A 69,913-nucleotide genomic window follows, 5' to 3' on the forward strand; every position below is an offset into this window, starting at 1 on the left:
AAATTTGGTGCAATTTCAACGAAACTAAACATCCGATCAAACTAACAGATCTGCTCTGCGAGAGTCGTCGACTAGTCAATGTATAAGATGCGGTCTCGGTGACAGAGTAGCGGTTCGAATCCTTCTAATCCCACTTGACTCAGTTGGACCTTTCCGTAACAGAAATTTATTTAAATCCCCAATATATATTTAGCTTAAGAGTAGTTTATATGTTGCTGATAGAGCTGTTAAATGAATCGAGCTGTTCGGTAGTTCGGTTCTCGTTCGTGTTCGTGAAAGGCTCTCGTTCGAAACTTTAAACGAACCGAGTTCAAACGATTTTTTTTGTTTGATCAATAATCGAGCGAACACGAGCATGTTCGCAAGTTTTAATGAACGTTCGCGAATACAAGCATATTCGTGAGTTTTAACGAACGTTCGCGAATATGGACATAATTATCATTTGACAAATTTTAGGGTTAATTTTATGGCTGGACTTTTATATTTGGAGGGCAAATTGCTTTGTTTTATTTGTTATTTTTATGTTAATGTTAGTTATATAGTTAATGAATAATAGAATTTAGTCACTTAGTGGTTTAATTGTTTTTGAGAATGATTAATGATTTGTATGGCATATTTAAGACTTAAAATAATTTGGATTCGAGCATTTTGAGCATGTTCGCTAATGGCTCGTTTATGTTAAACGAGTCGAACATAAACTCGAATTCGATCATGAACTTTGTTTAACGAGCCGAATACGAACATAGGTTTGGAGTTCGAAAATTAACGAACGAACACGAACGTTATTCGAATCGCTTAATGAACAAAGCTCAAACATGAGATACTCGGTTCGATTCGACTCGTTTACATATCTAGTTGCTGATTTAAAAAAAAAAAAATCAATCAAACTTCACCACTTAGTCACTATCGATAGCATGACTCATGTTGTTCGGGTCACCCCATTCACAGTCATGTAAAGCTTTTAACAAATTCCATTCTTTTCCTGCAAAAGATCGCATCATTTCTTGTGGCACCTTGAACATTGCCCCGTAAATCAAGCCATTAGTGAAATTCTTTCTCAAGATTGTGATGAATTGACTTTGGGATGATATGTATGGGCTCTTCTTATCTCTTTTAAGGAAACTCGTTGTAGGTGTTATGGACTGTGTTATTTTAAAATTATTAGCCAAATTTGAAAATCTTCCAAGGTAATCGCAATAAGCCCATCCCCAAGTACAGAGCGGATGGCCATTAGTACTAAAATAACTAAATAAATTAAGATACTTTAAATATCAAGTCAAGATTGGAATGACTAATCAAAAGGTTAAATGGCTTTATTGGTTGTTAAGTTAACAAAACCTGTTCAATCTTTAGTAACAATTATGAGAAACACATACAAAGTAATCAAGCAAGGAGAGCAAGAACGTGAAAAAACTGCATGCAGTGTCAGTGCTGTTTGACTCAATTATTGGGCCAATTACAAAGTTGAGCATGTTTGGATTATCATTTTCTGAAATTTTTATTAATATATATATATATTTTGTAACAATTTGATGTACATAAGATAAAAATATGTTTGAGAAAGAAAAAAGTAAAAAAAAAATTTTTTTTTTTAAGAAAAATGACAATTCAAGCAAGGCAACTTTTACAAAATCGAGAAGGATTATAGGTGGAAAGTACGCATTAGAAACACTAAATTACCCCCACAGAGTTTTCGTCTGCCTCTAATAATTTAAAGATCCATACCCTTTTTATCTCCAAGGTACTAAAGAAAAGGTGATTTTAGCTATGAGAGACGAACAAGGCCAAAAGAGAAATTTGTGTTTACGAATCAGAGCTAAGATAAAATGAAAGACTTCCCGAGGTCCTGTACAGTTTCCTCAGAAAGGGAAGTCCCCACTTTTGAGAATGTTAATTGGATATGACTACCCCAGTTGAGGCGTTAATGGTTTAGATGTTGCAAATCCCTATCATGAAAAGGAGAGGAAAGGAGAAGGCTTATCATATTTCCTCTAGTCATCTACAGTCAAATGCATCCTTCCATTTTAGTTGGGGATCTGTACCATCTTCAAGTATTAGCAGCACAATTACTTGTACAATTGAACTCTCACGTGATTGAATCACCCAACACGGTGATTTGCAAGTCTTGATATCATGAGCTTGCAGGTTTTAAAAGATGCAGGTTCCCGGTACGAAAAAGAATCAAGAAATTGTAATAGATGAATTAAAATAATGGAAAGCACGCGGTGCTAATTGCTCAATGTGGAATGATTATAAATTGCAGATAGTAATAATGATCCAACTTGTGTTCTGCTCATGCCAAGCTTTCTTGATAATGTTTAAAAAATTAATTGTGGTGATCAACTCACATCACCACCTTACTGAGCTGAGCAATAAGGACAATTGAGGAGGGCCCTGCATTTGTAGTTCTCTGTTCTGATCTTTTTATGTGACGAGGAATCGTTGAAGCTTTGTCCTTTGGGCACAGATGTGTGGACTGTGGACAATTGATTACCAGGATATGTTTTCATGTCGCTTTCATACTTTTTGAATAGATATCTAGTTCATTGAATTGACCATACCATTGATTTTTCTCTGTTATAGAGAATTCAGTTAGCAGACAATAATGAATCCCATTTAATATGATAGACTGAAATTGAAGACTAGGCCAACCCTAACCACAGTAGCTGAACACTTTTTCCTAAGGTCTCGCTGGCTAGAACGAAAGATAAATTGGAACTTTTAGACCTTTAATTAGCTACCTAGAAAGCTTTCCTTGTATATTTGGATGATAACATATGGACAAAAAGTCAGGCTAATACAGATTAAGTCCCTGATCTTGAACATAAATGAACAGTAGTTTGGCCCTCTAACAAGAGCAGTTTTTTTTTTTGGCCAGGCTAACTAGAGCAGCTAATGAACAATGCCACTCAAAACTCTAGAATCTGTAATCTAGTAATTATCTAGATGCCCACCTCTGGCTTTCTGAAATGCCACAGTTCATCCGTGTTCCAAAAAGCACCTGCTGACATGTCATCATTAAACCAATTATCAGCTTCTGAAATCTGACATTCCGAGAAATTCATGTCCGGAGATTCCATTGCTTCGGCTGACATCTCAGGAGGTTGATAATGGCTGAAAATCTCTCCATCAGGATAGCTAGTCATGTCCACATGGTAACAACTATCCCCCTCAATTGAATTGTTGCATGCAGAGTTATTCTTGCCATAGGTTTGAACAGGACTGCTATTGGGATTTTCCTGAGTCTGAGCAGCTGGCTGCTGCAGCAGCATTATTCTCACAGAATCTGATGAACATTTTTTTGAGTCCGCCAATGGAGATGATGATGCCAAAGGGGTTTTATTAGTTGCTAAAGAAGGAGAGGCGGAATTATGATTGTCTGGGGTAGAAATGGAAGAAATGGATGATGAGGAGGAGAGTGATGAACTCTGCTCCATCTTTTCAAGCAATCTTGGCATCCAAAAACACTTGATCGCTTCAAGAAATTTCTTGCTGTTAGAGTCAACGTTTAGTTGTCGTGCCTGCTTCTGCACCCTTGTTCTCCAATAGTTCTTGATTTCATTATCTGTTCTTCCTGGCAGGTGCCGTGCAATTTTTGACCACCTAGAGAGCAAAAATGCACAAATTTTTAAGCGCATGCACCTGGAAAAAGCACTAGCGAAGTACTAAAAATAATGCTTAAGCACAACAGGAACTGTAATTCAAGAAAATAATGCTTAAGCTCAATAGAAATTGCAATTCAAGATTTTGACCTGTTTCCCCACTTGGAATGGAGTTCTAGTATCAGAAGTTGTTCCTGCGGGGTGAGGTTTCCACGCCTAATGTCTGGTTTTAAGTAATTTAACCACCTCAATCTGCAACTTTTCCCTGTTCTTTTCAACCCTATGGAAGTTTATTGAAAAGAAAAACAAACAAGGTAAGAGGTGGCAGCAACAGTGTAAGGATCCAATAAAAGGGAATGCAATATTCGAGGACTTTCTTCTCTTTTTTTTTCCCCCCTTAATTTTGGGAATAACATTTTACCTGCACATTTAGCTAGTGAATTCCATCGACCTTCACCATTGCATGTTATGTAATGGATAAGAAGGTTATCCTCCTCCAGAGTCCATGGCCCTCTTCTTAGGTCAATTGATGATCCTTCTTCTTCATTTGGATTGCTTGTGCTTTTAGTAGTAATCCTTCCTTTGCTCATTATACACTAGCAAGTTTTAGACAAGGGAAATAGTACTGGTTTGAGGGGGTTTATATAAGTAGACTAAATGCGTAAGGCGAAGAATGGATGAGAATGTAAAGCTAACACCTTGCAGAGATATATAGCTGCAAACTAGAATCAACACAGGGCCAAAAGAACTAGGGAAAGTAGGTCCCTATTAGTAGGAGTTTCCCTACACGATATTGCCTTTTAAATTTATCAAAGTTGTGATGGAATTTGCCTTCGTGGGAAAGTATGGCTGGGGTTGCACTCGAGGGAGCTTTCTTGGGTTGGGGGAGGGGTGGTCATGCTATTCTCAGGTCTGCTGTGATACACTGTTTAGTGCGGGGAAACAGTAGTAATACTCATTGAATGAGCATCTAAGTCTGCGCATCCTACATGTGAATGGACCCATTCATTCTTTAAGACTTCAATGTGCCTCTTATGATCTTATCCCCCTTACCACAATCTTGGGCTGGCACACAAGTTGACAAATAAACTAGCCACATAAAGGGCACATGATAAAAGACTTTGAGATCAAAAAGAAAACAAGAATTCTCGCATGTTAGCAGAATTTAGCATAAAGAACAACAATCTCGTGAACATCGCAAGTGATAACAAAATTTGGACGCATTATCAATGCTCAGTACTGTTGATACTTAGGTACAAAATTCGGATTTGCGTTACGATCCCCCTTTACTAAATGAAACTAGAAAGGAGGAAAACAAATTAAGGAAGAGGGATCACTGGAAGTCTATCAAGTCTTGTCGGCATATAGGTACATGTGCTTACATATGCTTCAAGTGTTCAGATAATGCGCTAAGACAGACAGACAGATGATAGTGACAAAGCTCCGCACAAATTAAAATAAACCGTGTAGCATTTCCTATGAACACTTTGATACAGATTGCTAGAAGAACAGAAAAAAGCAACACCTAGAGAAAAGATAGTAAAGAAAAACAAGATGTCTTGAAAATGAAATCAGTAATCTTTCATGGGGAATGATTACTCATTTCTCCGAGTTCAATTGATGCTAATTGCAGGAAACGTGCCTGACTAGACTGTACATGATATTTCTATGAAGTCTATGCCTCTATGGTAAACGTGGGATTAACTGGTTTGATCAATAGGCGGCACTGTTGCAAAGGACATGGCGTGTCGCATTTCTGGACTTCATCAATTTTCGCGAAATTTCTGTTCCAAAGGGAAGACAATGACGTCTCCTTCCACCCACACCTTACCTCGTTTTCTGCTATGTACCTTTTCCTTTCTTCCTGGTCCTTGTAAGGTGTCTTGATACGGTTGATTTATGAAGCAATGAGGGAAAAGTTCAAGGGAGAAGCGGAAAAATTGGGCTGGATTTTGCTAATGCCTAAGGTGCCATAAGCGGTTTAGCCCAAAGTAAGATAGCACACATTTTGCTGCAGTTTGGACTTTAAATAATGAATTTTTTTTCAAAAAAAAATGTGGGCTGCAAATTTCTTAACATATCGCTAATCCCACTTGATCTAACGCTGCCAGTGAAAGGAGGTTTAGAAAGTAAACAAGCAGTTAACCAAGGCAGGATGCGATGCATTGAGTTGATGAAGATATGAAAGCAGTCCTACACCTCACACTAGGTCCCTAACGCGATAGCCCTAGCTCCTTTTCTTAGATGAATTAAAGGAGCGGATGTGATGTAGACTCAGTTAAAGGGGACTGAATGAGAATCAATTATTGGAGTTTATGCAAACTGTGAAGAGGGTTTATTCTGAGTAAAAAGAACATCTTTCTATTTTGAGCAGACTAGTGAGGACAAGAAGAGATAGATGCTTTGCCACCTTTCTATTTTTGGATGCCAGAAGATTAGACATCTTCGTGTGGTTCTTATTCATGAGACGCTTGCCTTCAATAATTGAATTGACTAAACTAAGATGTGTTCTTTCAATGGCGTCATGAATGAAGTAGCTATTTTGCTGCAGCTGGCAATATTGATTGAGCATGCGTCTATGGATAGCTGTTTGCCTATATAGAGTTCGATGAATGCATGATAATTAGACAATCAGCTGTACATCTTCATGGCTCTTGTATTCTGCGATTTCACATTGTAGTTTCTATGTAGTACAAAGGTCCAACTTGTCCCATACCAAACTCACAATATTTTTTTATCACATTCCTGAGGGGGAATGAAGAAAAAGAGATAACAATTGCCAGGAAATACGTCTGTTCATAAATTTGGACAGACAGCGGAGCTGTCTGGTGACCAATCTCTAGTTAGATAAGTTACGTAAAAGTTTTGGTGGGGGCTGCGGAAGAAAAAGATGGGAACACAAGAATGCTGGATTCTATCTGATCTTGTTACTGTTTTCGTCTGATCATTTTGGTCCATGGTTAAGTTAATTGAGATCAGAGTCCTTCGATTTATTAGGGATCGAATTTATCAGATATTTGGTCCGATACAAATTTTTAAAACTTCTTCATAACAAGCTTCTTAAAGTTACCCAAAAAAAAAAAAAAAAAAAAAGGAGTCTCCATTAGCTAGCTAGGCATATTTTCTACTGGTGAGAGACTTGTAAACCAAGGCCAGCTTCCAGAGACAAATTAGTGAATTACTTGCGTCCATTCCGTCCATCTCAAAAGAGGGAAATAGCATCAGAAAATGAATGAGTTCTTTTCTTTTACCTCTATATATAGTTAATGCAAACATTTCTTTAGTCATGAAGAAAACTTAAAACGACTAAAAAAAACTACAAATCCCTGATGTCAGTTACAAAAACTGCCTCCTCTTCTAAATGATACCAGATCAAACTGCTGCAGTTAATCTTGATTAAAACCATGTGAATGATGTACTACACTCGTACCATCAATCAGGTCTCTGTGCACTAGTCATGAGCATTGGATAGAAATGGACACGATTGATGGCAATTAAATTCTTGGAAGGTGATCATGGCATCTTCCGGGCACGAGGATGATGGCTCTCTTATTTGGATAATGAGAATTGGAAAAGATTGATTTAACTAGTAACTTTGGACTGGATTGTCTTGCACATGATTCCCTTAGGAGTTCAAAAATCATTCCCTTGGGAGGGAGGGTTACCTTTTGGTTGCATTCCCCATATCCTATGTAGCAGTACTTGCTTATGCATCACATCATATTCGTTTTCCATTGATGGGCTGAGGATTTGTTACTTTCCCTGAGGATTTAATTTCACTGAATTGTCTTGCATCCTGATGTAGCATTTTTTACTCCTGAATTATTCGAATGTCAACTCTCTCTCTCTGGTTATAAGGCTCAAGAAGAAGAAGAAGAAGAAGAAGAAGAAGCATTTGGATCGTCATAATAGATATAAACAACTGAAGGGTTTTATAATCAAAAAAAGAGTTTTCATCCAACTGAAGGGTTTGACGTTGACTCAGTGGTACAGGCTCTGAACAACAACAGGTACACTGCCTGATCCTTCGATCCTCTGTTTGTCTTTGAAGTATTTTGTTTGTATTTTCTGGACCTGAATGCCGTCCTGCCATAGGTGTAAACTGCGGGACAACGGATTCTTTGTTAAATATTGCAGAAGATAAATGATTCTTTCTTAAATTTATCGTTCAAATGTACCTTACACGAAGTAGTACTAAAAAAAGAAAAAAGTATCAAATGTTTTGCTTGAGAGTTAAGACAGATAATTAATTACTTGGACGTATGGTAATTAAGAAGAGGCTATGTATGTACTGAATAAAATGCCTCCTCTTCTTCTTATTCTTGACTGCTGTGCTCCTTTGCCCTCTAAAAATTAAATTAGCCATCATCCTGTGCTGGACTTAATTTTTCTTTACACTTCAAAAAAAAAAAAAAAAAAACTTTGTTTTCTCCTCCAATTTTACCAGTTTGTATAGGTAGGATGAATGGAATTGAGTATAAGATTCTTGTAGATTCAGAATTTTAGATTACAGGTCATTTGCTTGTAACTTAAGTGACTGGGGAGAAGAATTTTTGGCCTCAATAATTAATAATTATAGAAACAAAGACCTTAAAAACGAAAAAGTTCTAACAAAAATTTCTTGCTGGAAAGGCTCTCTGGCATCTTTGGGCCCCCAGTTATTCTGAGCCTGTCAGTTCTCGCCTTTGGGAGTTGGCTCGTCGAACAAGTGGGCCGAAAGTAGTCCCATTTAAAAGCCATTAGATTTGAAAGTAAACAAACGTAAGTTGAGGACAGACTGATTGATGGCTGCTTCTATTCTTTCGGTCCCTTTTGCTTAATTTTTTAAAAAGTTTTCCTTTGTTCCGGTAAATGAAAGGTCTTGAACTTGAAACCTCCTACTTATAATCATTTCCCCCTTATTACCCAACTCAACCCTCCCCTTTTTGTTTGATTTAATACATCTAAATTATACTTAATTCATCATATGAATACTTACACTCACATTTATTGCATTTAGATACATTCTCAATCCCCATTTATTAGGTTCAGGGTTCGAATTCCGTGGTTGACACTCATAGAGAGGAAAGAGTGCAGAAAGGAATGGGAAGATGAAAGATTTTGAAAAAAAAAAAAAAAACACTTTTGCAACAAAATTAACATTTGAAACCTCTTTTAACGAGCATCTATTGAGAGTGAAATGGTTGTCAGTTAGCCAAACCCTTATATAAAATGTTTTGAAGTAAATTTTCCTAACAAACAAAATATGTGTTCATAAAGCCCAATTTACAGGCTCATTTCATGAATTCCTGAATGTTTTCTTCTTCTTCTTTTTTTTTGTTTTGAGCCTCTGAATGTTTTCTTAAACTGTCGTATCATATTTTTACTTCTCAAAACTGAAGTTGGTTGAGAAAAGAGATTTAATTTGGGAGGAAAGTAGGAGAATTGCAAAAAGAGAAGTGGGCAAAGAATTTATAGTCTGGCCTAGGGTTTGTTAGAGTGGGTATATCACTGAGTTGGCATCTAGGTCTTAGATTAGGCCAGTTGGAGAAGTGGGCCCGAATCAGTCCAAATCGAATAACGACAAATCTGAATGCACTTTTTACTTATACTTATAGTCATGGGCCTGTTTTTTTTTTTTTTTTTTTTTTTGTTGCCCTTTTTGCCCTTTTTCCAATCACACGACTAGGTATTACTCAAACACTCTATTGACATTAGCATTATTTAAAGATATTTTTCTACACATTTTATTTTTCAAACAGAAAGAATTTTCCGGTAACTATATATATATATTCTCAAAACTCATGATGTCCTGATGGTAAGTATCACATTAGAATCATAGCCAATTTGAATTGCTATTTTTAAGAGTTTTTATAAAAGAATGTACTGTAATGATGATTTGATATATGTGAAATAAAAAAAAATTAGAAAAGATGTTCACATAAAACATAAACATTTTTTTTGCGTTAAAATCAAAATTATCCATAACACTCTTCATGATTAATATAACTTAATTGCATGCCAAAACTCAAACTAAATAGATAAGAATGTTTTGGCATTCGACTGAGCAATTCCACATATAATGTTGAACTTTAAGTACTTGTGCGCCGCCAGGTATTTCGTAGAAATCAAACGGTAATTAATATCTTATCCAATAAATTATCTACAGTACTATGTTATAGCTTATTAATTGACATAAAACAATGGAATGTTTGGATTAGGTTTCAGTCTTAATTATGCATTCATTATAAATAAATGGAGGAAAGTAACCAAGAGGTCCGGATCCTTAATTATCTTTCATTGGTTTCAATTAAACTTGTATGTTTGGACAGCATAGGATATAACTTCAAGCTAGTGCGACGCAGCTGGTAGTTTCCTATACAATTTTCTGAGTAGTAAAAAGCCAAAAAAACAAAAAAAAAACAAAAATCTTGTGATTATTGATTAATATGACATTGGCATAACAACACTTCTTGCTTTTTCTAAATCCCATGTCAATTGAAAAGTGAGCTACATACGCCAATATGACTGAAGGATATAAACCCATCCCTATAGGGTCGTTCGTCATAGAAAAAGAGGCCCTTTAGTTTAGGGTAGGCATGGAAAATATGGCTTACATTTAGACATCTCGATAGATGTTGGATGGAGGGGATAGCCGGCAAAAGCATACCAACTTTATTCTTTGTGCATCAAGATTTCTTCATAAATGATCACAGATTTCACTCAATTCTAAACCTATGGTACTTTCTAACCCAAAATGTCGACGCAGGACCTTATGTAGATATGAGTATCAGTATTAAATAATCCCGTGAAGGAAATTTTAGCTCCAAATGGCAGCATGAGTAACAGTTTCTTTCAAGGTTGTACACAACCGAAACATGAAAGTGTGTGAATAAAAATCAATACTTTGCTTTTGCATTAAGGGAAGCTAAAATTGGCTTTTTGCTTGGAATGGGTAGCATAAGAAAAAGTGAAATGCAGGTCTACAACAACTACGTGCATGGATTTAAGTACGTAGCCTGCATGAAGGTAGGCGGACCCAAAATGTAATAACCTGGGTATATTGTGATGTATGTGAAAAATAAGGTGAAATTGTACCCATGATATATGTGAAAAATAAGTAGAAGTTGCACTCAACTGGGGGATTATTGGATGCCTAAATCAAAATTCTGGTCAAGTTGGCATGTTGGACATGGTAAGTGATGACCCAACGTTGAAAAATCTGTGGAAAGCTTATAGAAGTTTACGGATCAATACAAATAAATTTAATTAGATGGTGGAAAATCATGGAGGGAACTCCAAAATTTCACTTACATTTTTCTTCTTTGACTATTGGGTTAGTATATACTTAATGATCCAAAATTAATTTTAGTTTTTAATATTTTGTTTCAATTAACAGTTATGTAAGTTGAATATTTAGAATTATGTCTAAAATAAAGCAGTGTTACTTTTAAAAAGTGTCCATTGATCATTTGAAAGATGTACCTATTCATTTAAGGGTGTTTTCTAAAAATATACTAATTTGTTTAAGGGTGTCTATACATTGTAAATAAGAGGATTCAGACATCCAAAAACATAATTTTTACTTTTTATTCTTCTTCTACTCAAATCCAAATACAAATTTTCTAAATTACTCTAGTGAGAGTTTCTTTATATTGCTGTCAGGAACTCTAGTTTGACTTTATAATTTCTAGAGGGAATTGTCACAAAGCTAGTAATAATATAGTGGAGGCATGTTACCTTGAGCAAAGCGAATGTATTCACGTCAAAACCATAATCTAGTTTCTCTAGTTGTGATTATTTTTTCCGACATTGTGATCAAAGACTCGAGCGTACAGTAACAATCTAAGATTATGAAAGTTGTATATTCTCTAAGAAGTAGTTTTGGACCCTTTGGTTTCAAGTTTATGCAATTGTAATACGCTGCATAAGATTACGAAAGTTGTACATTCTGAAACTTCTAAGGCTTGGAGTTTACTGCATTCAATTAAGTAGCTTTTTTCTTTCTTTGTGTTATTTGTTTATGTGCTGAATTAGAACATTACATGAAATGTCATGTCATTCGCTCATGCATTATCTGTTCGTCATCTTGCATAAGTGTTGCAATCGTGATCCGGTCAGCGTGCATTTAAAAGAATGTTATAGCATTGCTTAGGATGTGATTTATGTAAGAGCAAAAGCGATTGAAAACATAAAAGTTTAGCAAGAAAAATAAGTTTAGCTAATGATCGAAAACAAAATTTTAGAGATTGTGACTATCCGAATGGACCTAGTATGATGACCAAGTAATAGTACAATATGAACTTCAAATCATAAATATCTGAATTAGGGGCTCGGACAATTATTATGCTGCAAACTTGATTCGTGGTCCAAACCAGACCATGTAAAGCAATGTTCCCCGTTATGTTTTTTTGTAAAACAAAAGAATTTTGTTTGAGGGCTACGTGGCCATGTTTAACCCACCAATTTACAAATTGTTCAGTGTGGCAACCGTTTATGGGCTATTCTTAAAGTTCGATGGAAAAAGCAGCTTAAAATCTTAGGCAATGACGAATGGTAGATAAACTCGTGACACAACACTGCACCAATATGCAGTGTTTTTAGTGTAGCGATTGAATTATTGTGATTTAAATCTTCCAACTTTGATAGAAGATAAGTAGCACATCGCTATGTTCCAAGGTCTTGATCACAATCTTTTGCGCATCTGTGATAGTCCTACTTGAAGTATGGTGCACCATTCTTTAGTGTATGAATCGGTAGAGCATTATCAAATCAATCAGTTCGTAAGTACCAAATGTACTGAAACAACAAGAATTGAAGCTGATCATTGGAAGTTGGATTCGGTTCAATGCAGAAACTTATTTAAGGATGATTGTTTGATTGTCATTTGGGGTACTATGGATGGCTTGTTCATTGATATTTCTGGCAAAGTTCACTGATTTTTATTCATGGGAAAAAGATAACCTTTTGACAATCGATCTGATCATTGGTGGTTGGGAGTTCTCCGCCGGCCAGTATAGAGTGGAGATTCTCATGCACAAAAATGATCATATGCTAGTTCTACCACTAGTGCATATTTCTTTCCAACTGAACAAGTCTAACTAATGAAGACCTTCAGGAAGTGATATGACATACGTAAATACTTGCATATTCATTGACAAAAAGTAGCTAAAATGATGGCAATCTGCTTCATGATGATCTTTTTGATTAGTTTAGACTTTGGTCTTAGGTGGTATTAATATACTAGTTCTAAAGTAGCTGAATTTCGAACTGTGATTTATAATTACTCATGTTATTAATTTTTTCAAAAACATCTTCTACATGTCAACTATATTTCTGAATGTAAAAGTTATGGAGCCTTTTAGATTTAGCACATTCCCCCTTATCGTTGCAATGCCATTTGGAAACCAAGTATAGCTGAACCAACGTCCCCCCCTGCCCTCCCAATTTTTGTTCAACATCTAGTAGTTCATGTAAATTTCTTTTGAAAAATTAGTTTCTTTACTCACCAGAAAATTTTAAACAGCATGAATTGTCTGCACGAGTTTTTGTAGTATAAATACAAGCCTCGGTTTGTAAGGGTGGTACATAATATCATCGATCTTTTCCCCCAAGTATAAAGACAAACAAACTTACATCTATGTTGGACTAATAAGCACTCAACTTCTGAATTGAACTTAATATTATTTAACCATATGCAGCCAGGCAATCCGCTGATGCTAATTAAGAAGAGATCAAGATTCTTCCTTCTACTGCACGATTATGTCCTTGTGAAGTTGTATATGACAGGTTATGGAAAAGATGCAAGGACAGAAGGCCATTTCCATTTAGGTCTCTAATTTTCCTTTTTCGATCTTGTGCTCGCATGATCTGCAAGTCTTGAATAGTACTGACTTCTGCAAATGACAATAGAAACCAACCATAGCTTAATCACTGTTTAGTTATCGTTTGTTGCTGGTTTTGATTAGTTCATGACCCTTGGATGTGATTGATTTTCACCCCATGACAAATGGTTCATGAATACCTAACAAAATTATCATGCACTCATGACATGACATCATTAGTCTACGTTTCAAGTAAAAGTCTCATATCTCTTCCCAAAGATATGTCATCCCAAAAGTTCGAGAGTCCAATGTTGAGTAAGCTTTGATTTGAATGATAGCAAATTTCATCAAGAAAATCACACCCCCGCCCATTGCTCATTTCCTTGAAACTCAACGCCTAAGTGTGAAATGAGTTACTTGCAACCCCAATTGGTAGAGTACATGATCAAAGGTGTTTTGTGGTCCGACTTACTAAATATGAAAAGTGAATGTGGACCCGCAAAGTAGTTTTTTTTTTTTTTTTTTTGGAAGAATCCCAATCATTACTTAAAAAACAACAAACTATTGAATTCAAAAAAAAAAGAAAGAAAAAAAGAAAAGAAAAAGTTCACAGCACTAAATTTAATAGGAAGACGACAAAATAATAACGTTTATAAAGTAATTTAGCTTTTGATAGAGAATAGGAGAGTCGCGCGCTCTTGATCTCTTTTACAATGTAAAAGAATTCGTAAAAATCAGAAATAGAGTTAATTTATAAAACATACGAGACTTGTATCATTACGGTCTGTTCTTGATTGATTCTAATTTAACTTTTTAATTAAGATTTATAAAAAGCCGAAAGTTGAAAGATAAAATAGTTAAGAACCACATATAACTTAGGATGCGAAACTAAAAGCAAATTCAAGAATTCAGTTTAAAACGAGCTCTATATACAATACATGAAATAGTTATAATTTAAGGAAAAAGCATAATTAAAAAAACGATTCTGATCCACACAACTCATGTATGCATTGAACTGAACATACATTCTTTTCTTTGAAAATGTATCGCCTCAATGCATATGAAACAAATGTTTGACGCCCGTAGACGATAAACATGATGCATACAAATCCTTTGCTGCTATACGTACGGTACATTATATTGAAGCAAGTAGTACAAATTTGTATGCATGATTAAAACAAATTGATTTAATTTCTACCCAATTTATTTCTTTATACGAAATATTAGTAGTACGGCTCGTGTTGGAAAGTATATATTATGAATAATGTAAAAAAGTGCATATTAAATTATTACGCGTCTTGACTATAGAACCCAGTATCGTAGCTCAGCCAGCTATCCAGTTCATTAATTCCTGTATTACAACCAGAGTTTACACTTGACAACATTAGTACGACTCTCACGTAATCTAGCATACCAACCGAGAACTGTTATCCAGTATATATGTCCATTTTCAGGATAAAATCCACTGTAGATCAACGAGAACAATCATAAATCTTCTATCTCAGCCGCCATGATGAACTCCAACATGGACGTGGTTAACAGCCTCACTGAAATCGATAGTTTCAACCCAAATGTTCAAGAATTGCTGTCTTTGACTACCCATGTGGGATTTTCTGATCATAATCGTCAACAATCTCAAATCCCATTTTGTTTCAGTAATGATGCATCCCATAATCCTAATGCCAACCATCCTCACCATCTTCAAGTTCCACTAGATTTTGAGTCAGCAGCTCAATTCTTTCCTCAAGGGGGTGTTCCAATCAGCCATGGATGCAACGATAGTAACTCATCATTATCTGAACCAGACTATCTGGCTAATTCGTCTTCTCGTGGTTCTGCAAGTGCTGGAATTCCTGTAAACAAGCCTAAAGGAACCTATGTACGTAATTCTTATTTCTTCGACATTTTCTTTTCCAATTAATGTTTCTTGTGCTAACTTTAAATTTACTTGATCTTTCTTCATCTTAAGATGATTTTTTCTGCAAATTAAATTTTTTGTGCTGCGGTTTTGATAGAACTATGGGGAAAAGAAGCGAAAAAGAAGTAATGGTAAGGAAACGGAGAAGCCAAAAGAAGTTGTTCATGTCCGAGCAAAGAGAGGCCAAGCAACTGATAGTCACAGCCTGGCCGAAAGGGTTAGTCCTTAGTAATACTGTAATAGTATCTCATATGTATGATTATTGGTTTGCTTCATTCTACATCAATCTGGTAACACAAAAGGATATTTCTTTATTCTTTGCAACGGGTAATATATCTCAGATGTTGTACTAGGTTATGATCTATCCCAAAACGTTTTGATGAGTTCATTAACCCTATCTTCAAAAAAAGGGGTAGAAAATCAAGTTAATAATGGGGTTTTTTTCCATCTGCTCTATAGATGCGAAGAGAGAAAATAAACCAGAAGCTCAGATGTTTGCAAGATCTAGTACCAGGATGTTACAAGGTAAGTACGTTCGACATATTTATTTTGCAGTTCCTCAATTGCAAGCTAATAATTCTCCTCCAATTTTCTGTATTTAATTCATTTTGATGCATCCCTTTATAAGGTTGCAAAGTAGTATAATCTAGCCTAATCTTCATTGAGTCCCTTATTCTCCTCTCTTCAGTTATGAACTCCACCTTTTCTTCTGTTCTTCTTTTAACTGATATCATTCATCAATGGTTGCAGTCTATGGGAATGGCAGTCATGTTGGATGTAATAATCAATTATGTCCGCTCTTTGCAAAATCAGATTGATGTATGTTGTTTCCTTTAAAGAAAACCAACATACTGTACTTTGTTTTTTTAAACCTCATTACTCGCTTCTTTGTTGATCTATTCTTGTCTTTCTCTCAGTTTCTCTCCATGAAACTGTCTGCAGCAAGTCTATTTTATGACTTCAACTCGTTGGACATGGATGCCGTACCTCCAACCCAAGCATGTGCTAATTTCCCAGTACGTTGAGTCTTTGTCAATTTTCAATTGAATCTTCTGATACTTTTGCTCTCAAAATTTCCAGCAGGCCTGGTTATTATGCGTAGTTGTCTTTAAAAAATTAATAATAAAGAGAAAGGAAAAAAGGAGAAAAGAGCTATATTCTACTCAATTGCTACTTGTGAAAGGAGCTTATTTTAAACTAGATAACATTTGTCAGTGAGTTTCATTTTCATGCCATTGATGAGGAATGGCTTGTTCTTTAGGGACCTCCTGGGTGTGAAGCGCAAGGACTAGAGAAAATGGTGGGAGAAGGATATGGTGAACTTCCTCAGTTTCATACCTCTTGGCCTCTTTGACTTGATTAACTTGCAATGAAATAATGTATCTTATAGTGTTTGATCCTGTAGGTTGTTGTTACCGAGTGATCTTTTTTCCCTGATACCACACTTATTGTGACCCCCAATCCTTATACTTGTAGTGCAATAATGCTTTAACTAGCGAATGTAGTGTTTCACCTTTGTTTGTTTTCTTCATATTTTTACCCACCAAATTGTTTGTGTAAAATCAGCAAGGGAACATCCATGTATGAATCTGCAGCACAGCTATATGATACGAAGCTTTATGATCTAGCTCTGGAGTTATTTTTCTTTCTTGCACTGTTTATAGTCAATTAGGGTAGTTTTGATCATTAAACTGCTGACCACAGAATCTAAAAGACACGATTTGTCCAAAGACTAGGGTCACCTGAGACCTGACAGCTTGACAAAACTTGTGATAACCTTAATGTTCCATGTCGTACCAATTGATCCAGACAGTTTGCTTAGAAGCAAAATCCTTTTCAAATCCAGGGAGAGCGAGTTATCATGAATAGGTGATATCCATTGTTGTAATGAATCTTCCATTATTAGATTAGAGAAAATGACATCTGCACAATTGATCCCTATGTAGAGCCAGAGTGATCACTTAATTATGGAAGATGAACTATTGATCGTTAGTGTTTCGGAAAGGTACATTCCATCTTTTATATGATGTGATGTATCGAATGGAAGGAGTGCCGATTGGCCCAATTGACCAATAATACCAGGAATATATAATTGGTTATAGAAGCAAAATTACAAGTTCTTCATCCCCGTTCCTGTTCTGTGTTAAAATCTGCAGATAAATCGACTAGTAGAACAAGAAGATCATCAACTGCAGTATAAGCAGATTGAAGGAACTTCAATGATACCGTTGTTGCAGCAGATTTTTTCATACAGATGCACAAAAAAAATACCCGTCAAACGCATGAGAAAATAAAAAATGCTAAAATGTTTTTCCTTTTTTCTTTTATCTTCCATCCCTCCCTACGCTCTTCCCCACCCGAACTCTGAAGTTGAAAGTGAAAAGGAAAATTTTATTTTGACTATTGAACCAATTCCAGTGATTAAAGTTGATTGTTACCTACAAGATAATGTGTTATTTTGTCGGCAATTAATCAGTCTTTCTACTGTTTCTATCCGAAAAAAATGTGTTAAGAAAGGGACCGTGACTGTTTTATGAATAGTTGCCATGAAAAAGGAGTGGAAGGAGATGGAGCGGGGAATTGGCGGGCAAATGCCAAATGGGAGAACGAGGGTTGAGAGAGAACATCATGGCAGACTTTAGCCGAGAAGAGTCGTGAGCCTTGCAATTTAATGCGCGGCAATGACTTTTAATGGAGCTTCCAAATTCCAATAATCTGTTCTAGGCTGGGCCGTGAGAGAGAGGACACGTGCTGGACAATGGGGACAGTAATAGTAGCATCCACCATTGGTTATGGACTTTTCAAACCTCCATTGTTGCAATAAGATATTGATTATTATTTCATTAATAATTGGAAGCATAAAACTCCAAAAACGAATTGCTGTACAACTTCATGGTGCTGTTGAGTAACAATGACCAAAAATTATGTGGAAGCGGGCAACTTCCAACTTCTTGTTAATTAGCTATGGCGATGGCGGAGATACGTGTGTATTCAACTCTTGGATAACACCAAAAAAAAAAAAAAAAAAACTTTTGGATATCACAAAGCCAACCATGCATGTTACCTAAATAGAAAATTTCACAGCTAACTAGCTGAGTACATTTTGGATTGTGAAATGTTACGTGAGTGTATATGCGCTATTGGTTATCCCAATTTTATGCCTCATTTGGATCCAAATTTAAGCAAGCCTTATAGAGTTCAACTCTTTTTTTTTTTTTTTGATATATTTGAAATATGAATTAACATTTTTTGCAATAATAATATAATGGTTTTTTTTTACACTAATAGCAATGAATGTATGATACACTTGCATGATTCGAATTCAAATTAGAATTCACGTTATGTAGCATATGATTTAAAATTGATGGTATAAAAAAAGAATTGTAAATGAACACTTCTCTCGTTTGACCAACAAAAAATGCTTCATAACAAAAAAAGGAACAATCATGCCTATTCTTGATCATACTTCTTAGCTTTAGACCCCATTTGGGGGTTGCGTTGCTTTTACGAAAAAACACTTTTAAGCATTAAAAATAATTTTTGGGGTGCTTGGTAATTAATTTCCTGCAATTTAAATACTCAAAATACTTCTAAATGTTTAACAACTAATTTCCCATTTGACAATTTATATGTGTTGTAGGGAGGGTTTTATCAGAATACTTATAACTCCTCATTCTATTTGTATTACTCCTCATTCTATATCTATATGTGTTGTAAGGAGGGTTTTATCAAAATACTTATAACTCCTTATTCTATTTTTAGGATGGTTAAATCAGAATACTTATAACTCTTCATTCTTTCTTTTTATAAAAATTTAAAATTTTTTAATTGTTATATATCATTTCATGCTTTTTGATTTAAAAAGTAGGAAGTGGTCCACTTATATTGGAATTTGATTTGAAATCTATAAATGTGAGGGAACATAAATAGGAAAATCACTAACCCTACTAAAAGTAAAAAAAGTAAATAACAATATTTTACTCTTCAACTCAGTAATCCTAACTAAAATAGCAAATTATATAGAAAATAAAAAGAAAATAATATTCATTGGTCATGGATTTAAAATATCAATAATGGTACCATTTGTAAATCCTAGATTATGAAATCACTAAATAAAAAACAAAGTACTATTAGCCTAAAAAAACAAATTATAAATTTGAAGTGTTTAGGAGAATGGTGAAGGGAAAAGAATAGGAAATTGGGTGGCAAAAACAGAAAGTTAGAGGTTAGCTATAGGCAGAGAACAGCAAGGAATTAAAGAGTAATGGAAAAAATCGAATAAGAAAGGTAAACTACTACAAGATTGGACAAAGAGAGGGGAGAAGAAAAAATGGATTGTAAGAATATGACAGGAAGGTTTGAAAATTTAAAAACACATCTTACAAATATTATTTTAAATCTATATTAAAATTTATGAAGAACATTATTCTATAAACACTCAACAATTTTAGGATTACAAGATGAGAGAAAAATTTTATAAAATTGCGAAAAATGAATTAGTTATACTTTATATTTTTAATGTTAAATTTTTTTTATATATAGATATAGCATGATATATTGATAAATAAGTTTACAATTATACTATCATGTAAATCGTTATAACTTAAATTATTTTATTCAAATTGTTATCATATATTGACAGACAATAGGCTAACAAAGTTTGGTTTCAACTTATTTAAGATATTAAAATTAAGAAAATCCATTTTGTACTTACGAAATAAACATTTTTTTAACATGTTAAGCATACACTTCTTTAAACTTTTTTACCTTTTTCATATACTTTATCCTATACTATAATAAATAAATATTGTTTTGAATTAAAATATAAATCCATGCACATCATGGGTCAAGATGCTAGTTTAAAGGTACTTTTGTAATAAGTACTTGTGCCAGAAGTGTAATTTTTAAGATTCAAAGGTCCTCGCGATGAATGTTAATTAAAAAAAAACGGACATTTGGTGAACACGTATCGTGCACGTGACATGAATACGGCGGCGAAGGTGTTGGAACTTGGGAGCTGGCACCTATATCGTAACGCCCAAAAATACACAAGAAGAAAATGGAAGGAAAGCCCACCAAAATTGATTCTCAAAATATCCAGAGTCCAAAAGGCCATAATCACGGACAAACACGAAAATGTCACATTCGACCTTTCCCACCTCCTCACGTGCTCTTGCTCCATGGTGCGATGTTCACCGGCGATCACCCAATTCTCCGTTCAGCTTCCGGCGGCATCTCCGGCTTCCACCACTCAAGTCAACTCCCATTCTGGCTAAAAGGGTCTCAAAATCTGTTGCAATCTTGGACTTCAAAGGTGGCAAAGGGTACTTAAAACTTTTTCACCTCCTTTGAGTGAAGTGAGGCCATGAGGGTGCTTTCTATTAAACTCTTTCTGAAATAGGATACCAATTTGGACTCTTTTTCATTTTTAATAATAAGAAAAAATGGGATTTGAATATCCAATTTTTTTTTATGCTGCCAAATTTTTTAGCTAGCAGAATGGTGACTAATGTACTAGGTGGATTGGTATTCTTAACCTTTTTCTTTCGCTTTGTTCTTGCTTGCAATTTTTTGAAACTTAGGAAGGGAAAGTTTCTTTTGTTTTACAAGTTTATTGAAACTCTTTAGGAAGGTTGAATTTGGTGGACTTTGTTGTTAGTGAAAAAGGATTCATCTTTTTGCTTATTTGTTTGTTTTATGCCGTGCTAGTGTTTATCTGATGAATATTAGACTGGGTAGTGAACATCTCTCTATATGGGTTGTGAAAATGCAGAGCGTAATTCAACGGTTCAGATTTAGCCTTTTTGGAAGCCTTTTTGGAAATGGACCACTCTTGATAAATTGTGTACTCACTTCCTAAGAAGATGCAATGCTATTGTGGTTGTCTACAGCATGTGGTTTAGGATTTAGATTTTATTGTAGCTGTCGTGTGATTGTGGACAATACACCTTTTGCTTATGTTAACCAGCAGTATGTTTATATCTTGGCAGAATGGGTGGGTTCCATGAAGTTGAGCTCAAAGTCAGAGATTATGAGTTGGATCAGTATGGTGTTGTCAATAATGCCGTTTATGCAAGTTATTGCCAGCATGGTGAGACTTTTTTCACGACTTCATGATTAGCTTGATTGTCTTGTAGCCTACGATTTTCGTCATGAATGCAAATTATCTGAACTTAAAGAATTGGCTTTTCAACTTTTGTTGTTCGTAAGTTCGGCTGAGAACATCTTTCTAGGACATGCCAGCAAACTTTACCTTTTTTGTTGAGGGGTTAGAGCAAATGTTGATATCCGTAAATTTTGATTACCAGAAGCAAAAGCTCTAGCGGGAAATCTTATTACAGATTGCTATATCTACCACTAGATGCATTTGGTTCCTCTTCTTTTCTTCAAGCGCTTCCTTATCTGTGTTGCGCTGCTTCCTCTTGTAAAAGTTTTAGCATTTTGATGATACACACTTGTTAAAGTAGCTAAAAGTTTTTAGTATGTTAACTTATCCATTGCTAGTAGATTATTTAGGAATTAGGACCATAAGCAAGAAGAAAGTCTTGTCATTCTCAACCTGTTTTGAAATTTAGATAAATGAAGTTCAAGCTTTAGAAGTGGATGTCTAGCGATCAGGTATAAACTTTGTTGTCTAAGTTGTGGTTACAACCACATATCACTTGCAGTTCTGCTTTTCTTTGGTTTTACAAATGCAAGTGCTATATACTCTGCATAGCACCTCAATAATTTTGATATACTCTTCAGACATGGTCTGACTATCATCCGACAAAAACTAATCTTTCGTGCTTTCTTAATGATCACTCATACTGCCTGATGAGTGTGTTTAAATGACTGCAACAGCATAGAGATGAAAAGATGAGACTTTCCTTCTCACATAGATTAAACTGATCAGGGATATGGATTTTCAGGCATGACATTTACAGTGAGACAGTGAACCATCATTCTGCTAAATAAACTGCCATTTGTACCAAATACCTTGAACTGGCCAGAAAAAATAAATGAAAATGTAGTACTAAGTGCTTGATTGAGTTACATGGTGTTACCATGATTGGATAGGATATATAGAGACAATTTTTTGTGTGCTTTGAATGGGTGACTTCCCATCATAGTTCTCCAAAAAGCTCTTATTTTACTTTCGTAACTTAAACAGGCCGTCACGAACTTCTGGAGAGGATCGGTGTAAAAGCTGATGCAGTTGCACGCACTGGTGATTCATTAGCATTGTCAGAACTGACCCTCAAGTTTCTTGCACCTTTACGTGTAGGTATTCCATTCTGCATCTTTTTTGCTAAGCATTTCACGCTTCTTATTATTGATCAGTAATTGTTGGGTCCATTGTCATCCCGAAATCTGAAGTCATCTCTCAAACACGATCGCCCACATCAGTGAAGATAATTGTGCACTGACTTCTCTTAAACTCCATATATTGAAGTGCTGTTTTATTGCTGGACAGTAATCAAATTAGTCTGAATTGGTTAATGTGATTTAAAGGCTGAAATTAAAAAGGAAAAAAAAGATAAATATTTACGTGGAAAGGTTGATTTCTCAGATTTTGATATAGGGGGACCCCTTACAGCACCAGCATGAATGTACTTGTTGGACATTTTTCGAGTTGTAAATGAGTTTTGCGCTTAAAATAAAGTAGTTAGAGAAGTGGACGAGGAGCGACTAACACTATGCTGTGCTTCAGTTAGCGGAGCTTAGGAGGACTGCTGAGACTCATTGCTAGCTTAGGATGTGATACCAGTTCTCATGCTTTTGTCTATTTGATCAGAGTGGAGACAAGTTTGTTGTGAAGGTTAGGGTATCTGACTCTTCAGCTGCTCGGTTGTTCTTTGAACACTTCATCTTCAAGCTGCCAAATGAAGAGGTTCAGATTTTGTCTTTAAGCTTTAATTGTACTTATCAAGGATTCATCGTGTTAAAACTTGTCTATTCGTTTTTCCAGCCCATATTGGAGGCTAAAGCCACGGCTGTTTGGCTTGACAAAAGCTACCGTCCTGTTCGCATTCCTGCAGACGTCAGATCGAAGTTCAACCTATTTCTTCGCCATGGAGAGTCCAACTAATACTCATCTTACATCTTATGACGGATCATTTTAGTTGAAGACCTTGCACTGTCGTGGTTCCCCTGTTTCGCTTTGCTCAGCTTCACATTATTCCACCTATTCTTTTTGCTTCCTTTTCTGATGTGAGGATAACAGACTATACTTGGAAATAGCTTGTAAAGTCTGGAATGCCATGCAATCTGAATTGTGTTACACCGAGACAAGTGCTTCCTTAATGTACTCAAAGATGAGGAAGGATATGGAATTTAAAACTTCTTAAGAGTCTCGTGTTCCTTTTTTTCCCCCCCATGGGTTAAATAGAGCTGCGGATTTCCCTTGTGCGGATTCATTGCCAGACTTTTTGGATTTTATACTGGTTTAAGAATGATTGGAGTACATCAGTTTGGCAACAGAAAGTTACAGATTATGCCGATATCTAACATGGGTTTTACGGCCACTCTCACTTTGATGTTCTCCATGCTTAGTTGGAATCAATCTGCTCTCCAGGTGTTCGAAACAAATCCTTGTTGGCTAAGTAGAAAATAGGTGATGGAGAAAATTTTGCGAGTGTGCTGCAGAGAAAACAATGACCACTATAAGGTCCAGGTGAACATATGTAATGCTAGAACATTCTTGTTAATCGAGAGTAGATGCTACTGCACATAAAACCAGTAATCTGGCAATTCATCAATTTCTTCCTGAGTTGTGAAGTACAGAAAATATTCGTTGCGACTTATCTAACTCAATTTAGTCTAATTCTAAGAATACAGAAATCTACGAGAACTGCCATTGGTGCAGTAGACCAAGCCTAGCTTTTAATTATGATCCTTTGCATTTGTGCACCAGGTAAATAAATCGTATTCTTCCGTATAAATCGTCATGTTTGTTAATACATTGTGTTGTAATGGAAATTATGCAGTGAATGAGAAAGGCATCTAGCATGAAATCTGAACTGCATTAAAATGATTAGTTAAATCCACTGGTTGCACTTTTTCTTCTTTTTGGACTTCCCGCTGCAGAGCAAAGAACCAAGACCAAATAAACTTCCACTGCCCTTGGAAATGCAAGCATGTGAAATGTTGAGTACGGGACTAACTCTAACTCCACTTTCATAATTCTTTCTTGAAGGACTTCTGTATGCTCGATGTGAGTAAAAATAATGACCGGAGGATGATGGTACAGATGAATCTATTCGCTTGTTCCATGGTGGCCGATCTTTCTGGGAATGCTGCTTCTTCAGAACCTTTGGTACACCTGATGCTGTCGGATTGGGAGCAGAACCAGTTGAATTGCTCCGTGAGAGAAAATGTAAGGATCGGATTAAGGTGCTACTTCTACTGCTATTTAAATTCAAACTGCTGCTTCTTCGGAACTGCCAAAAAGGTTTGGATGATGGCTTCTTTTCTTCTTCTGTTTCTTCATCAGATTCAGTTTCAGGGTTGATGGACAATAGTTCCTTCAAACTCTTTTTCTTTGTATCTAAATTCAGGGCTGTATCTGCATTGTCAGTTGCTGAACTTGTAGCTGCAGCTGAGAAGTTAAAGGCAGTATCTTTTCGATAACATGACGAAATTGGCTTAGATCGATAAATTTCTTTAGAGGCTGTTTCTTCACCAGGCTTGATGGTTGTGATTTTCTTGACTTCTGTAGGAATGATCTTGCCATTTGCAAACAACTCATCTGCAGATGAAAGCAGCCCTTGTGAGAAGCTTTGACTGATGCTGAAATTGAAATCAATGGATTCCAAAAGTAATGCATCAGATCGATGTTGGTAGCGTTCGCGCGGAATTGGATCTGTTTCCCTAAGATCATGAGAAAATGAGATTCTTGGACTTACAACAGGACTTGAAACTTCTGAGCATACATCAACTGCCATACCCCTAATATTCTTTTTACGATGAGAAATTCTTATAGGAAAGGGAGCATATATAGGTCTGGTAAAGCGCAAGATCCGAGAGGACGAACAAGAATGTTATGTAGTTAGATTTTATGGTCAAAAGTGCAAAAGAGAAAGAACTGATGTGACCGGAATAAGAGCCAGCTTTTGCTTTTCATGTTAAGATTAGAGCAGTGGAAAAGATTCCAATAGAGGAAGAGAGAATAAAGTGTGTCATCAGGAGACATGACTCATTTCACAGTGGAGTAACAGTGAAACTTGCATTATGCCAAATGATTCTGAGAGAAGTAAAAACAGATCACATTGCCAAGGAAAAGTGAAAGAATTAGCGCACCGAAAGGCTATGGAAGGAAATCTCCCTATAGGGTTCCCTAGGAAAAGCTTTTGAAAATGGAAGGAAAGAAATATATGAGTATTGGATAAAGAGATTTTCACCCCCTAGCTCTCAAGGTTCAAGGCATTATATACTAGAATGGAACAACAGACAGACTACAAGGATGGAATTTTGCAGGCGTATGAAAACTAGGAAGCACTATTTAACTTTGGTTTTCTGGTCAGGTGTCAGGATATACACCTCGAGTCCCAACAAGAAAAGTTTAATTTTATATGCACATTTGTTTTCATTTATCATCCTCTGTCTGGATGGTTATGGGAAAGTTGGTAAATTATTTTATGCTTAGCCCTCAAATTATACCATCTTTGCTTTTCGCTACTACTCTCTACATTACACTCTTTTTGGAATCCAAGTTCAGACATATATACTCCTCTAAAATTTTATAGTACAGTGCACTCCAGATTCATACATTTCTCATCAAATTTGACACTTTTTTGTTTTTTGTTTACGAGCATATGATATTGTTGATGAACATAGACAATGAATGTTTGATTTGTGTTGTACAGCACTAGAAAATTGAGAACATTTAACAGCCTGTTGTCTGGCAGCATTATTGCATCTATAACGTCCGATAACTAGGTGCCAAACTTTCACTTAGATTTCAAAGTAGCACGAAGAGCAAAGCTATGAAAGAGAATTTTGAGAGCGACATTGTTCAAGTTTTAGAGGGCAGGCAATCGTACTTTTATGACTTTAAAGAAAAAAAGAAAGAAAGGAAGAGCTTGGTTTGTAAGATGAGATGATAAGAAGATTAGAACACAAATGTCACTTTACACTTCTTATATGAATGCAGTTTTTTTTTTTTTTTTTTTTGCCAGTGATTAAAACTTCTAGATTGCAATAATTGATGATAGAAGTGACGGAAACTAGTCAAAAACTAGACACACTACATCATTTATACTTACATTATGCTCATTTCCTAAATGGACTAGAAAATCTTTCAAGAAAATGAACAATTTGCTCTGACGGCCCTTTTTATCATTCCTGAGCGCATTTGTTTGTTGGTGCCGGGTGCTGGACCAATCATACGACACAATGTCCTTTTAGACGCAATCGGCATCTCCCACCAAGGTTTAATTACAACTTTCAAAGTGCCACTCAACCATTCGACCGTCCAACGGCTCTCCTATCGTTTCAGCGGTAAAAAACGACCGTCCTTAAGCCTTGGCTGTAGGTGCGGGTCCGTACCCTGCCTGTATTTCGTAGTTGATAAGCGGATGTAATTGTATTTGTTTTAGAATTAAAAATGAGTTGAGTTGAATCGAATTTTGATTTAATTAAAATTGAATTATAATTTAAATTTGACAAGTTTTTAATGTAAAACTCGAGTTCAAAATTCGACTTCGAATCTATTTGAGTTTTAAAAAAATTAAAAATAATTTATTTTATTTTAAAAAATAAATGAAATAATAATTTCTCCTTAAAAAATAATAAAAATATTAGGAATTTTGAACAGATTCATAAATTAACGAGTTGATTTTTTTTATAATTAATTTGAGTTCGATAGCTTAACTTAATCAACTCGAACTCGATTCAAATTCGATGGGATCGAGCGTGAGCTTCGTTCGTTCCCAACCCTAACCTATCTGGCCCGGAGGTAGCTGGGTTCCCTTTGGATCTTCATTGGTTCCGTCCGCGGTTGGACGAAAGAAATGCGATTAGAAGTCATCCCCGAAAAGGGAACGCAATTTGGCGATTGTTTAAGTCGGAACTCGGAATTAGGATAACAAGAATACGTGTCCGAGCCTGACATATTGACAGGTAGAGACGGGCATGACGAGTCTCATCAGTCTCCAACTTTGTTATTTATTGGATGCACGTTTGCTTTAGGAAAATGTTTTGCGTGTAGATTCTTGTCACCGCTTTTTTTTTTTTTTTTTTTTGTGTCAATACAATAGATTATCCTACATTAGGGATGAAGGAGAATCTCAAGAGATTCAAGGATAATTCTGAAGAGATTGAACCACAATCGGATCATTCTGAAGAGACTGAACCACAATCGGATCAGACAGGTACATTATATATTAGTTTGAATTTTTTAAATAAAGCTACTTTTAATGTAATAAATTGATGGAAAGTATGATTTAATGTAAAGAGATTGAAACATTGTCTCCCAACTTCATAAAATTTTAATGCATTAATGGTGATTAGCGGCCGTCCAAAGGCCGGTGGTTATTGTCACCACATTTCAGTTATTATTAAATTGATCAAGTTTCCAATTATTAGCTGGTTGTGGAAACTAGGGCTAAGCTACTGGGTTAACAACGAAGAATTTCAAAATTTGTCCTTCCAAAAATTGATGTTTCGCCTATTCCTTTTTTCTTTTTAAATAAAATGTTCCAACACTGTCATTCATGATAGATATTCCATCTATCTTTTGATAATTCAAATCGTGACTGATTAACGTATGAAACTTGTTACCGTCGATTAATCCGCAACTAGTCTTTTCTTTTCATTTTCCCTTATTTTTTGACAGGGTCAGCAAAAGGCTCATTAAAATAATTCCCACATGATGCACCACAGGGCGTGAGTTTCACGTGCTTCACAGCTGGATGTTGGTCGGTCAAACAGCTAAAACCAGTGGTTGTGACGAAAACAAATAAGCTGTGTCAGAGAGAGCACACAGAATCCAGAACTTCCGACGCAGATCTCCATTGCATTAATATAAAACTGCATACTAAAAGTTGTCATCTACATGGATAAGACTAAAAACGCTAGTTCATCTGCGGACGTTTTACCGATAAAATAATTCTACTGATAAAGAAAAGAAAAGAAAAAGAGGGGAAGTCTTAGATTTATTGAGACTAGTAAAAGCAGAGAGAGAATTCTGTTGTGATAGTAGAGTGTTTCACCAAAGAGAGATGGAGGAGGGGAGGAATCCAAGTACAGGTGAGAAAAAGAAGGTGATGGTGGCGATTGATGAGAGTGATTGTAGCATCTACGCCTTGGAATGGACTCTTAGCAGCCTTCACGAATCCATTGCAAATTCGGAGTTGTTGATTTTTACAGCACAGCCAATAGCTGATTATAGCTATCTCCATGCATCTTCCATGGGCGCTACCAGTGAGTTTCTTTCCCTCTTGGTTCTCTTTTTAATTATTCCGAAATATCCGATTTTTGGTCTCGTGTATGAATTTTTTTTTTTTTTTTTTAAATTTGTTTTGGGTCTGATGAATGGAAAATGTTGATTAATCATTAATCTTTGATGAGTGCTTCCTGGTGTGTGTTTCAGATCATTAAGAGTTATCCGTGACTAATTAATTTCCCTAGCTATGCAAGTTATACCTGAATGGCAGCTTCAGTTTTAGTTTTTACATTTAATACCCTGGCTCTATGACCCATGGATTATGGAACGGAAAATAGGTGCAAACTTTTTGATAAGGTGGTGGAAAAAATGAGAGTGATTTGGTGTTAGGTGGCCTTCATCAAGGCCGTGGAAGGGATTGGAAAAGCCTGCCTGAGTTGTTTGGCAATATACTAATAGGTACTTAAAGCTTGCCCCAAGTCTAACTGAGAAGGTTCAGCAATATTTGTAATTTGAGGCTGCTTATCAGAAGTGACTGCTTCTGAACTGAAAACATGGCCTCGATTTAATTTTTATTATGGTCATTAATCGTAAATCTTTTTCGGTTTCTTGTCTTAGGACTTAGAAATCTTTTCCGTTTGGATTGGCTATTTTTTTAAAACCAAGTTTTTAAAATACAATACTGCAGTAATATATAATAACTCGAAAACATTTTATCCATACAATATATCAAATAATTCAAAAAAATTTTATAGTAAAAATTTTTCATATACACTGCTACAGTAAAATTTTTTAAAAGCACTTCCAAAAATAGCTAATCCAAACGGATTATCGTTTGAATTAGCTGTTTTTGGAGGTGCCTAATTTCACATATTTGGTTTCTATTACAGCACCTGAACTCGTTAAGAGCTTTCAAGAACAGCAAAAGAGAGCAGCAGATGCTTTGCTGGAGAAAGCCAAGGATGTATGTGCCAAACATGGGGTAAGGAATCACTAACAGTCATTAATTATTAATTGTGATTTCCTTAGATTTTAGTACCAAACAGACGCTTTTCATTTTTCAGTTATGCTTAGGGTTAGGGTTAAATCCAACTTCCCTGAGGAAGGCATCATGTTATATGGTTGTAAAGCAAACTAATTGGTGTAGCAACTGTAACACATTTGATTTGAAGTTCACAGATGCACTTTAATTGGAAGCTCAATTTCTTGAAATCTCAGGTAACTGCTCAGACAGCAACAGAAGTGGGAGATCCTAAAGATGCTATTTGTGAAGCAGTAGAAAAATTCAAAGTCAGCATGCTAGTGTTGGGCAGCCATGGTCGGGGAGCCATAAAGAGGTCAGTCTTGCCACCTTTTATACATATTTGAGGCTCCATCTCTAAGAAATGAAAATGCAATCCACAAAAACATGCAGATTCTGGAATACCTTTCAAGGATCTATCTTTCACTATGTATGAGTTTCACGTTTCAGAGTCTGGAGCATTGATCATAGACCTTATAGCATTGTCCATAGATGAGTGTCTGGTTTGTGGCATTGTCCTGTTTGCCTATTGGACTGATGGAAGTTAATTTGCAACTTGAATTTCAGGGCTTTTCTGGGGAGTGTCAGCAACTACTGCATCCACAATGCCAAGACCCCTGTTCTTGTCGTAAGGAAAAAAGATTGAAAGAGCTGGCTGTAAATCGTGTTAAACTTTATTTCGCTGCAAAAACCAGTGAAGGGTGCATACTCCTAAAGTTGTACATCCCAGATTTCGCTAAACTAGTTTGTTATCCTGTGTTAGTTCTATGAAGATGCAGTGAACAGTAAAAAAAATTGTCCCAGGAAACGGATATCCTAAATAATGGAGGAAGACTTGTATGCAATTTTCATTCATCCTTGCTATGCTTCCAAGTGTCTCCGCTAAAGGAAGATGACAACAAATATGCAAGATGCTCCATGTATGCTATTTGGCAGTGGTGCCATAGCGTGCAGCGTCAGTATCAATTATCTATCACCAAGCAATTATCTCAGTGTCAATTATCTATTACCGAGTAATTATCGTGGACTATATTATGTTTATTGTCTAATTGTTTGTGTAAGTATATCACATGTCATGTCAAGCGATACACATGAAGCATGAAATATGTTTATGGTGTGAATAGGGTTGCAAACGAGTTGAGCCGAGTCGAGCTTTGAGCTAATCGAGCCGAGTCTTGACTAAATTTTACCAAACTCGAGCTCGACGAGCCGGCAAATTTCGAGCTCGAGCTCGACTCGAATCAAGTCGAGCCGAGCTCGAGCTTGAAAAAAAATAAAAAATAATTATTTTATTTTTAAAAAAATAAATAAAATAATATTTTTTTAATAAATAATAAAATATTAAGGATATGTACGTAATTTTACTATGAAAATAAAAAATATATAATATACATAATTTTATTATTAAATAAAAATACAAATAAAAAAATATATATATTAGGGGTGTAAACGAGCCGAACTCGAGTCGAGTTTTGACTAATCGAGCCGAACTCGAGTTAATTTTGTGAAGCTCGAACTCGAGCTTGAGCTCGACGAGCTCAAAATATCAAGCTCGAGCTTAAAAAATAAAAAAAAATTATTATTATTATTTTATTTTTAAAAAATAAAAAATAATTATTTATTTTTAAAAATGAATAAAATAATAATTTTTTAATAAACAATAAAATATTATGGATATATATGTTATTTTACTATTAAAATAAAAAATAAAAAATAAATATATAATTGAGCTCGCGAGCCAACGAGCTTAATGTTTTTGAGCTCGAGCTCGAGCTCGAGATCGACTTAATTGGTTCGAGCTCGACTTGAACTCGATTTTGACGAGCTCGAGTCGAGCTCGTATTCGAGTCGCTCGTGAGTGGTTCGATTCGCGAAACACCCCTATATATATATACCCAAGCTCGCGAGCTAACGAGCTTAATATTCTGAGCTCGAGCTCGAGCTCGTGTTTGACTCAAGTCGGCTCGAGCTCGATTAATATCGAGCTTGACTCGAGAGCGGGTCGATTCGTTTTGCAGTCCTAGGTGTGATAATAACCATATTCTCTTATGGTAAAATAGCGTTGATGGCAGTACTAAGAAATAAGAAATTATATTGTGCATGTTATTAAAGAAGTATAAAAATAAGTTCTTTCGAAGAAACTAGTTTTATTAAAACCATGATGTTGCGTATGGGGGAAATTATAAACTTCATCAATGTCGTTTAACAATTTGCAGTTACATTTATCATCAAATTGTTTCATAATTTGCAAATTACAAGGTATATGCCTCAAAATGCTGAACTTGCTTGACAAATTGGTGAAATCATCGATTTATAGCCACGAATTTTCTAATGAAGCCTTGTTTCCTCATAATGATTTCTCAATCCTCTTTTTCCTAAATGCGATAAAGATAAGGATTAATCTTCTATACGTACAAATTTAAAGTACAAATATTTTATTATTAATGTATCGTGCGTCCAATTATAACACTGTATACAGTGTTAGTCTTTTATGGGTCTAGGTATAAACCCCTCTCCCAGCCCAACACAAACCGGAAGTATTGAGCCCATTATAATGCTATAGACTGGGCTGGCGTATAGACTCTTGAGCCTTTCTGATTTTGGACTGGCATGGAACAGCACGTGAGATTTCAGGTGCAGTAACAGGAAATTAACGTCAGTTAAATATATCCCGCCAAAACCCCTGCCGTTAATACTACTTTGTCCCCTGACCGTCGAACTCCAGATTTGCATTGTCGTTTCCTTTTCCTTATGAATCTATTCTTCTGGATAAAAATTGCACCGCCCCTTTTCAGGAGAGAGAATTGTTGCAGTATTTCTGCTGTGGGGAAGCAATAATAAATCGAATAGCTTAGCAATCATGGAAGCGGGCGCTGCGAGGGGGACTGTTGAGGTCCGTGAGGATATTAGAAGGGTAATGTTGGCCGTTGATGAGCATGAAGGAAGTTTCTATGCATTGGAGTGGACTCTCAAGAATCTGCACGACTCAATCATCAAATTCCAACCTGGTGATTTTCACTGCGCAGCCCTCATCTGAGTATAGCTATATCCATGCTGTCGAACGTAAGTGCTGCCATTTCTTGTTGTCTAATGCCATCTTTTGGTCATTTAAGTTCTTGGGAAATCGCGTGAAAATGGGGTGCTTAAAGTTCTAATACCGAAAAAAGAGTACAATAGTGGTTTCTTGCTGTAAAGCAAATTCATACTTACATTTGTAACACCTTGCTATGCTAGTTCCTTTTTTTTTTTTTAATTAATAGTAGGGGAGATTTGGATTTAAGAAGCGGGGAGGGAGTAGGGAGGATTTGAACCTAGGATCATACTAATACGTTAGTTGTTGACTCGTGTCTGAAATTCCTACAAATTTGCTCAGGTTGAACTTAAAATTCACAAGTAGAAAGAATTTTCAACTCCTAATTGGTAAAAAATTTGAAGAGTAATATCACTATGACTTCAAATTTCTTTGCGACTTTTTCGACGGAGCTGGAGTCGCAAGTCGTAACAATTGAAAGCGTTCAAGGAATGTGTATCTCTGACATTACTAGACTTGAAATGCAACCAGTGGATTTCTGTAGCAACTAGATAAAGAACTCATTTGATCTGCGACCAGTTTCATCTTTGACATGGTTGAAAATTTTCATCTGCTTAAGGCTTTTGCTTTGGAGAATAGTAGTATATGCTAGTATCCATTTCTGGCTTTAATATCGCCTTGCTTGCACTTTACATAGCGTTGGGATTTCAAAGTATATTCAACGAATCTGTCAGTGCTCTTTACTCATTATTTATTTTTGGACTTTTTGCAGCTCCAGAGGTGGGGAGAGAAGTTCAAGAGGATCAAAAGAAGACTGCTGCTTCCTTGTTGGAGAATGCCCGGGAGATTTGCATCAGGCATGGGGTAGAAATTTTAATGATACTTATGAGATTGTTATCTCTGGTTAAGGTTAAGGAGTATGTGCATCTCATTTAAAATAAAAGCCAGAAGTTTGTGTGTATGTAAACAAGATGGTGTTCATTAGCGTAGGTTATCAGAATGATTTAAATTTGGAGAAGATAATTAAGTAGTTTAATTGACTGATCTTGATGGTTCTGTCCTCTAGTCCTTTTTCTGTATGGGATCAATTAAATGCGTGAAAATTGTCATAGTTGTGCCTAAAAAGCTTCTCAAACTATTCTTGATAAAACTTTTTCCCTGTTCAGATAACTCCAGAAACAATTACAGACGTTGGAGATCCAAAAGATGCAATACGAGAGGAGGCAGTGGAACGGCTAAATATTCAACTGCTTGTGGTAGGCAGCCATGGTAGAGGTGCTCTGAAGAGGTTTAGCATTTTAACTTCATGAAATAGCCATGACTTCAATATGCAACTCATTGGTGGTCCAAGACTAGCCTTGGCCCCTTAAGCTAGAAAATGATCATGACGTGGAAGAATTTCACATGCAATTCTTTCTTCATCATACTTCTTTTACCTCTGATTAGTATCTATCATTCTTGCGTGTTGCATCTGTCCTTCAACCAAGATTAGGTCTTTTCAATTAGATCAAAATACCCTGTTCTTGGATTTTTCCGAAGTGTGCTGTCTTTAGAAGAAGTTTCCCTCAATTAATGAAGTGGGAGATTGAAAGTATGCCAATCTTCCTTCACCGCACGTTTCTTATACATTCTATGGAAATCCAACAGGGCTTTTCTTGGGAGTGTTAGCAATTACTGCGTTCACAATATGAAGTGCCCGGTTCTTGTAGTGAAGAAACCTTGAGCTATAGTACTAAAGCTGCAGTTTAGTTTTGCAGAAGTTTAGAAAGAGCTGTTCCTGTAATTAGTGTACATGATTTGGAAGAAATAAAAGTCCTTTGTAAAATCTTTTAAAGATGTGTGTAACAAGGTCTGGCTTCTGTTGATAAAGTATAACAAGTCTTGTAGAATACGCGCATGTATGGCTGGAGTAAATGAAAACAAATGCCATCACTTCTGTTGCTTTATTTTCTATATTTTACAACTGTTTTTGGCAAAGCAGCTGTTTTTCCTGTTAAAGTTCATATTGATGTAGGTACATGAAGAGGGAAATATTGCACCCAAGATAAAAAAAAAAAAAAAAAAAAAAAGGTATCAATGTTTTGATTTTTGCAAGCTGTTGTAGGTTCTTTATTTTTGGTCTGGTTCACTTGTCTAACTCAGGTTCGATAGTGCCTTGAACCTGAGAAGCTGCAAATGTGATTCTTTTCTGAATCTTTTGGTCCAGTAACTCCAATCCTTCACAAGTAGAGTTTGAATGCTGTGGCGACAGCAACTTTTGATTTGCCTGAATATATCATCATAATCACTTGATCAAATTCTCCGTTCAATAAGTCCTGATTTCCACGTGTATGGTTGTTCTCTTTATTATTACTGTTATTATTAATGGATGTCTTAATCTACTCGATCGATACAACTCGAAAAAGTGTTCCGATTTTCTTAAATCCACTCATTCCCAGTAAAAGTGGTTTTCCTTGTATCTTGCTGGCCTCCTGTTAATCGTAAATAGCTTTCCTCTCAGCTAATGAGATTGGAGGGCTTGGTAAATTCTAGGGTTTCAAACTTCAATTGTAGACTAAATCCACTTATTCTCTTTTTTAAATTTGACACCGACTACTTAAGTAATGCAATACCTAATATTCCCGCATCCTTGGAAAATGACAAAAGATTTTATCAGTAGTAGTGTTGTTAAACTAACACTGGCTGCCTTTGTGAGATGGCCAAATATCATTTTCATCAGTTCGAATATCGAGCACATCTTGACAGAGTGGTTTCCTGTAATATGACGAAATCTTGTTTTTTCTCGCAACAATAATATAATCTATCTACACATTATGAGGGGGAGGGGAAGCCTAAAGAAGCACATATATGAGTTGAAAAATGAACCACCAAACTAGATGAGTGCAATAATCACACAGCTTAAAGATACTTATATATGGTAGTTGAGGGTGAATCACGTACCACATTATACTTGTTCTGCACTAAGCGGAGTTTGAATCCCCAACCTAGTGTAAATGCCCAATGGTTAACCATGTGAGATTGAAGCACTGAAGAAGTTGGTTAAAGTACGATCTAGAGGTGTGACTCGAGCTGGTTTGGACATGTTATAATTGGATAATGGATGTAATTGGATCGATTCATTTATATCTAATTAAATAAATGGATATAAATAGATATCCATTTAATAAATTGGTATGGATATATTCAATTATCCATTTATGAGTCACTTAAATTCTACTTATTTTTTTATTGTTATATGTTATTTAATAAGAAATAACGGTATTTTATTGTTATTAGTTTGTTAAAAATTTTAAATTTATTTGCTTGACACTTATTAAAAGTTGAGTTTAAATGTATAATTATTTTTAAATGGGTATAAATGGGTGAGTAAAGTCAACCTAAGAGGCTAGCAGGTTTACCGATTTGACTACATCAAAAAAGTGTTCTGGCAACTCCTTTGGATTTTTTTGACTACAAGTGGGGCTTGAACCCTCGACCTACAGCCAAAGAAAGACTTAAATCCCTTTTTGGTGGCTATTGAGCCAAAGCTCAATAGTTTTTTACATGGAAGCGCGGTGTGAATATTTTTGCTACTGGGTTTGTTTGGATATAGGCATTATTCCAAATATTATTTGGAATAATTACTGTAGCACTTTTTGTGATGTAATATATGTGAGATAAAAAAGTGGTTGAAAATATAAAAAAGTGAGTTGGGAAATATGTTTATAATACAAGCGAAATATTATTTGAAAAAAATTGATATCCAAATTTTGTGGAGACATAGAACAAATTGAACAACTTTCCAATTTGGACAGAAATTATATACTGTAGTTCCTTACAAGTTAGGTACATGAATTTATGCATGATTTTATGATTTTCGCCTCCTTAGCTGAAAATTGTCTAAGGCTGTAAGGTTTCAAAATTCAAACCCTGTAGTGTAAATTGTTCTATAAATATAATTGGGATCAAAGTAACGATGAGGCATGAATATTGGAAGCCCCCAATGTTCAAAAGAATCTTCCATCATGGAATGCAACTCTCAGCCCATATGGCTCAAGACTTGTAAAAGAATTCTTTATAATTAAGTTGACTGTACAGAGCGGAACGAAGGACTTATGAGTTACCTGTTTTTAGTTTCCAGCTAAAATCAAACGCTCTCATTAGTGTTCCTTTGGATGATTTTGATACCTGTACATTCCATGAACGTGACGTGTTCACCTGCTAAAGTACAAATACAAGATAAACAAGAAAAAGATGGGTCTTTTAACATGTGGTTTATGGCCGCAAAATCTAATCATAATCATGTTCATGTTTTTGTTTTTGTTTTTGTTTTTGGTGTGTGTGTGTTGTTGTTTTGGGGGTGGTGGGCGGGGTGAGGGGTGAAGGGGAATTCATGCAAGCTCGGACAAATCAATTATAATAAATGTTTCTTGCTGCTGAAAAAAAAAAACCAAATTAAGATCTCTGGTAGCATTTTATTTAGTTTTGGGATAATTTCACGAACCTCCCCCTAAGTATCTGACAATTGCAGAGAGCTCCCCTCAGGTTTTAGAAATTACACATAGTTCTCTTGCTTTTACTGTTTAGGTAACAAAATAGACCCGTCATGTTAGATTTTTCCTCAAATACCCTAAATTATCCTTGTTCTATAAAAAAAAAACAAAAGAAACTAATTTCCACAACACTTTCTTCCAAATTTGCAACAATACCACCACCAAGCAAACACTTCAAACTCCAACGCGAGATCTAACTATTTTCAAACATGCTACAAACCTTCTAAGCAAATAGTTTGAATAGTTTAAGAATTTCATTAGCTCCAAAAATTCCAACATCTGTCTTGTAATATCATCCCAATTTAAATATTTTTGAAAAATTAATTCTTCCTTGATAACCAGCAACCAAACTCACACTCTAAATTTCAATTCAATATCTAACACTGTCGCAAAACAAATAATAATCTAACCTACTACCACTAGTAAAACAATACTCCGACCTCTACAGAAATAAATATTAACATCATAAAACAAAGTAAAGCCATCTATAACAAAACCAAAAGCAACAATATTAATCAAGTAAAGAAAATCAAATGCATTTATTAACATCTTACACAAGTTTTTAGGATAATAATCAATCCAATAATTTTTCCACTAATCCCTCCTTTCCCTGCTTCTTAGTTATCAATTGCATTATTAATTTCTTTATCATCGCTACAATCATATTCATTTATCTTTGGTTGACAATGAAATCTGTTCCTATAAGTAAAATAGTGCCATATTTCTCAAGTAAACAGAGATGATTATGGTATAATAAGTTATCATTAAAATAAATAGAGATGTGGATATAAAGAAAAAGTAAAAGGAAAGGAAAGGCAAAGAGACAATGAGAAAAAGGAAGAAAGAATCGTTGCCTACAAGAGAGAGAGAGAGAGAAAAATGGCCGTTGGTGGAGAATAAAAGAGATAGGATTTTTTTTTCTTGGTTTTATTTAACCTTTGCATCGTATTGTGAATTATCTATTAAGTGAAGTAGTCATATTAACACATTAAGGGAGGTTAGTGTAATTTCTTAAATCTGAAGGGAGTTGAGTGAAATTGTCAAAATCCTTAGGGAAGGTTTGTGTAATTATCCCTTTAGTTTTTGGTGTCTAGAACATCCTACACGATATTATTCCATTCGTTTAATTAGGGGTGCAAACGCGGCTCACAAGCGGCTCCACTCCAACTCGATCAATATCAAATTCGAGTTCAAAATAAACTAGTTAGGCTCGCGAATTCGAGTGTGTGTGTGTGTGTATATATATATATATATATATATATATATATATAATTTTCTATTTAATAGTAAAGTTACATAAATATTCTTAATATTTTATTATTTATTAAAAATATTATTTTATTTATTTTTAAAAAATAAAATAATTATTTTTATTCTTTCGAGCCCGAGTTTCAAAATTGTTAGCTCGTCGAGCTCGAATTCGAGTTCGATAAAATTAAATCAAGACTCGACTCGATTAAACCAAAATTCGACTCGATTTGACTAGTTTGCAGCCCTACGTTTAATATTGCATTTGGACAAATAAGTATTACTCCATTCGTTTAATAAGTATTATATAAATTGACGCCATAGCCTACAAGATTGCCCAAATTCACATTATAGCCGATCCATTTGACATATTACTAAAATTGTAAAATTCACATTATAGCCGATCCATTTGACATATTACTAAAATTGTAAGAATTCATGCAATAGGATCGATTTATTGCGGCAACGAGCATGACACTTTTGTACGCGCCGTAGATGTCTAATCTTGAAAAGCACATAGGGATCCAATCCTCCTTGACAACAATTTTCCAATTCTTGCCATGAAAATTGGGATCCACATTGTCAAGTGGGCAAAGCACCAAGGTCCAAACTGATCCATGGACGGCTCCACCGCCTGTTTTAACTGTTTTACCTGTTTAACAGTTCTTCCTTGCTCCTCTAGACACCATACAGCTAGGCCTTTTCCCATTCGTCAACTCATTCAAAGCCTAGTATCATGATCAGCTGTGCAAATAGAAGTACAAGTACGATCATAGAAAAGTAGAAGCGAGCCTTACATCGAAACTTTCCATTAATTCGTAGTACTAGTGGTAGTTGCAGAAATGGCAGTTGAGAATGGATCATCTGATAAGAAAGTGATGGTGGCCATAGATGAAAACGAGACAAGTTACCATGCCCTCGTCTGGTATCTGCAGAATTTTCAAGAATCCATCTCGAAGTCCTCACATCCCCTAATACTCTTCATGGTTCAGCCACCTCCTCCTTCCAACAACACCTTTGCTGCCTCTCTTGGCTCTGCCCGCATGTTCTGTAATGTCTCTCCCAGTTAAGTAACTCTCCTTCTCTTTCCTCTGCCTCCTCTGCTTGTTTCACTGAAGCTTACATATTCGTGTAAAAGAGTAGTTAGTGTGATCTTTCTTGCTTGATATGTGGGAGCTTTATTTCTTGGCCTTTTGGAATTTCGTCCACTGGGCTTGTGGGAGGCAGATTGAACTCCCAAAAACTCTCTTCTGTGGAGTTTTCACATGTGTTCTGTATTAGCGGTGGATAGATTTCAAAATATGGAGCAATCTGAGAATTTATCTCACTGGTTTATAAATTTCTGATGGCAGCTCCAGACTATGCTAATGCAGTCCAAGAGCGAAATCGCCTTATTTCCAGTGGTATTTTGGAGAAAGCTAAGAGCATCTGCACCAGCCATGGGGTAGGGCTAAAACCCTCTGGCATGACTATGATCAATTCAGTTAGTTTCTATTGTTGAGCCACTACAAGTATGACAGTGGAGAAATTTTTTGTTGAGACAACAAAATTCATTCAAGTTTTGCAAAAGAATATTAAGTATCTAGAAATTGGGACAGTCGCAAAGCAAATGACTTCCCACTCTTTTCAATGCTTTTGCTTCTCCTACAAATGGTGGGCTTGATGATTTCGACTCTTCTTATGATGTAGATATTTACACTTGACAAGCTCTGTAAACTAAAGTGACTTGTATTGTGGTCATCAAAGGGCGGTACTGCTAACCACTAGGGCCGATAGCTTTTCTACCCTGGGTTTAATTTAATGTTTCTTGGATTTACTAAAAAAAAGAAAAAAACTTTTCTACACTTGCATGCTTAAAACTGCCTGCTTTTAGGCTATATGCAACCTTTTGGACTCATTCCTTGAAGAAACTGAAGAGAACTGTTTTCTTGTATAGGTAAATGCAGAGACACTGCTAGTTGTTGGAGATGCTAAGAAGGCAATATGTGACGCTGTGCAAAAATTAAACGTTGATCTACTTGTTTTAGGTGATCATGGAGATGGAAAACTCAAAAGGTAAGCTGTCACTGGCGGTGTTTTCAGATCTAGCAGTGACAAAATTTTCTTGTTTTTCCTTTTTAGCAGGGAATGTTTCATTACTTTACCCGGCAACTATATTGTGCACTTCAATTTTTTTTTCTGGGTTTTTAGCATGCATGCACTTGTATTTGTTGAAACTGGTCTAATTGCAAGAACAACAGACGATAATAATATTAGATATTGCAAGAGTCTATAGATGCACCTTTTCTGAACTCAATTTGGAAGCCTGCTAATTCATCATATACACCCTAGCAGTTTTATACTTTCAGATCATCTTTATAAGCGTGAAGAGGTCCTTTTGCTTTAGCTTGTAACATGAAGTGAGTGATATCCATTGGCGTATTTGACAAGTCTGGTTCTTACTAAGTAATTGCTTAAATGGATCTTTTCGTGAATGGATATCTAACATAATTACACTTAAATTGGTTTTATCACTCTGGTCCTCATCGGATTTGCTGTGTCGCTAAGCATTGACAAAATCAACAATGCAGGGTATTTCTAGGAAGTGTCAGCAACCATTGTGTTTTTAACGCCAAGTGCCCTGTGCTAGTTGTGAAGAAACCAGAGTGAAGGCAAGCTCAGCAGCAACTTTGATGCAAATATGATTGCAGCAGTCATTATATTACCCCTTTTCTTTCGAAGTACTAGTTGGGATGCTGCTTGTTCTTGTGTCTGTAACTAGGAACATTTGTATATCTATTTGACAATTATGATGTGTGCAGTGGATGGAAGTTATTGGACTTAATTTGGTACAGAATAATCCCCAGGCGTTAAAACCAATTTAGTTATGCTAACATGCTTGATCAATGCCATTCCAATCTTTTGTCCTTTCTCGCTGCGAACTGTAATTTATATCAAATATGGCCTCGACCACATTTGTTCCAAGAAAAAGACGAAAGTTATTACCAAGAAAGCCCTTGGTGGCATTAGAGATTATGGCATTTTGCTCCCAATGATTGGCAAGCAATTCTTAGGATATGCAAAAAGTCCATATGGTGCTATGTAATATGTGATGACGTTTTACATTCTTTATCATCCAAATATACTGTTCAGGGCGGCTGCCAGGCGGACTCCACCTTGAGCTAGTCGCAAATTGACTATTGGTAACCTAGTCAGGAAATAGTCATCTGCAATTTGGTAATCACATTAATTTTGTGAGGATAACACGTATCATTAAAACAAATTTGATATCTATCTGACAGAAGATTAAAACGAGAAAGAAAGAGAGAGAAGAAAAGTTACCTTCTAGTACTGAATTTTCACTGACACCTTTATAAGCCCAATTACAGGCTGCTTTAATACTTTCAGATGCATATCTGCGGGAAGAGAATTGCTTTCAAATGTAAGTTTTTGAAGCATCGGAGTAGTCATCTGGAAATACATCTAACTGGGGTTACATAGAAGAGTATCTCAGATACTGTTTCTAGTTATATGCTTAACAATTGCGTAAAGATTTTCACAGAACGTACACATTTGGGCAGGGTGGCTTGCCACTGCTGCAGGTCTCCCATGTCTTTACTTTATCTGCCCATTCAGCCTATCGAGTAGGAAGCCCACATGAAATAAGAGCATGTAAAAGATCAAAAATTTTGAGCAAAGTCTTTGAAAGTCCAGCTGCTAATAGCTTACTGTTATGTTCTTTTGGAGTGCATCAATCAACTCATCCACATCAGAGTTGTCATATCTTTGTTCAGCTGTCTCGATGATGTTATCATCCCAGACCTGCAGGGTAAGAACATGAATATGACTTCTATTTGCAGATTCTAAGCTTCAAAAGCGAACGGTAGTCCTTTTCTGGTACTTACATGATGCAGAACTGTCTTTCTTGTGTACCAGTGGACATCAATTGTATTGCCTCCCTTGTCTGAAGTAAATCCTACATGAAGAGGCTGCATGGACAAAGCCCACTCAGTAAGGAATAGGGGAAATAAAGCACCAAGGCAATAATGAATTTAGGTAGATTAGTGCGAGCTTAGTCTATGCTTTTGTCCATACACCTTGGTTTGAGTGCTAAATTTAGAGAACTTACTTTACCTGGTGAATATCTCCCACAAAATGGGCTAGGAATAGAAGGGCCTCTGTGAGATTATCTGTTCATGATTAGATTCATCAAGAGACTTTGGTTAGTTTGATAACTGACGGTTATCAAGCCTTTTTTGCAATTGTCTGTAGTTTAAAAGGATGTTAATTTGGCAGAGAAAAGAGGAAGGCAACACAAAATTGGTACAACAGCAGAAATAAAAAGTGATCAAGAAGTTCTACGTTGAGAAGCAGCATCTTTTCCATAACTGAGGAGCTGGGAGGTGTAATTGTTGATTGCCCCTGCTACACACCTGTCCTTTATGCCATTTTCATCTTTGCAATCCCCTGTGTATATGTTTAGCCTGGAATAGTCAGTAAAATCTTGTGGAATGTTTCAAGTGGTACTTAATCCCTATTCCAAGCAAGATTAACTAATATGAGATGACTGCATAACTCAACTTGCTCCGAGATCAGTTCTCGTCTATGTTGAAACTTTGAGAAGTACATCATAAGATTGCCATGTACTAAAAATTCTTAACATATTTCCTGATACCATACATGATTACATCCTAACACAGATATGTTTTCCTCTAAACTATTGAATACTCAGTCGTTGAGTATATGATATATACGATAACAATGACGCAGTGACTGATTTACACATCTTCAATCAAAAAGTTTGAATTCATGAATGGTCAATTGCATGAAGCAATAGTAATTACGGCCAAAATTAGAGAAGGGTAAGATTAAACGCTCACTGGAGTACAGATAAGTGCAGAGATTATCAGGGGTATCAATGTAATGAAGTGGTGATGACCAGGGATAGTGGAACTTGACTCTGTCCGCCCAAGAACACAAACTCCCTAAATCATCATCCGCAGACGCTGGCAACAGATCCTTCACAGCATTTGCAGCTGCTTCACTCAATCGCGGCTGCAATGTGGTACACAGATTAAAACAACTCAGCTAAAAGCAGAACACACAAGCCAGTCAAATGCAGATTAAAGAAGGAAACAAAGTTGTAAATAACCTGAGCAATCCTGCAAACTGTGAGATGCCCATCAACCCCCCATCCATGAACAAACGAGGGACACACAAACAATAGAGCCACAAAAACTAGAATCTGAATTTCAAAGAGCTTCATCCCGCTGCTTTTGATTACCACACTGAAAAGGGCTATGCCACATATAATGGTCTGTCACGGTGTTCGACTGTTGGCAGTGGGAGTGTGTGTGTGAATCCAAGACGTTTTAATGTCAAAAATGGTGTGAAACTGTGTGAACAAAAATTCAATCTTTAACTCTTTCTGATGCTGATTACAACGCTACAGGCGTGTTTTTCTGTTCACACTTCTGCTGAAATGAAATGGAATGAAGTTATGATACTATAATACAAGGCTCCATTTAGGGAGTCTGCTTTGGGCACTTTCGGTTTTGGGGAGAAAGTGCATGGTATTGAGTGTCGTGATTGGAACGGAAAAGAGCTGTCTGTTTTAATTGGAGAAGATATTACGTAATGCTTAAAAGGAACGTTTTGTGGTTAAATTCATTTTTAATATTAAAAAGAATGTTTTGTGGTTAAATTCAATTTTAATTTTAGATATGGAAAATTGATACAGAATCTACCAAATTGGTTGGTGGCTTTATGGAGGATTTCCATAACCAGAGCGTAAATATTCTTGCAATCACTTTCTTTCATTTTTGGCGAAACGTTTGTTTAATAATGTGCCACCGAAACCTTTGCCATATGCAGAGTTTGGATTTTTAGTAACAAACACTTTATGCTATACTTAGACATTTTATATACATACTAAAGTTGTTTGGATTGTATTTTTCACATAAAATTTTTTTATATTTTTGAGAATATTGTATTTATATATTGTAAAATCACATTTTTATCTCACATTACATCTTCGAAAAGTGCTACATTAAAATAAAATCTCCCAAAAGGCCCCTAAAATTTAAAGAGAAATTTTTGTGCGTCACCATTTCACGGTAAAATTAGACTCGTCCATGATTTTAACTGTGGAATAGACAAATGGTATTTTGGACTTCTTTCTTTAATCAAATTAACATTTGTTATCCTAGAAATGGGTAATTCTTCCCTAAATTTTCTAGCATTGCAGAGTCAAGTTGAAAAAAATAGAAAGAATTGGGTAGAAAATTTCTAAATACCCATTATACAGTCTCGACTTTGTGGGGAAATGCATGAGATGGATGGTACGAGAGAAAGAAGTATAAGTAAGGAACTGCGGATTTCAGACTTTTCACTTATAAAAAAAAAAAAAAAAAGTCTCCACTTTATTGTTTCCCAAAAAAGGAGCTACAAGGCCCAATGGGGAGCCCGCCTAATGTGGACTTTCTGGCTGGCCAACGGCCTGTTGCTGTTGAATCAAAGGACGGCTTAAATAGAGGACTTAGCAGTCAATAACACACATAGTAATCTCAGCTGATTCAGTTCTCAACATGTCAAGCCCAAATCAGTAGAGTGCAACCTTGGGTAGTTAAGGACGAATGAATTTTTGTGTGTGGCCCGGATACAAATTAAACAGCATTTGGCATAATGGACCCTTTTGATTAGAATAATTTGTAAACAAAAAATTTGAATATTTTTCAATTAGCATAAAAAATATAATTTTCAATCACCTTTTTATCTCCTACATATAATTCTTTTTTAATGTCAGCTCTATATTTTTACTGATAAGCAAAGTGGAGTACATGTCACGGACACCTCACCTCACTAGGCAAATTAACGAGGTAATCCTAAAATCCTTGATTTTTTTTTTTGAAAAAAAAACGAATATACAACATAAAACCACAAGAAGCTAGCTGTCTAAATTCAGTACAAACAAAACCACGAACGTATCAACAGTAAAATTGGGAAAATGTTTCTTTAGTGCAGAAGACGATGTGTTTCAACATTGTCATCCAGCACTCAAACGACTCCATCATATTTGGAGTGTGCTTAAAGAAAATCTGAGAAAGATATACACGCTACAAGCTCAATTTCGTGGATTGAAATCCTCGACAGCTAATTACTCTGAGTTTCATGTATGAAGAAGCCATGGCAAAATTGGACAACCCTCCTCACATTTCCTCCATCATAATAGCATGAGGAAACGACTTTGATACTTCAGCATTTGTGACTGTAGAGAAGCTCTTAGGCCTTGTTTAGATTGTGTTTTTTTTAAGACATTTTTTAGGTCCTCGTGAGCATATTTCTTTTCTTAGGTTCTCATCTTCCCCAATGTTGCTTGCAGTGACTATAGACTTTAAGCATAAGTTAAGAAAGCTGGAAACAAGGGGTTGCCCTGTCCTCCTACGTACCATATTTTTATTTCTTCTTGTAAGTTGTAACTACTAACCACGAAGTCCACAAGATATACAATCTCAAGTAAGTGAACAAATTGAGAAGTTCAAGTTACTGATGATATAAGTTTTAGCGAACTGTACGTTCATAGAAGATACTTATGAATTTGCACTATTTTTCCGTAGAACATCCTGCATGTTAAACCTTTGTTATCTACTAGTATATCAAATTCAGCAGCCGCCTATGGCGTTCCTGGAAAGAGGTCATTTTGACTGAGATATATAAGGAGCCATGTAAGACTGAATATGAAGACTTGAGAGTATAACTTATTGATTTTTCTTTTATTGTTAGTAGTTAAAAGTAAAATTTTGCTATAATAGACCAAATCCGACTTATCTCCGGTCTAAAACTGGACAATAAAAAAAAATAAGGCTTTGAATGTTCGAGCCTGATCTTTTTGGAAATTAGTAGAATCCAGGACCAAAAACTGTACTTTGCATATTCATATTCCTTGGTTCCATTCCCCCCCCTCCCCCAAACAAAAAAAACAACACACACACAAAAAACCCACAAAAATGATGACGATATTTTAGTTCAATCTCGCTCGTGAATTTGTAAACCAGTGTGATGAATTTTTTTGGATTGCCATTTTTTATATTTTTATATTTTTAACGAACACATTTATTAATCACCTTATTCCCTTACACACATTAAATTGCTGCAGTTCATGGTTTACGAAAATTTTAGAAAACAATAATCCAAACGTGTTCCAATTGTTGTTTCTGACATGAACTACAAACACAGAAATGTGGATATATTTTATAGTTGTAGTATCCTTCTTTGCTTGTTCAATGAACTCAGAATAGATAGAACTAATTTCGCGAACGAACACGACAGTTTTTTTTTTTTTTTAATTTTATGAGAGAACACGACGACAGCTTCAGTTACACCTCAGATCATTTAGATATATGCCAAATTCTCATCTTAATTTCTTGGCCAGTGCTTCATTTTTTAGCATATTCCTAGCATCTGAACTCCGTGTCAAGGGAGGACAGCCCTAGACTGGTCACCGGCTACAATAAGGATTTCTATTGTACTAAAGGTCAAAAAATATTTCCATAGCATTCACTGTTGGATGGTCAAGATCGAAAAAGGTTTTGGGTGACCTCGTTAACAATAAAAAAAAAAAAATTTTTGGAACTGTTCTCAAATAAACATTCACAGAAAGTACTTTCAATCAAAAAAAGAAATTTCAGAAAAAACAGTCCAAACGGACAATTTTAACTTTCTAAACTAAACAAAAAAAGAAAAAAAAGAACTTGAGCAAGGGATAACAAGCAAAATGGTGGTGTCATGTAAATCCTACTAGTATCCTTCAATGAAAAGAATGGCAAGTGAATTATTGAACCTCTATAATTATCGTTTGGAAAAAAAAAAAAGAATTATTGAACCTCTATAAGCTTTTCCACAGCCTATCTTTGAATAAAATACCGATAAGCCTTGTCGTCTTGGCGGTTCTTGCATCTTCTTGTTCTTGGATAAGCATTAACTGATTCAGCCGAAAGTCAAACGCGTACTAATTTTCTGACAAAAAAAAACCGTACTAATTTACGAAAAAACTACCAAACGTGGTAAATCTTATGCCGTCCATTCCCTCGTGTCCACCAACAGTGCTTGTGCTTGTAGTGATTGACACCAACGTTATGGCGTAGCCATCAAAAATTGGATCAATCGGTTAATTTTATCGCAAAATGCCGTGCATTCAAATTTTATTGTCGATATGATAATTGTATTAATAAATTATTTATAAAAAATTTAAAATTACAAAATGTTAAGCATTCAAATTTTGTTGTCGATATAATAATCATTTATAAATAATTTATATTATTATGTATAGTCCTGAGGACTCGTAATAATAATCAAAATCAATCGAGTTCACGCAAACTCTTTTTTTTTTTTTTGCCTAAAAAAAAATAGCGTTACAACCTCTAAACAATAGAACATATAGACATCATTTGTTGGCCCGCACAGACAACCAATATTAAAAAAATATATTTATTTCACACAAGTACATCGTAGAAAATCAAAAGCAACAAATTTTATATTTCTGCTGCTGGTCAGAGTATTAAAATCGGGAGTCAGTCAAGTCATATTAAAACTTGAAGCAAATGCGCTGTAATGGCGTGGCAATGGTCAGAATTCTCAATAAATTATTATTATTATTTTTTTTTTTTTGGTCAAAAGGTCATCAATAAATTTCAAACACCGCAAAATTGGAGATGCCTCCGCCAGGTGCTGAGTCATACGCGACCCGGATTAGGTTGCATGCCAAGAATAGCACGCAATTACCAATTGTTAATATATCTTAAATGATACTTCCATATTTTATTTTTAATAGCAAAAATTATACTAGTAAGATAAATAGTAGAAATGCGATTATCAAAATTTGGATTTTGGACTACCATTAACATTTTATAAGAGTATTTTACCATTGTTTTGTCTTCTTCCTCTAATAATATTTTTTTTTTCATCATTGGGAGATAAAAAAAATGAAAATGTCAATTTAGTATCCACCTCCCTAAGCACTAAGCACTAAGCACTAAGCACCTACGCCATTATAAACACCATCCTCTACTCCGTCCAGGCCTCTCTCTTCTTCCACTTCACGTCTCCTCTTCTTCTTCTTCGTCCTCCTTTTCTTCTCTCTCTACTCGGCATCATTCCAAGCATCTTCCCCATTTCAACACGTTCTTCATACTCAGCCAATCACGCTTTTATACATATATATACACACACGTAGAAAGAAACAAGGGAGTTCATTAGAAATGGAAATCCCAGAAATCAGCATAATAACCGATTTTGGAGCTGCTGGAATGGATTGCCTGCAAAACCCATCTTTAATTTCTCGAGTCTTCTCTCTCTCCAACTTAACCACCCAAGTGCACAGTTTCTGGAAATGGGGTGCAATAATTATAGCCATTTTTGCAACCTTCAGCAGCATCATTAAAAGAATCAAAGTCATTCACATTCGTAGGATCAAATCCTCTTCCGAATCCCTCCTCCAACACCTCGACATTGATTTCGACCTCAGCGACGATGATGATTCCACCAATGATTCGTCGCGGGCCTCATCCGATAGCGAGGATGACGACGACAGCCCGACTTCTACGGCGTCGTTTCTTAATCCTTTCTCAGGCGATAGAGATTTTCGCCTTAAGGGCTCGACTAATTATTACAAAAGCCAGGGGCAAAATGATCATTTGAGGCTACGACGCCACCGCCAGAATGAACGCTCCGGTGGTTGCGAGGGATTGGCATGGCCGGATTTTGGCGCCGGAAACGGCGTTGTGAAGCTGTGGGACAGTTTAGGACTAAGCTTAGGTTTCGATTCTTTTGATGATTATTCGGATTCCGACAGCGTAGTTTCGTTGTGGGATTTTGATAAAGAGAAGAAGATAAGCGATGCTTTTGGTGGCTTCGGTGATTCTCCGGAGGCTTTTGTGGCGGCGGTGCCGTCTCGCCCGGTGGTTTTGTCCGCCAAGGCGCGTGATAATAGCAACGGCGTCGTACTGGGTGCCTATGACACGAGAATGGGAGGCCAAAAGCCAGCTCTATACGCGGAATGGGGCCGGTCAAGCTCGCCGGCGAAGGTGGTCGGTCTGAAATCCGGCAGTGTTGATAAGGTTTACGTTAGGGATGACGTCAGCGGGGCTTTAACGGTAGGTGACGTGCGGAGAGTGAAGACTCCGCTGGAAACTGTGACGGAGACTGACGGCGATTTATGGTGGGACGCTGACGCCGTTATTCTCGAGGACGAGTTTGCTGACTGTTCAAAATAACTGCCCGGTCAGCTCCTACTCAGTTGGGCCTGACGACTCGGTTGTTGGATCGTGTGGACGCGGTCTGTTAAGGCTCATGAATAGATAAATTTGTACGAAGATTCTCGGATCATCGAATGTACTCGGGACTGGGACCAGTTGTCGGTGAATTATAAAATATATTTGATCTTATTTTTGTGGAAAATGGAAATCCACATAGTTAAGTCTTTCTGAAAGACCTCACACTTGTCTGTAAATATTTGTTTCATCGTAAAATAGGAATATTCTTATTGATATCTTAAGATAAGAACACTCAAGATTATCTTAATGGTTGTTGGCTTTGGTCTTTTGGTTGGTTAGCTTCTTCTTCTTCTTCCTTTTTTATTTGCCTTTTTTGACGCAGAATAATTTATTGATTAGATATCTCATTAGTTAGTACTCATCTATCCAATTTTTTAAAAATAGGTGATTTTATTGTGGTATTGCTGAATTTATTTTCAAAATTATCATCTAAAATTCAAAATTCAAATTTAAATTTAATATGAAATAAAGATGTAGATGAGGATAATATTAGAAAAAAAAATCACGAAAAACGTTACTTTGAATTTGGTTTGGCTTGTTTGGAAAGCCATTTTTCACCAAAAAATTTCTATATTTTTTATGACCACATTTTTCAATCAACTTTTTATCTTACACATATCAAATTCCTACAGTACATTTTATACAAAATTTTCAGAAAATTGTAATTCAAATAGGAATATTTCAGAACATCCAAGAAAAAAAAAGTATGGGATGGAGAGAGTATATATATATTTTTTTAACCTTTGTTTTTGTTTCAAAGAAAATGCCAAACCTTTCAAAAGAGAAGGAAATTGGAAAAAAAAAAAAAAGTTGAACCGGAAACAAATAAAAGATCTACTACTTTGTTATGTACAAATGATACAAATTTATAAGTAGAATAATTCTCTCAATCGATGAAATCTTGGTTTAGCGATTGAAATCTCAAAATTTAGAGGTTCTAGATTCAAATCACCTTTTCCTCTTTTGCTTCTTAAATCCAAATCCTTCTCTACTGAAAAAAGTATTAACAAAAGAGAAGACGTCTAGTCTTGTTTTTCAACTAATTTGTTAACCAAAGGGTACTAAAATAGTTATTATTCTATTCCCACTTGTGTCTGAAGTACCAAGTTTGTTGGAGTTACAAATTTTTTTTGTTAGTACACCTTTTAATTATCGTTCCTAGTAATATTGGTTGTGACTTGCAAGCAATATTGGAGGCTGATTAGATGAGTGAAACCTCGATCAGTTTACCAGAATCTAGAGTCCAGGTGGAGTATGTTTTAGGTTGTGATAAGCACAAGTTACAAGAAATTGGAGCATGCAAATAGCTAAATGACGTCCATCATTTTGTAAAAATACCAAGAAACAACTGCCTAAATAGGAGACGAGAGACATTCACGTTGGTCCTCGACCTAATGCATGACATTGTACTCGAGGGTGCAATCTTGCTAAAATGGAGGAACTTCGTAAGAAACTGCAGAAGTTTGGAATTCCAGTTACGATTTGTTTTCTTTTATTTTTTTGTTGTTTTCCAGCAGTTGATGTCAAGAATTTGTCCATTTCGAAAGAGTACCAAACATTAATTATAGTAATGATACACGTTCCAGGTACTTGAACCAAACAAATATATTGGAATGAATGACCTCATTCTAAATTCAGGATATCCGATTCCGAATTCGAATCTGATTCCAACGTGCGAATCAAATGCCACCTAAATACCTTTGGACTGGCTGTTACTGTCAGCTTATTATTATTAGCATTATTTTTTGGTTAAGTTGCAATTGCTATCAATTATTATGTAGTAAAACCTCCCTCTTTCGGTCATTAATGATAAAATCCACCCAAAATGACCAATATATTGTTGCCAATTTTGAATGTTGATTAATTGGTTCGTTACTTTGACTACCCAATTAATTCAGGAGTTTGATAAATTAATGGTAAAAAACAATCAAAACTCAGTTACAAGCGGCTAACATCAACCACAACTCGATACAAATGAAATGTAACAGCAGGTTTTGATAATACCCCCCCCCCCCCACCCAAAAACAAAAAAACACACACACACACAGAAACCAGAACATTTTTCTTCTATAAAATTAATGAGCTTTGTGAAAATTGCCGAAATCAGACCACCATTCTTGGTACTTCTGGACTTTGAATCCTAGAACAGTACTAACTTTTCCGTCCTCGAGAATACCATGTGATCGCCGAGGCACCGACCAGGTAGTTGGTCCTGTGATTCCCAGCCAGCTTTTTGACATTTTTGCCAACTGTATGTGGGGAAGTGAGGGAACTGCCCCATGGAGATTAGAAGGGGCCAAATGCAAATGAAACAGACCTTTTCTTTCTTTTTTTCCTTTGCATCCATCATGTTTTTCGTGGGATAATTGAGTAATGAACTGTCTCAGTCAATTCGTACAAGGAAGGGTGTGAAAGCCAAAAAAGCCCAACTTAATTTTGACATCAAAGCGGAGGAAATTTACTTTCAAACGTTACGTTGACTACGTGAAAGGCATTTTACGCAAGGTCTTTGTTATTTATTCTCGTAGATCAACTTCTTCCTAAAACTTTAGGATTCCAACCACAAAGGATTGCTATGTGGGCTTCTTGTCAAACGCTGCAGCACTCGATTGTTTTTCTTCAATCTTCTTGTGCAACATTTCGACTTCACACTCTCCTAAGTTATCTGAAACATGTGCTGCACGTTTTGCTGAAAAATGTCATAAGTTTGGTAGAGAAATTTATGATGATCGAAGTTTGGGCTTTTATTATGTACGATTATTGAGTTTGACATCCACTAGTGAACTAGAAGTCCAGAAGATTTTTTTTTTTTTTTTTTTTGTAAAAGTATTAAGATGGTGAATGAATAGCGCCGTGGCTTGTAAAATAGCAATTGGTTGAACGTAGCTACTCCATAATGTAAAGGGAAAGGTTAGTCTTAATTTCGATGGCCTATATAGGGCTGCAAACGAATCGAGTCGAGTCGAATTTTAAGTTAATCGAGCCGAGTCTCGACTAAATTTTTGACTCGGCTAAATTTTATCAAACTTGAGCTCGAGCTCGAGCTCGACGAGCCGGCAATTTTCGAGCTCGAGCTCAAAAAAAAATAAAAAATAAAAATTTTATTTTTAAAAAAATAAATAAAATAATATTTTTTTCTAAATAAATAATAAAATATTAAGGATATATACGTAATTTTACTATAAAAATAAAAAATAAAAAATATATATATAATATACGTAATTTTATTATTAAATAAAAATAAAAATAATATATATATATATATATACTCAATCTCGCGAGCTAACGAGCTTAATATTCTTAGTTTGAGTTCGAGCTCGAGTTGGACTCGAGCCGGCTCGAGCTCGACTCGAGGTCGATTAATATCGAACTCGACTCGAGCTTGACTCGAGCCGCTTGCGAGCGGCTCGATTCGTTTGCAGCCCTAGGCCTATATATATATTTAGGGGTAAAATGTCTCGGTGGCCCTCAAATCATTATCAGCTTTAACTTTTGGCCCTTTAATTATTAAATGGACAGTTTTATCTCTCAAATTATTTTAAATGTATATATATAATCCTTCCATCTATTTGAGTCATGTCTAACAAGAATAGACCATACACCGAGGATGGTTTGTAAAGACCCTTAGACCCACTTCGCAAAAAGTCTCTTGGCGTAAACTTGTATGGGATAAGGGGTCTATTCCAAGATTCTCATTTATTCTTTGGTTGTTATGTAAGAACAGACTATATACCGGGGATAGAATGAGGAAGTGGGCAAGTTTAAGTGGTAACTCTGAATGTGTGTTGTGCAGTGCAGTGGTGTGGAGGAATCGATCAACCACATCTTTTATGAATGTCCTCCTATTTTGCAGTTTGGCAGAAAATTCTAAAAATGGTTTCAGTTTTAAGAGATCCCTTGCCATGGTCAATGGAATTATCTTGGGTTCGTGGGCATTGGATGTCTACATCCTTTATTGATAAATTTCAAAGGATTGTTCTAGCTGTCTTTGTGTACTTCATTCATCTAGAAAGCTAGGAATCGGATACTATTCCAAAATGAAAATGCATCTGCTGTGGCTATAGTTGGTCAGATCATTGATACCATCCAATATATTGGAGCCTCATGGAGGGATGTGCCAAAGATTCAGGACATTTGGTCGCTTATTGTTGAGTGGGGTATTTTTCATAAGTGTTACAATAATTATTTTAAAAAAATATTTTGTAATAATATTCTATCCAAACAAAGTCAGAGTTTTTTTTTGTCGTTTTTAGCAAAAAATGAAAATGAAATGGCAATTTGAAAAAGAAAAAACTAGTTTTGAAGAAGTAAACCCGACTCTTCTCTAGATTTATGTTTTTTTTCTTATTCTTCAACATTCAAGTTTTTTACCATTAGAGAGAATCAACGTTGGCTGCCATAATTGGTGCCGTTGCCGGAGACAGACGGGAACATAAGCAGCAGTCGAGCTTAATGTGTAAAGTTTTTTCTTTTTCCTTTTTTTTTGGTGTGAATTTGTGAGTATACTTGCTATACTAGACTAGAAGGATGCCCCCAAAAAAAAAAAACATTAAAATTTACAAGCGATCATGAATAAATTAAGCTGCCGAAGGATATATGCTTGGATTGAAAGTATCACTACTCGATTATATGTCGGAGAAGAAATGATCCACAATTTCACAATCCATATGTATTGTGGCTTATTGCCTGTTACCTCAAACTCTCAAGTTTCAATCGCTTTCATCGATTTTTCATACCTTAGTTTCAACAAAATACTGATTAGCGTCTTCAAGCAATCTGAGGTCTTAGAAGAAGATGTCAAGGAGGTTGGGGCTTCTTCATGGTAATTGTCGGATCATACCCTTTTCTTTTTTCATTTTTTTTTTCCACTTGGGAATTTGGATTCTTAGCTACTTGGTAGCAACAAGACATCAGGAATTCTGGAAATTCAGACTCCTTTCTTTCGAAAACTGTCAAAATTTATCATGCTTCTACATGATTTAGTTTGAGTGATATATAGTATGTGTAGGTGGTGAATTACGACATACAAGAAAGTCTTTTTTTTTTTTTTGTAAAATAAAGATGCATTAAAACAAAGTAAAAGTCTATAGAGTAATAGTTAAAGTACAGTTATCCGTGCGTTGATGACACCCTTTTTAAGTCTTGCAAAAGTAAGGGAAGGATAAAATCAGGATAGGATTAAAAAAGGTGGAGTCTTCATTGCTGCTTCTTCCCCGGTTCGCTAGCATGTTTGCACACTTATTTGCTTTGCGGTAGTTATGGTAAAAACATAACTGCTGGAATGTAATCAACAGATCGCTGGAATCAAGAACAATAGGAGAAAGTTTATGAGAAATAAGGTTATTTGATTTAAATAAAAAGATAATACCTTGGCCGGGGAGGAGAAGATGATAAAATTATTTTTCTGATTATTTTAAAAAGTGACAACATTATCTCAAATCAGAGACAGAATCTCTAGGATCTACTACGGAAAACAATACAATTAGTCAGTTGTTAGAATTAGAAGTATCAAAAAGCAAACTATATGGAGTTCTTGAAAAAACCAATCATCAGAAGAAAAAAAAACTACATTCGAACCCAAAGAACTCACTTCAATTTAAAGGAAAAGCTATGCCTTCCACCAAATATTTAATAACCATAATAAAATCAAAGTAGTGAAACCGAAAAAGAAGAAAGGGTATCGGCTAAACATGGGGCATAAATATGATAATGATTGTTCATATAATAATTAAGTTAATTAATTATAATTAAAATCCAATTATGTAAATATCCAATTAATTCCTTAACTGATGAGAAAGGTTTCAGGAATTTAGAAGGCTTGAATGTTAGTCTAATAAATGATTAAAAAGGCTTTTATGTAATTCTATCAAAACATAAGCTTAATTCAATTGTACTTGATATTCAACTTGACACCAAACATATTGTAACATGCCAAATTTGCCCCTAACCTTAAATGTCTGAAATGTTATATAAGTAATTATAGCGAAATTAAAGCTGTAATGACTTGTACTTAATGCTCTAATTGCACTTCAAACACTCTCACATTCCCAAAATAGCCCCGCCCTTACGGTTGAAATCTAAAAACCGTTTTTGTCCTAAACTCGTTCTTATATAGTATAAGAATATATATATATTTTTTGCTTCATACGATCATTTACATTTAGAAATTACATGTCGTCGTAAGGTCTTAGTATGTATATATATAGATCCATATTCGAGACGAGAAACGAAACCTCTACGCTAACCCGAAGAGTAATCAGATCCTACAACAAATTTTGATTCATAATTAGACGATAATCGTCTTTCTGACTGAAAATTTGTGCCTTGTTTCATCGAAGCTATACAACTGTTTCTAAATGACTGACTATGCAAGCTATGAGCTCGTTCTTTTTTACATCAAAAACCAAAAAAGCACATGAGATCATTATTTTTTGTTTTTGGTAATGGGTTTTTCTTGAGATGTTAAAATCCAGGACAAAGTTGCTGCATTAACCATTCAAAAAAATTGACGACGAACACCCAGAATCCACTCTTATTGCATAACCTGGCTTGAGAAGCTATTTGCTGAGCTTGCAACATCTTAGTTGTTCTACTTGAAGAACAAAACCTCTGAATCGAATCGTAGAACATTGGTCCTCTTGAACTTATCAATATTTGGAATCAGAATATCTTAGTCTTGCGATTGCAGAAAAGAATAAGAAGGGATTTAATTTGTCTTGCGAATTAACAATTGAAGATTGTTCTCTTGGGACGCTGTTGTCTAGCATCAATTTATATGTTTCATCAAAACTATCGATCCAAAATGGTAGTTTGAGCTCTTACTTAGGAATGAAAATTTTCTAAAAATGAAGAGCACATCATCGACATTCAGCTGGCTAACTTGGAAGCCTGAGGAACACAAAGAATCTCCATCTATTACATTGAACCAAAAAAAAAAAAAAAGTTTGTGTGTCAAATACTAATATTCTATCTTTTCTGTTCCAAAAAAAAAAGAAAAATTCTAATAATATATATATATATATATATATATATATATATATATATATATTTATATTTATATTTATATTTGTGCGTGTGTGTGTGTGTAAAGAAAGACAACGCTTTAATAAAAATGAATTATGGGATGGGAGGTAAGAACTTCGTACTATTTGGTCCTGACTTAATTGGTAAGTACATTTGATGTAATCGAATGACTTTGCCATTTATTTCGCAATTGAGGACATCTGATACAACTTCTCAACACTGAATCGATCTGTCCAATGAGTCAATTTTACGTAGCTACAAAGTATAGAAAATTCCAGAATTCTTTTTCTGTTCCTGCATTTCAACATAGATTGTTGAAATGATGAATCCACACAACCAGATAAAAGTGGCATTTTGATGTTACATTCATTCCGGCATTTGTCAATGTGCCCATTTTACACGGCAATGCAGATTAGCTAAATGCAATTTCAATTCAATTATCAACTTAAAAAAACCGGGTTAACTCTTATTGGGTGCATATTTGATATGTACTTTCTTTGACTCGGGCATAAAATGCGATCCAAAGAATTTGATTACGGTCAAATACAAATTGTTTTGCATCAAAAAAAATTTTTTTTTTTTTATTAAACAGTTAGTATATGCGACTCTGCAAATAGTTAAGTGAAAATATGTTTATCCAACTTCAATATCCAATCCCATCATCCACCGCCCTGTCACCTCTGCAAATAGTCAAATACAAATATGTCTTACCCAGGAAGATCACAGGCACCCCCCCCTCCCACCCCCCAACCCACAAAAAAAAAAAAAAAAGGGAAGAAAAAAACCGGGGGAAGAGATTGAGAAGAAGTGTTCCTCAAATATTACTAGATGATTTCTCTTGTAACTCTTTTTTTTTTTTTTAACCAGCTTGGAATGCGATATCTTAATTATTATGTTCTTTCGAGAAGTATGGAAACCCAGAATTGAGAAATGACACTACAAATTCTGAATGCAATGACCCCTTCATCCTTATCTGGAAATCCATTATAAACTAAAAAAAAATTCTCCAGCTCTTCACTGTCCAAGCAATTCAATCAAAAAAAAAAAAAAAAAAAAATGCCCCGCATTTGGGATATACAACTTTCAAAAGGTGAACGGATCAAAGTTCAATTAAATCTAAGCATCCTATAAATCCCAGTGAGAAGTTAAATCGTTCGACCTGCAACCTCAATGATGTAATCTAATTTTTGTCAAAATATGCTTGATTATTTATTTTTGTAAGTTATTATTGCGAATTTATACCTAAATTTTGAAGTATGAGCATCCAAACGCAGTATATAAGGTAGATCACCTATGAAACTAAGAATGGAAGGGTAAACAGAAAATTAAATAAATAAAGAGCCATTCAGAGATTAATTTTGACATGGATACCTAAAGAATGATTCGACCGCTGTAACGTGCACATGGTTTGGCGCTCATTAAGTGATTAATTAGCATCTAATCAGTAACCTAACTTTATCAACACAACAATATACGAAAATGAAAGAGTAAAACAACAAGAAGTCAAACCTATGGACAAGAAAACTGTTCTACCAACTTGAGGAAAGACCCGACCAAGTATACTTCCATCACCATATCCAAGAGACTCCAATCAGTACTCCGGAAGACCCTTCATGAACTCCACAAACGAAGGAGACAGCGAACTGACGATATTTGGGGAGGTAAATACCACATCAGGGTATCTGAAAACAGGCTGAGGTGAAGAAAATAAGTTTGAGTTTGGAGTAAATAGAGGGATATCAGTTAAGTATGGATTTAGGCCTTTGTTAACAGGGGACACTGCAGATGAGCTCTCCTTAATCACATCACTAGCATTATCACCTTCATACTTGTCATCACTTGTAACCGAAGACGAGTCATTATCCTCTTGACTGATGGTAATTGTTTGATCATCCCTCTTAGATTCAGCTTCAACAATTTGCTCCTCGGACCGCGAAAAACCCGTAAGTTTTTGCACCAAAGCCATGAAATCCTTAGGCTTTGTATGAATAATCTTAGGAGAATGAGTGTAAATAATCACGGGCTGTCTCGGCTGCTGAGTACTCAACCTAGTATTTTGCTCCTTCGGAGCCTTCTTGTAAACTTGATTCATCGAAGATGGTTTCTGTATAACATGAGAATCCTTGTTAATCCTCAATGGTGATGGACGAGGACCATTGATCGCCCTTCTTGGTTCTTCACGGAAAAAATTCTCTGGATCCATGACTTTGGGAGCCAACTAGTGTATGTACCTAAGAATGAGGCTAGCTACAATATATATGACCAAAAACTAAGGAACAAACTAGCTAGAGATGTTTGTTTGTTGAGGGCGTATATATCGAAAGAGAGAAGATCAAAGTCTGATATATAGGAAACAGTTGAGAAAGATCAATTGTACCGCTAAAAATAAAGAGTATTATAATTTGGACTAGCCAACCATTCTGACCGTTGACATTTTTCAGCCAGGCATGTGCTGTTGAAATGTTAGGGTTTACCGGAAAGCAGTTGTTAACCTAGCCAGACGCAGCTGCCGGTGTGGCAAGTAAACCTATCCTCTTACTTTTACATGATACATATACATCGAAATGTTTGTACATAATTTATATACGTAATTCTTGCAAGCATATATAAAAAGTGTATATATTTTGTAGTACAGGTACCGTATTGATTACTTCAGCTGCGTGTTTGATTTTTTTAGCTTACAATTCCGTCGGTTTACTTGGTCAACAAAGCATGCATTTGCATTTTATTGCTTATTTGCTGAATGTTAGTTTGTATTCGGGGCAACTGAGTCAGTTGTTACATCAGAGATTATGATTCATAGTCACGGTTGATGAAAGACAAATGTGCTTCAAAATATTAAAATGAAGAACCGGGTCAACCTGTTTATACTGATTCAGTGAAAGTTTGTATAGAAATAGTCGACAGACCCAATAATTTATTGATCTTGTAGTTTAAGAAAGTACATTATTTTGTCGTCCGAATCTGGCCACAATAATTTGATTTGTTTCCTAGTTTGATGACTTATTTTTGTAATTAAAATAGAGAGCTGAGTAGGGACAGATTGAACAATGGGAAATTGGAGAAGTCAAAGCCTTGGAGTTTGAGGAACAAGCTGTATTCGATAGAAGATTACTTGAAAAACAATTGAAATATTATTTTAGTCCTTTTTTGTTAAAAAAAAACTTTCTTTTAACCCTTCCGTTCTTCTCCACATTCTTATTTTAGTACTTTTTATATGATATATGTGAAATTATAAGATGACAGAAAAAATGTATTTACGATACAATAAAAATTTCTTTTACATATAGTGATCAACCCAAACAATATGAGGATGGATTGACACATATCGCTTACTTTTTACCATAAAGGGTGGATAAAATTTTGTTCTAGGATGCTTTTCGGATCACAACGTCTGAGTTTTGTATTGAACTGTTAAAAGAATTATTACTTCACAAAAATGCCTTTTTAATGACTAAAGTGTAAAATGAATATTTAAAATTTATGTAGTCATAATTCATAAATTAATAATTTTTGAAAAATCTATTTGCACGTGGAGAAATTGCGAAAATAGAAGAAACTGTTTTTGGCTTCAAGAGCTTCTTGGCTATTAGGCAGCTCATGCCTTATTGTGGGAGGTTCCGAACTAATAAACCCGCTGACCTTCCCGGTTCGCCAGCTGACAAAATTCTATAAGCATCGACGGAAGAAATCAAGAACAGAAAGGAAGACTTTGACCCTGAACCAGCTCAAAGACAAAGGCAATTAAAATAGAGTCGGGTCAGTGTGGCGGTCTGGTTGGATTATTCACAAACCTTGACTTCTGAGATATGTGCAAACTGCATACAGCTATCTTGAATTTCAAACTGCGCGAAGCAGCTCAAGTGGGAAAATTTGTGAAAGTTATAGCTGTGAAATGAGGCAAAAGGGATTGACTTTCTATAGAGCAGCAAAAAGTATGGAAATGAACCCAAAAAATTTTTTTTTTCTTTTTTTGTATTATGAAGAAAGAAGGGAGGTGGTGGTTGGGATTTTGTTTAGGGATATATACTTGATTAATGATACATCATTTTTAACATTTTCCACATGTGTTCTCAAATCTTGAGAAATGGTGGTTAAGCAGTATGAATCAAGGTAATTTATAAGAGAGTTGGAAAGTGAATCTGGTTACAGTTTCCCCTTCTCTGTTTTCTCCCAATTTCAGTTTTTTTAATAGGCACTGCTGTTTTTCCTTTCCTTTCCTTTTTTTTTTTTCTATTGTTTTCAAATTTTGAAGAGTAAAAGAGACACTTATAAGCTTGATTTTGTGTTTTTTTCCCTCCCTCAGATAAGGTCTTGGTGCGAAATCATTTGCTTCGAATTAGTTGTGCCATGATGAAAACCATGGATAAGAATTATTGGGGAAGAACATGCTGAAATAGTGGAATTCATGGTCATAAGGAGATTATCCGGTAAAATAAGGGAAAGCCTTCTCTTACTTTTGTTCATTCATATTTCTTAGTCATTGTTAGTCTTTGTAAGTAGGAGGTCTTGAATTTAAGACCTCTTACTTACAATTGCGCTTATCTTGTCACCCAACTCAAACCCCCCTTATTTGTAGGCATTGAATCAGTTTGCAATTATTGTATTTGTAGAAACAAAGAAGCAAATTTGTTCAATTGAATGGTAATTCTATTACTTTTCAAATTGACTTGCACTAATAATATGCATATATAATCTCATGATTATTTATAAGTCTGCTCTTTTATGATGTCATTAAAATTCTGTAATTACTAAGTCAATGGGGAATGAACCGTGTAGGCGCAAAAAAAAAAAAAAAAAAACCATTAAACAATAATAGAATCACAGAATAAGTCATAGTTTCACAAACATTAACCCGTAAAAGAGATTAATTTGTTAATTTGCTGCCCCTTGGTCTGATGCGGCGTTCTATCAATTTAAATAATTCACAAACAGGGAAACTTGTTTCCCGGTTAACTATTTTTCAAAGTATTTTGGTTGACTTTCACTACTGACTATTGGCTAATAAATACACTATATATTACTTGAATACATTTCCATTAAAATAATTTGCCTGCACTTTTGAGAAAGTGAATTATAGACCAAAAGTTCTCAACTTGCACTTACGTTTACCAGATGTGTGTGTGTGTGTGTGTATATATATTGCCTCTATGTTGTATTGTTCTTTTCCTTAAAGCTGAAATAAGCATTACGAAGGGATGACTTGACTGGCAGTATACAATTTTTAAACCCTTTGCTAACTTGGAATATACAATTTTGCAAATCCATTTTTTCCTTTGAATATTATTGCATTTGATTTTTTTTTATTAAAAAAAAACTCATTCTATCACTTGACTTAATCAGCTTTATAAACAAAATTAATTAGCACAAGATTTGGGATGAGCACATCAAGTAGAGCTCCAATCAAATTGCCTAAGCAGTTCAAATGAATAGATATGAAACAACTGTTTTTTTTTTTTTTTGTGTTTTAGTTGTATAGGTTAAAATCTTTTTATTTGAACGTGGCCCATGTCCACCGCTGATGTTTAATGATGGAAGTTAATTCATATCTTCTTTGGATCCAACTTTAGAAGAGAGGGAGTAAGAATTCTAATTGCAGCAGTCTTCCAAAGATATGGTTTGAATCATCAGAGGAGAAGATGTAGTTTGGATCCTAAACTAAACGAACCCACTGCGCTCTTTAGAGCTAAGGAAGTCTTTGAAATTTTTGGGTTGGTTTGTGTAAGACGGGCCAGGCCTGAAATGCAGGATCACTGCTGCAAAAAATAAAATAAAAATTTATATCCGGTATCAGCTTTGTAGAGAGAAATTTATTATTATTGAGGAACTTGATCTAAAATTCTGGATTACGATTTATTATTGGACTTCTCATAGGGAATCCACAAGTAGTAATCTTCGAAACCCTATCAAATAGGAGTGGCAACGAACCGAACAACTCAGTTGAAATGCTCGACTTGAACTCGAGTTCAAACTCTTCGATCCATTCTTTAAAGTATTTAACATTTTACATATACATATATATTTATTTTTTTTTAAAACAGTGAAATTAACAAAATTTTCATTCGTCCTACGGTTGATTATTATTTAGAAACTCAAACTCAATTTGAGTTTAAGCTTAATTTGAGCTCGAGCTCCTTAAAAATTTATCCAAGTCAAGCTTGAACTTAAGAGCTCAAATAAATATGTTTAAGCTCAAACTCAAGTACACTAATATTTGAATTTGATTGACTTGTTGTCACCCCTATTATTATTACATGCACATATTTCCCTATTGAGGTTTCTTATCTATGGAGAAATTGAGCCATGAGTCGAGATCAATTAAAAGGCGATTGTTTCCAGATTTTAAACCGCATAACCCTCCCTCTGAAAAAATTTCCAGATTTCATATTCATCTATAATTTTGAAAGTCATATCTGTCAACTAGCATTATTCTTGTGACATTTAAATTCGTTAACCAAATTTATTAGGGATAATTGCAGAAACCTCCCCTGAGGTTTCTGACATTTGCACTGACCTCCTCTGTAGTTTGAAAAATTACACTGACCTCCCCTGAGGTTACTAATCCTTTGCAAATTTAGTCCAAATGATTAAAATATTATTTTAGGGAGTGAAATCAGAGATTTGTACCAGATTTGCCCTTTGTGGTACATATCCAATGAATGACAAGTACTATAAATCAATTAACAATTAATAAATTTTAAAGAGTAAAATTTATGGACAAACATACGTTACTCATTTAAAGTACCAGCTCTTTACGAGTATTTTACTTTCAAATATTTAATTTATGATAAATATATCAATATTTGTAAGTAAAATTCAAAAATTGTTATAGTAATATTCTTGCAAAAAGGAAATCGACAAGTTATTTATTTAATATAAATTAAATATTTTTTTAAAAAAATAAATGGCCCATAAAGTATTAATTTTTTATGGCTTTCATCCATTACACGAGTAAAGTATTCGCTCTTTATGTGCATTTTATTTTGAATAATTTAATTTATATTAAATACATAAATATTTGTAACTAAAATTGAAAAAGTGCTATATTAATATTTTTACGGAAGAGAAATTGGTAGGTTTTGTATTTAAAAAAAATTAAATATTTGAAAGTAAATACAAATCTATATTTGAGCGTAAATATTTGTATTAAATTAAATGTTTAAAAGTAAAATACCCTTAAAGAACCGGTACTTGAAATAGTTACCAGCTCTTTATAGGCAAACACATATTACTCATTTAAAGTACCGGTCTTTTACGGATATTTTATTTTCAAACATTTAATTTATGATAAATATATCAATGTTTGTTAATAAAATTCAAAAAGTGTTACAGTAATTTTCTTGCAAAAAGAAAATCGGTAGGTTATTTATTTAATATAAATTAATTTTTTTTAAAAAAAATGACCCATAAAGTATTAATTCTTTATGACTTTCATCAATTACATGAGTAAAGTATTGGCTCTTTGTGGGTATTTTATTTTGAATCATTTAATTTATGTTAAATACATAAATATTTGTAACTAAAATTGAAAAAGTGTTATATTAATATTTTTATGGAAGAGAGATTGGTAGTTTTTTGTATTTAACAAAAATTAAATATTTGAAAGTAAATACAAATATGTATTTGAGCGTAAATATTTGTATTAAATTAAATATTTGAAAGTAAAATACCCAAAAAGAGCCGTTACTTTAAATAGGTAATGCATATTTGTCTATAAACTATACTCCTTAAAGTTTATTAATTGTTAATTGATTTGTAGTATTTTGTCATTCATTAGACATGTAGTACAAAGGATAAATTTGGTAAAAAATTCTAATTTCACTCCCTAAAATAAATATTTTAATCATTTGGACTGAATTTGCAAAGGATTAGTAACCTCAGGGGAGGTCAGTGTAATTTTTCAAACCACAGGGGAGGTCAGTGCAAATGTCAGAAACCTCAGAGGAGGTTTCTGCAATTATCCCAATTTATTAATGTCTGTCAAAAACACTAGGAAATGCATTCTCGCAAGAGACGCATTAGACACCAAATTTAACAACTATCTATAAACTAGCATAACAACTAATGAACATACTATGAAATTTAAACCGCACAACCCTCCCTCTGAAAAAAGAAAAGAAAAGAAAAATGGAACAAGGCAAACCATCCTTCCATTGCTTCGAGCATCGAAGGTTTGGAAATCTAATATCCACCGTGCCAATTATGTTCTAGAAACTTGAACAGGAGGACACAACACAACCAGTATCCTCGATTTCTGCCTAATTATAACCAAATTCAACAATCGCAAGAAAACAAACATTTGTCATTCCTACTTAGAGCCCAAGTGGATAGACACTCGAACTCGCACTTGGTATATAAAAAAATGTAAGCATGCAAGGAACCAACATGCATTAATCCTCTCAATGTTCCTCGTAAATAATCAAAAAACATACCTAGCAACAAAGGCCAATCGTAACATTTTGTTCTGCGAACTCGAAGTACTTATGATCAATTAGTGCCCTACCCTTCACCTCACGAAATGTGCAAATATAAGACAAATATGAATAGACACACTCGTACGCTACAAGCAAAAATATAGTATTAGTTTTACGGTACGTGGTTTGAGGATGGCACGAAATATATAGGATCATGCGCAAAAGGAACCGCACGCGGACTGACTCACTGCCACTCCTCTTCCTTGTAGTTTTTAGGCAGAGGCAACTTCACTTCTTGGATTGCCGCTAAAATTGCCAGCATGTTGCACATTATTCAATTGTGGTTTCATTTGATGTGCTGTACGTATGCTTCTATACAATGTAGGGTTCAAGAATCCATAGGGAGCAATGTATTTTTTGCATATGAATTATGACAAAATGCTTCCAAGGCACTCATTCTCACTTTTCGATATCTTTGTCTTTCACTCTTTTTGTTACACTTCTTGGATCTCCCAATTCTTCAATCATCATTTCCTCCATTGTTTACCATATAGGTATGCGCATAGACATGCGTGTACTTTTGTTTTGTACCCCCAAACAAAAAACTAAAAAACTTTTTTTTTTTTTTTTTTGTTGTAAGAAAGAGATCTTTTTACGGATAAACTTAGCCCACATTTCAAGCTACAACAAGGTCTATAGTATCCAAGAAAAAAGTTTTAGGTTGATTTAATTTGAATAATATGTAGGTTTTTATGTGTTGAATGAGAGGATTTGCACAAAGCTAGGTATATATAAAGCTTGAATTGCGTGTTTGAACCAGTACGAGATTATAAATACAATTGTTACAAGTACACGTACGTCGTTTATATGAAATTTCCATTTTAAAAAAAAATGTTACAGAGAACAACCTTGGTCAGAAGAAGCATGTCCAAGTTCGGCTAGCCATTGCTGAAACAGGCATGACACGAGTATGTGTGGCTGAGGCATGCGCCAATATTGGGTCCACCTCCCATACTTAGTCATTAGAACGATAATCACATTCATATTTTAAATTTCATGTTAACAAAACTATGTCTTCAATATGACTTAGGAGTGGAGAACACACTCATTTTTTTGTCTCTTCGAAGCTTTCGAGTTCATGATGGAAGCATATGCTGTATAGCTTCTTATGAGCAAGTCTAAGTAAGTCGTGCATGCTACTATTTTAACATCAAATCTTACTTGAAAAATGTTTATTCATTTGGCCCAAAAAATTGGACATGATCGATCTTTGTCTATTTGTCATGTCATCACTGTCATGAAGTGAACTCTCAGTTAGAAGCTCAACGTGCACTATTCTGATATGATCATGAGATCAACTTTTTCTTTTATCAAGCGGGGTTTCATTTCAATGTCTGTCTAGAGAAGTTTACGGTCAGATGCATGCATTTATTTGCATATATGTAGAAATCAAACCATGGCCCATTGGTTATTCACCTATCATCCAACTCATCGATGCTAGATCGGCAGATTATTGCTTATTTCTGGAACTAACCAAATGGCATTTGATCTGAATTGCACTGCACATATAAAAACCTGTTCATGACATAAAAACCAGTTGTCATCCAGGTCTCGTTTGACGGGGTCTAGAACTACTGCACAACAAAGATACTGATGATTCATCAGTCAAATCAAATGGTATCAAATGCTTCAAAGCATCTCACGAGGGCCTTGAAAATAAACTATTGGCTTTGGACGAACAAATCTTCTCGACATTGTTGAATCCGAGCTTTAATTTGGAAGATTTCGATCAATGCATCGAATGAAGAGGATCTAAGCTAGCATTCGACAGTTGACCATAAATCCCAATCAGTAAGGTCGTTGCCCATTCAATTCCAAGAGATCCCATGTCTGATTCCAGAATCTAACCTCACGATTCGAGGGTCTTCATCCTAAAGCTCATGCTTCGAAAAAAATGAGGTGGAGATATTGATGCATAGAACAGAAGAATGGGACCTACCTATGATTGGTATCAAATGAATACACCATTCCATCTGCAGTACGATCCAAGCGTAGGTTGCTTATTTAGGAAACTGATAATCAATCATGCAGAAAAATGGAATCAGGGAACACAAAAAAGGAATCAAATGTGATAGCGACCTCGTCCGTGCAATGTAGTTTGGTCCCTCTCAAGTACCAGGAGCTGTGCGTCTCAAGAAATTTAACTCTGGAGTTAAGGAGACAATGACATGATAGAATTGAAGGGTTGAGTTTCTATTTTTGGCTGGAAGGTTCATAACCTTGGACATTAGTGCTTGTCCCTTCCATCCTATAATTGGCAATGCGACAATTGTCCAAAGCCTGAACAGCTACAACTTTGCATGCATTGAATCCCATCGTTTTCAGTGCACCAAAATTAAGGGAGGAAAGACTACGAGAATTGGCCACCTATCATGTATAGGTGACTCGTTCTTAAGATGCATGGCTTGCTGGGCTTTGTGGTCCGTTGGTTATTAATCTAAATTATCATAAGCATGAAGCATTGTAGGTGTTTAATTAAGATAATCTCATGTTCCAAACGTTGATGTTTGAGGTTTGGAAGTACTGCAGGAAAACAGAAAATGAGACGTAATTCCAAGCGTCGCGTCCGTCTAGCCAATCCCAAGAGGCCATGGATACCAAAATGGGACAATTCCACCCATTATTTTTTAAATTAATTCCCACATGAACATCACTTGAAAACTTTATCAACTAGCCTCCATGGAAAAATTTAAGATCACACAGCCTTCAAATTGATGTAAGGTTTCTCCATCACCTTGCCAGGAAAGCTGCAAGTAAAGAAAGATTTCGGGTACATTGGTCCCCTTGTTAATCGACCATAGAAGGAGCATTGTCTCTGCACCACTCCCCATCAGTTATTAAAACTGATAAATAAAGCTGGATTTTCTTGTTAAACAAGTGCAAGAAGGGAGATTACATAATTTCTTATTCGTCTTTTCCACCATCAAGTTACCTTACAGAAATGAAGCTATTGTTGAAATAATTGATTTCTCTTCTATCTAGTGTTCAATCAGCGACAAGTTCTTTTTTCCATGCTCAAGATCAGTAAAGTTGGATTTGGATAATAAAAGTTGGCATAATAATCTCTTGGACTAACCCTTTTTTTGTTTTTAATCAACTTTAGTTAGTTAATGAGCTTAATCCATTGAAAGTTTACACAAACACCCACATTAGTACAACAGTGTTTTGTTTTATAACATTAACTTCCAATTGAAGAGTTGATGCAAAAGCCAGACTTAAAGATAGACGTTCATTCTACAACTTACGCTGTTGGCCTGAAGTCCTTATTGATATTACCTTGTGATGGATGACTCAGAACTGCATGCTACTCTCTATTCTTGCTGCTAGCTAGTTGTTTCTTTTGTACCAAAATAGAAAATTTACTGTGGAATGTGACCTAGTGTTTAACCGTGCATCATGATTTTACTTGTGGAAATACTCTGTCGGCAAATCCCAATCGAAAAAATTTTCTCTGTGTATGATCTTGAACCCCCCCCCCCCCTTTTTTTTTTTCAAACCTTAGGAGACTTTCAGCTCAAGTAAGTTCGATTTTTCAAAGAAGTGACTTGGAAAGGTTTGTTTTTGTTTTACATTGACCTCCTCAGTTCTCCAAATTGACAAATCCAATGAAGAGAAAGTGCCATTCTAGATGAGAAAATTGACAGAATGTCAGTAGTCCCAACTCCCCATCTATGGAGCTTCATTTACATTTTTAAAATGGACAATACAAGGAATTTGCCTTTGGTGGAAGAAACACAGTTCCCCCCTCTTGCACCTCAAAGAAGAAGCACAAATTAATGGAAGTTTAGTAGGATTAGGACCACACTCCTATTCCATTAAATCTCGTTGGCTAGGTTGGTGTTGTTCTACACCTAAAACGACTTGTGGACTCCTGAGGTCCAAATATTTGAATACTCCTTTTCCAACAATTTGAAAGAACGAAAAAAAAACTATTTGACTTTTGACCCTTTACCAAAATTTTGATTTTTGTTCCAACTACATACATCCATGAATTTTTAGCTGTTTACCTTTCTTAACGCATGTTTTGACTCATCCTTGAAAATGAACTTCGCTTAATTGAGACGGAACAAAAGAAAGGAGGAAATTTCGGAATAGAATATTCTCCCTTTCTTGCGGACTCAATTTTTTTTTTTTTTTCTATCAAGAGAACTTTCGATGTAATCGTCTTGAGCAAATTTGCTTAAATTAATATGGAATCTTATGATTAAAAATTGAAAGAATCCCATTGCATGACAAGTTTAAACGTATGTGTACCAGAAAAAAAGGAAAACAAGATTAGCGAAACAGGGTATAACAAGTTTTTTTTTTTTTTTTTGAATTGAAAAAAAAAATGAGGTAGACAATTAGACGTAATTAATGTAAAAGAAAGTATCACTTAATTAAGCAGCTTCTTAATCAGGGACAAAAATATTAAGAAAATATGGCATCCAATTATGACCATAGACAGTCCAGTCCTTCAAAGGAAATTATGACCACAAATGCTCATTATAATTAAGCAGTACTTTGGCTAAACTAAAGGCCAAACTGTAGCTAAAAAAAGACAGACACCACCAAATCCTATTATTATTAAAAGGAACATATTTGAG

The 69,913-nt window shown here is 35.3% G+C and overlaps 10 protein-coding genes across 10 annotated transcripts; 6 read left to right on the forward strand and 4 right to left on the reverse strand.

Moving 5' to 3' along the window:
- Positions 1-2,710: 2,710 nt before the first annotated feature.
- Positions 2,711-4,323, reverse strand: LOC113716513 (uncharacterized). The gene is made up of 3 exons (XM_027240882.2): positions 4,024-4,323; positions 3,753-3,882; positions 2,711-3,603 (listed from the first exon to the last, which is right to left on the reverse strand). Exons 1-3 carry the CDS (start codon positions 4,190-4,192, stop codon positions 2,943-2,945), a joined length of 960 nt encoding a protein of 319 aa, XP_027096683.1. The 5' UTR covers positions 4,193-4,323; the 3' UTR covers positions 2,711-2,942.
- Positions 4,324-14,849: 10,526 nt separating this feature from the next.
- LOC113715579 (transcription factor BEE 3-like) lies at positions 14,850-16,950 on the forward strand. The gene is made up of 6 exons (XM_027239816.2): positions 14,850-15,284; positions 15,421-15,540; positions 15,783-15,848; positions 16,074-16,142; positions 16,241-16,339; positions 16,585-16,950. Exons 1-6 carry the CDS (start codon positions 14,916-14,918, stop codon positions 16,675-16,677), a joined length of 816 nt encoding a protein of 271 aa, XP_027095617.1. The 5' UTR covers positions 14,850-14,915; the 3' UTR covers positions 16,678-16,950.
- Positions 16,951-20,362: 3,412 nt separating this feature from the next.
- Positions 20,363-23,722, forward strand: LOC113717404 (acyl-acyl carrier protein thioesterase ATL3, chloroplastic). Its single transcript, XM_027242240.2, has 5 exons — positions 20,363-20,647; positions 21,314-21,414; positions 22,477-22,586; positions 23,101-23,196; positions 23,275-23,722. Exons 1-5 carry the CDS (start codon positions 20,460-20,462, stop codon positions 23,392-23,394), a joined length of 615 nt encoding a protein of 204 aa, XP_027098041.2. The 5' UTR covers positions 20,363-20,459; the 3' UTR covers positions 23,395-23,722.
- A 621-nt stretch (positions 23,723-24,343) lies between these two features.
- On the reverse strand, positions 24,344-25,249 carry LOC140016586 (uncharacterized). The gene has a single exon (XM_072070152.1). It carries the CDS (start codon positions 25,247-25,249, stop codon positions 24,344-24,346), a length of 906 nt encoding a protein of 301 aa, XP_071926253.1.
- A 3,019-nt stretch (positions 25,250-28,268) lies between these two features.
- LOC113716773 (universal stress protein A-like protein) lies at positions 28,269-30,565 on the forward strand. Its single transcript, XM_027241209.2, has 4 exons — positions 28,269-28,727; positions 29,580-29,671; positions 29,908-30,026; positions 30,278-30,565. The coding sequence occupies exons 1-4, from the start codon at positions 28,526-28,528 to the stop codon at positions 30,354-30,356; spliced, it is 492 nt and encodes a 163-aa protein (XP_027097010.1). The 5' UTR covers positions 28,269-28,525; the 3' UTR covers positions 30,357-30,565.
- Positions 30,566-32,146: 1,581 nt separating this feature from the next.
- Positions 32,147-34,791, forward strand: LOC113716774 (universal stress protein A-like protein). The gene is given in 5 exon segments (XM_027241210.2): positions 32,147-32,702; positions 32,704-32,773; positions 33,514-33,605; positions 33,908-34,029; positions 34,389-34,791. Coding segments are annotated over 5 exon segments (492 nt in total). The 5' UTR covers positions 32,147-32,570; the 3' UTR covers positions 34,465-34,791.
- Positions 34,792-39,004: 4,213 nt separating this feature from the next.
- Positions 39,005-41,345, forward strand: LOC113716772 (universal stress protein A-like protein). The gene is made up of 4 exons (XM_027241208.2): positions 39,005-39,586; positions 39,874-39,965; positions 40,458-40,576; positions 41,092-41,345. Exons 1-4 carry the CDS (start codon positions 39,364-39,366, stop codon positions 41,168-41,170), a joined length of 513 nt encoding a protein of 170 aa, XP_027097009.1. The 5' UTR covers positions 39,005-39,363; the 3' UTR covers positions 41,171-41,345.
- Positions 41,346-41,370: 25 nt separating this feature from the next.
- On the reverse strand, positions 41,371-43,904 carry LOC113716771 (endonuclease 2). Its single transcript, XM_027241207.2, has 9 exons — positions 43,653-43,904; positions 43,381-43,555; positions 42,863-42,967; positions 42,635-42,690; positions 42,406-42,489; positions 42,230-42,322; positions 42,070-42,137; positions 41,843-41,916; positions 41,371-41,727 (listed from the first exon to the last, which is right to left on the reverse strand). Exons 1-9 carry the CDS (start codon positions 43,764-43,766, stop codon positions 41,633-41,635), a joined length of 864 nt encoding a protein of 287 aa, XP_027097008.1. The 5' UTR covers positions 43,767-43,904; the 3' UTR covers positions 41,371-41,632.
- Positions 43,905-48,756: 4,852 nt separating this feature from the next.
- LOC113716214 (uncharacterized) lies at positions 48,757-49,770 on the forward strand. Its single transcript, XM_027240511.1, has one exon. The coding sequence runs from the start codon at positions 48,757-48,759 to the stop codon at positions 49,768-49,770; it is 1,014 nt and encodes a 337-aa protein (XP_027096312.1).
- Positions 49,771-58,169: 8,399 nt separating this feature from the next.
- On the reverse strand, positions 58,170-59,307 carry LOC113716215 (VQ motif-containing protein 8, chloroplastic-like). The gene has a single exon (XM_027240512.2). The coding sequence runs from the start codon at positions 59,054-59,056 to the stop codon at positions 58,445-58,447; it is 612 nt and encodes a 203-aa protein (XP_027096313.1). The 5' UTR covers positions 59,057-59,307; the 3' UTR covers positions 58,170-58,444.
- Between the last annotated feature and the right edge of the window lie 10,606 nt (positions 59,308-69,913).

Source organism: Coffea arabica, chromosome 11c (assembly GCF_036785885.1).
Source record: "Coffea arabica cultivar ET-39 chromosome 11c, Coffea Arabica ET-39 HiFi, whole genome shotgun sequence".
Lineage (NCBI taxonomy): Eukaryota > Viridiplantae > Streptophyta > Magnoliopsida > Gentianales > Rubiaceae > Coffea > Coffea arabica.

Excerpts from the sequence above, each read along its gene's own strand:
- LOC140016586 (XM_072070152.1), bottom strand. The coding sequence starts at position 25,249 with ATGGCAGTTGATGTATGCTCAGAAGTTTCAAGTCCTGTTGTAAGTCCA.
- LOC113716513 (XM_027240882.2), bottom strand. The coding sequence starts at position 4,192 with ATGAGCAAAGGAAGGATTACTACTAAAAGCACAAGCAATCCAAATGAA. Across the intron at positions 3,883-4,023 it reads TTCACTAGCTAAATGTGCAG|GGTTGAAAAGAACAGGGAAA; the intron begins GTAAAATGTTAT and ends AAACTTCCATAG. Across the intron at positions 3,604-3,752 it reads CATTCCAAGTGGGGAAACAG|GTGGTCAAAAATTGCACGGC; the intron begins GTCAAAATCTTG and ends TTTGCTCTCTAG.
- LOC113717404 (XM_027242240.2), top strand. The coding sequence starts at position 20,460 with ATGTCACATTCGACCTTTCCCACCTCCTCACGTGCTCTTGCTCCATGG. Across the intron at positions 22,587-23,100 it reads AGTTTCTTGCACCTTTACGT|AGTGGAGACAAGTTTGTTGT; the intron begins GTAGGTATTCCA and ends CTATTTGATCAG. Across the intron at positions 23,197-23,274 it reads TCAAGCTGCCAAATGAAGAG|CCCATATTGGAGGCTAAAGC; the intron begins GTTCAGATTTTG and ends TCGTTTTTCCAG.
- LOC113716214 (XM_027240511.1), top strand. The coding sequence starts at position 48,757 with ATGGAAATCCCAGAAATCAGCATAATAACCGATTTTGGAGCTGCTGGA.
- LOC113716215 (XM_027240512.2), bottom strand. The coding sequence starts at position 59,056 with ATGGATCCAGAGAATTTTTTCCGTGAAGAACCAAGAAGGGCGATCAAT.
- LOC113716771 (XM_027241207.2), bottom strand. The coding sequence starts at position 43,766 with ATGAAGCTCTTTGAAATTCAGATTCTAGTTTTTGTGGCTCTATTGTTT. Across the intron at positions 42,138-42,229 it reads CACTCCAAAAGAACATAACA|GCTGAATGGGCAGATAAAGT; the intron begins GTAAGCTATTAG and ends CCTACTCGATAG. Across the intron at positions 41,917-42,069 it reads AAGCCACCCTGCCCAAATGT|ATATGCATCTGAAAGTATTA; the intron begins GTACGTTCTGTG and ends CTCTTCCCGCAG.
- LOC113716772 (XM_027241208.2), top strand. The coding sequence starts at position 39,364 with ATGGCAGTTGAGAATGGATCATCTGATAAGAAAGTGATGGTGGCCATA. Across the intron at positions 39,587-39,873 it reads GTTCTGTAATGTCTCTCCCA|CTCCAGACTATGCTAATGCA; the intron begins GTTAAGTAACTC and ends TTCTGATGGCAG. Across the intron at positions 40,577-41,091 it reads GGAGATGGAAAACTCAAAAG|GGTATTTCTAGGAAGTGTCA; the intron begins GTAAGCTGTCAC and ends TCAACAATGCAG.
- LOC113716773 (XM_027241209.2), top strand. The coding sequence starts at position 28,526 with ATGGAGGAGGGGAGGAATCCAAGTACAGGTGAGAAAAAGAAGGTGATG. Across the intron at positions 29,672-29,907 it reads ATGTATGTGCCAAACATGGG|GTAACTGCTCAGACAGCAAC; the intron begins GTAAGGAATCAC and ends TTGAAATCTCAG. Across the intron at positions 30,027-30,277 it reads GGTCGGGGAGCCATAAAGAG|GGCTTTTCTGGGGAGTGTCA; the intron begins GTCAGTCTTGCC and ends CTTGAATTTCAG.
- LOC113715579 (XM_027239816.2), top strand. The coding sequence starts at position 14,916 with ATGATGAACTCCAACATGGACGTGGTTAACAGCCTCACTGAAATCGAT. Across the intron at positions 15,285-15,420 it reads ACAAGCCTAAAGGAACCTAT|AACTATGGGGAAAAGAAGCG; the intron begins GTACGTAATTCT and ends CGGTTTTGATAG. Across the intron at positions 15,541-15,782 it reads GTCACAGCCTGGCCGAAAGG|ATGCGAAGAGAGAAAATAAA; the intron begins GTTAGTCCTTAG and ends TCTGCTCTATAG.